The sequence below is a fragment of the Dendropsophus ebraccatus genome, chromosome 4 (assembly GCF_027789765.1).
Source record: "Dendropsophus ebraccatus isolate aDenEbr1 chromosome 4, aDenEbr1.pat, whole genome shotgun sequence".
Classification (NCBI taxonomy): domain Eukaryota; kingdom Metazoa; phylum Chordata; class Amphibia; order Anura; family Hylidae; genus Dendropsophus; species Dendropsophus ebraccatus.
In genome coordinates this window covers 81,089,764-81,161,852 of record NC_091457.1, presented here as the reverse complement: position 1 = coordinate 81,161,852, position 72,089 = coordinate 81,089,764, and the positions used below count along the sequence as shown (strand labels likewise).

The following is a 72,089-nucleotide window of genomic DNA, read 5'->3' as shown; positions in this document are numbered from 1 at the left end:
GAGGCCGCGGGAGGGAGCCTGTGCCAGAGTAATCTATAGGTGTTCATTTACTGCTGGCGTTTAAAATTTTAATGCAGAATATCTCCCATTTATGACATCAGAAAATGTGAATTTGCAAGCTCTCCCTGTCTGCCCAATGTGTTTTATTCATCCAACATGTAACTGCAGAAGTTTAATCAGCACTAAATTCTAGACCGCGGTTGGATGAGGCAGGAACATTTGCTATCCCCCGCTGCAGTCCTTTAAACACTTGGAAGAAGAAACAGCATTCTGAATGCTAAAAATGTTAACTGTTTCAATATCAATCTATAGTATACTATTATAAGCTAGGCAAAATCATTTATAAATGGCCAGGAAAGAGGATTGATGTCCAAGACAGTAAAGTAAGTCAGGTGACACAGTGGAAGAATTTAACCATAAAACATCATATCATCATTTCATCTTACATGGGTGATAGGAACCTGTGAACTATTACTCTAAGGTTACAAACACACACGGCTTATACGCTGCGTATTTACTGCTTCGATACGCAGCAGATACGCAGCAGATTAGATCTAAATAACTGAACACAGCATCAAATCTGCTGCGTATCTGCTGCATATCTGCTGCGTATCTGCTGTGTGTGTTTGTACCCTTATTTCCAAAATAATAGGGACACAGTCAGTGTCTTTCGAAACTGAGGGGATGTGGGAAGTGCATGGCAAGTATAAAAAACCATTACCAGACATAGATAATAATTTACTAGATAAACTAGAGTTTATCTAGTAATGGGAACAAGTAACAGGATAGGTGTTCCCAGTTGTAGTTTGATTGATGGGGGGTGAGGGACATACCTTTCCAATTTCCCCCACCAGTACAGCCCTGGCCAGCCCGTCCCACCTAATAATTATGGGGGCAGTGCTCTGTTAATAATCGTTAGGGGTGGGCCAGCAGGGGCAGATGGGTGTACTTATTCAGCCTAGACACCAACTTAGTTATAAACTGCCCTGGATGCCCCAATGCGAAAGCCAGCAGTGTTCTCATAACTAACACCTCAACCTTTTTGAGATCCAGTTAACTAATAACTGTCAGAGTTTTGATGAGGATTTTCATATAAAAAAATGTGGAAAACTGAGTTTTACACGGTAGGAGCTAAGATGAAGTACATCAACACAATGGCGCATGACATTCATGAAATATGGGAGGGCTAGGTCAATTCTTTAAAGTACCGGCCTAAAATAAACTCTTCAAATGTTGTCCATTAGCTAATAGGCTGAGAGGTGAAGAAAAACACATTTTAGCTTTAAACAATTACATTTCACCAGCTCTACAGATGTAACGGTGTCACAAAGCCACTTAAAACGTCTGCTCCTGTTAGAGAGCCATTCAAAACATCCAAATCAGTGTGTCCCACTTTAATCTACTTTATTCATAGACAAGAGCTGCTATCCACTCTCAAGCAAGAAACAGAATTTCTTGTCATAAACCCAGCAATCAATGTCATTTACATCTATATTTTTTCCAACTATTTAAGCACTTACTAGGGGAATGGCACATTGGACCAATGTGGCTTATACCAGACTTTATCTGACTTTTTCACTTAGCTATTATTATTGTACAGCCCTAAACACGATTGTTTTTCCTCTATGTAGGTCCACAATTCTGTGCTGATTAACGTCTTAATACTATGTAATTATAGGGGCTGTTTTTTTCTGATTTATAGAGTTGAATGATATTGTTCCGTTTGCCTATAAGCACCAATAAGAGGAATTAAAAGCTTACTGCATATAGTTTATACATTGAATTTAATAGTAACATACTATCAAGGAAGCTCCTAAGCATCATACTACATACTACTGTGTCTATGGCTGTAGTACTCAAACCACAAGGGGTACAGGTAGAGGGGGTACATGCAATGCATTAAAAAGAACTTGTTTTTGGATTGCCAATCAATGCGGCTCCTGAGGCCACCCACATGCCCTCCCCTAGGAGCAGCTCACTGGCAGTAATAAATGCTCTGCATATAGGGAGGTGCTTGGTGACCCTGCTCTAAGCTCACCATCCTCTAGCATGCCCACCAGCCGCTACCCTTACTTAGATAGTGCCTGCCAACCACGCTGTGTATATATGCAATAGCCTCCATCTCCTCCTGATGTTTATACGAAATAGAGGGGGCATACTTGGCTGCACTGGGCATACCCAGATACAAGGAGCATATCTAGCTGCAGGGAGCATATCAGGCTGAAGGGGACTTACCTAGCTGCAAGGGGCACATCTGGCTACAGGTGGAACATCTGGTTACAAGAGGCATACCTGGCTAAAAGGAGCATAACTGGCTACAAGGGGCATATCCAGCTTAAGGGGGCATACCTGGCTACATGGGGCATATCTTACTACAGAGGACATACCCAGCTGCAGGGGGCATACCTGGCTACTAGGGGCATACCAAGCTGCAGTGGATATACCTGGCTCCAGTGGGCATATCTTACTGCAGGAGACATACCTGACTACTAAGGACATATCTGGCCGCAGGATATATAGAGGTTGTGGCTGCAGTGTGATCTAGACCTTATTTAGTCACATTTACAAGTGATCACATCCTTGGGTTTACTTTGTTGGAACATCTCATTACATGGGGGTACTTGACCTGAAAAGGTTGAGAAACATTGGATTACATCAAAGAAGTGTATGGCCCGAATATGGCCAAAATGAGCCAATATTTTGGTGTACAATTTTGGTTTGAAGTAAGCCAATTAATAGTTGTTCTAAATTTAACCTAGACCATTTTCAGAAACACCAGGTTTATCAATTAGCAGTTAGATACACTATAATAAACTGATGCATTTTTTATTACAGGGTGATGGGGGGGATGCATAACATGGGAACTCGAATAGGGGGCTAGGACTGACTATCAGAGGGGATTATTTATAGGGGATTCCTAAATTTGGGGTGGGGGTTTACTATCTGCTGGGGGGAGGCTAACTACCAGGGGAATTACCTAAAGGGGGATGCCTACAATAGGGTGGGGATACCTACATTGGGGATATTATTTACTGGGGGACCAACTACCACAGGGAAAACCTACAAATGGATATACCTACATGGGGGGTACCTATAGGGGGATTGCCTAGTTTTTAGATATGTTTTACTGGAGGGTGAGGACAGGGGTGGTGCAGTTTCTGTGCTTTCTGTGCTTTTTTCTAATCCTAGAAAACCCCATTAATACTAAATGGGGCACAGAGAGGGTCATAATACTATATAGGGGCACAGTAGGGAAATACTTGTTATATGTGCTGGAGCAAGGAACCTAAAATGTTTCTCTGGCAGTTTCTAAAGTGGATTCATCTTCAGGTTCCCCACTAAACGCTCCTGCTACTAATTCCAGGATGGACAATCCCCTCAGCCAATCACTGACTGAAGCAAAGCAGCGCCATAGCCAGTGATTGGCTGAGTGGGCTGTTACTGCCAAGACAAGTGCATCTCGAAAGTAGGGGCAGGAGCATTTACCAGGGGGCCTGAAGACAATGCAGGAGAGGCCTGGAAGAGTGTAGTTAGGTAAAAATAAGATCTTTATTATATTCTATTCAATAGAATCAATATGTAAAAAATTTACATGACTGAAGGGATACTTATCCCTTTAAAGTAACCCTTTAAGGTTACAAACCCACTTGGCGGGTCTGCAGCGAGTCTCCATGCTGCGTTTTTGCAGCGAGACTCGCTGCAGATCCCGGCCCTATACTTTTAATGGCAGACAAACACGCAGCAGGGATGTACATCCCTGCTGCGAGTTTGTCTGCAGCCCACCCCATTAACCCCCCGGCCGCCGGAGCTGATACTTCACCTGATCCCGGCTCCGGCGGTTCCCGATGTCTTCAGCAAGCCGGAGCGGGGACCAGGTGAAGTATATGCTCCAGCCAGCCGCCCGCAGCCCCGGCCGCCCGATCGCCCCCCCGCAGCCCCGGCCGCCCGACCGCCCCCCCGGCCGCCCGATCGCCCCCCCCCCGTAGCACCGATCGCACACCCCACCGCAGCAACGATCGCACGCCCCACCGCAGCACCGATCGCACGCCCCCCCCACAGCACCGATCGCTTACACGCCCCCCTGCAGCCCCGGCCGCTCGATCGGGGGGGCGTGCAATCGGTGCTGCGGGGGGGCGTGCGATCGGTGCTGCGGGGGGCGATCGGGCGGCCGGGGCTGTGGGGGGCGGCCAGGGCTGCGGGGGGGCGGCCGGGGCTGCGGGGGGGCCATCGGGCGGCCGGGGCTGCGGGGGGGCCATCGGGCGGCCGGGGCTGCGGGCGGCTGGCTGGAGCATATACTTCACCTGGTCCCCGCTCCGGCTTGCTGAAGACATCGGGAACCGCCGGAGCCGGGATCAGGTGAAGTATCAGCTCCGGCGGCCGGGGGGTTAATGGGGTGGGCTGCAGACAAACTCGCAGCAGGGATGTACATCCCTGCTGCGTGTTTGTCTGCCATTAAAAGTATAGGGCCGGGATCTGCAGCGAGTCTCGCTGCAAAAACGCAGCATGGAGACTCGCTGCAGACCCGCCAAGTGGGTTTGTAACCTAAAGTAACATCTAGCTTTAAAGCAACACATAAAAAATTCCATAAATACTGCAAAATGATGTGTATAAAGCCAGCCTTTAAGGGACAGCCAGACACTGTCAATATTGTCAGTACGTCCTTTTATAAAATTACCAGCATTGTATAAGAATGTGGGAGAATAGTGACATGACAGTAAAAACCATTAAAACAGCGATTGCCAAATGGACCTCATGCTAAATGAGTTATTCCTGTGCTGCCATTCTCTATTCTCCTTAAATCACCATAGGTTCTTTAGAAAGAGGGCTTTCAGCTTAATAAATGCTACAGATCACATTTCATCTTATCATCCCATTATCTGTAATGAGAAAATACTTTTCACCGTGAAGATGGAAAGAAAAACCTTAATGTATTACACTCAGTGCTGGTGGAGTAGACTGCAGTGTAATGTGCTACAGTTCTGCTCATGTGATGATCAATGCTGATGGTAGATGAATGTGGAGTACACAAAGCATGTGTTTACAGAAGTAAGCTAAATTGTTGGGCAGACAGAAAGTGCAGGTGTAGTAACCCAGGGTGCTAGGTATTGTTTGCAAGGGCTGGTATTGTGGTACCGCTGTGGCACTTGTCATAGGGCTCACAGTGATATAAGCCTGCCCTGTGTTCCTGTAGTCCTTGTAGTCCCTGTGTTCCTGTAGTGTGATGGTACAGGACAAGAAATCCAGAGTTCAGAGTACTTAAATAGGTTAACACTTTACTTGTGGTCTTAAAGGTGCAGTACATGGAATACAACAGTCTATTTGTGCGCAAAGTATAAGAATAATAGCTTGAGAGTTAGCTTATCAGTATTCTATTAACCATGAGGACACTGCATTCAGCAAGAATACTGGAAGATAGAGTTTTAGGTCTTTATAGAGGTGACTTGGTTAAGTTATTTGACTTGAGAACTGGGTAGACTCCAAATAGCACTGCACTCAGCTGAAAGGGCTCTAGCCACTTTAGGATAGGTGGCGATAAACTTGAAGAATAACCTGTACTCATGGCTTTGACTGATCTGTCTATTGCTGGGTGTGGGCAGTGACATGCCCCAGTGAAAGGTGAGACAGCCATTGGGGTTCCCTGTTAGGTCCCAGCAAGTTGCAGCAGGGTAAGTCACAGTGCTTAAAGTAGAGAATCAGAAACAAAATATAAGAAAGCGCTCCATAGCGTAACTCAGACAGGGCTGAAGTGGTGAAAGTAAGCACATAGAACTCTCACCTGAGTAGGTTGTGCTGATGTAAGGCACAACTCTTACTGATAGCATGTGAATGAATCGCAGCCACTCCCGACAAATCCCCACAGGGATTAAAGACAGTCAGTATCCTCCTCCACTCCAAGGCGGGTAAAACAGGCGCAGGTCCAAGAGGTAATAGAGATATAAAATATCATAAAATTTATTAAAAGAATAATGACAGCGACATAATGTGCTGGCATTATTCTTTTAATAAATTTTATGATATTTTATATCTCTATTTCCTCTTGGACCTGCACCTGTTTTACCCGCCTTGGAGTGGAGGAGGATACTAAAGAAGAGAATAGCCACTCAGCTTGGATAGTTTTCGTATTCCCCAATCAAGGGTACTCACACCCGGGGAGTACTAGCTCAACATGGCTAGCATACTGGAAACAGAAGATCAGTATACATTTGTGGCACTTAGCAGGTGGGATCTGGCTGAATGGCCAAACTCCAGGAAGTAGGGACTAACTTAAACTTTCACTAGACTCAGGGGCGTAACTACCACTATAGCAGCCATAGCGGCTGCTATGGGGCCCGCCGCATCAGGGGGCCCCATGGCCTGCTCCTGCAATACACTGGGCCCCCTGAGCCGTCATCATTTGCAGCACCGGGTAGCCCTGCTGGTCTCCTGGGTTTTGAAAATGTCCCTTTAACTGCAAGCACTCCTGACCAGAGCTAGCAGTTATGTAGTTATGACTTCACATGGACACCTACTCTTATCCCCCTCTACTTACAGACTTTCTGGATGTTAGCTAATAGTGTAGAGAGCATGGGAAAACAGTGGGACTGGCCTCTGCGGCTGAACACATTAAGTAACTTTTCTTAGTTGATCTCTGCAGGGATTGGACAACAAGCCAACTCTCAGCTGGTGGCAAGTAGAAAAGACATGTGCTTTTAGGATGTACACCATGAACCCCTTTCACATACTTCAGCTCTGCTTTACAATGGTAGAAAATACAGAAAATACTTTAAAGGAATTGTCCAGATTAAACTGAAAATCTACTATTCTGCTGGGGCTGATATGGAGACAACAGTGCAGTATACTTACCTGTCCCTTTCCACCACAGCTGCCGGACTGCTCGCTGCTGATGTGTCGCTCCAAACAATCTATGTTCCCACAATGTTTTTTTTGAGCAGCTGTTTTATCCAAATTACGGACGTAATTTCTGTTAAGTTTAGGTTTTTTTCAACCAGCTCAAGACTAAGGACCCTATTACCCCATTACACGGAGGAAAATCAGGCCAGTTCAGCATATCATCGCTCCGTATATTAAAAACCATCAGCTGATCGAGTCTTCTGGTCCTGACCTAAAATCCACGGCTGCCTATAGCGCCGCGCAGCCAATGGATGATAAATGTGTAAAAAAGATAGTAATAAACTTATACATACCTCGCCATGCTCCCGGATGTCCTGCTGGCTTCAGCCTGCTCCCGCAGTGTCTGAAATAACATGCAGCTCAGCCAATCACTGACCGCTGCACTGTCCCACTGATGGGAGCCGGCCGATGCAAGCCGGACATTAGGGAACGTGGAGAGATATGTATATATAGTCGTATACTATTTTACATGGGCTGTACGGACATCGCTAATGATGTCCGTGCAGCCCTTAGTGCACAATTATATGGGCTCAGTAAGTTAGAAACAATCTAGCAGATTGGTGCTCGCTTACATCAAGTCACTGGGCGGTGTAATACAGCCCTAAAAAGCTGCCTTCAGGAGACTGGACTTGGATACAAGTAAGTATAGCTTTCTTTTAAAGCATAATAACAAAAAAAAAAATGTACATAAATTGCAAACTAGCTTTATATCACATCCCTTGTTGATTTAAGTTATAACGACAGTGACACTTTAAAAGCTGTACACATGATTTACTTTTTAAGTATAAAAATGAATGCTGTACTTATTTTTGCAAGCTATTTTAATAAGCCAGGTGCTGGCATTCTTTATACCACCTGATGCCACTGACCTTAGCTAGTAATTTTGAAATCACAATAAAAATGTAAATACTATAATTTATAATCAGGATAAATACCCAGGCCAGTTAGTTTCATGCAGCCGATCTTTGATTAACACGGCTGACAGAATAAAAAAGTAGCTTGATTTATTTGCAGGTGCCACTATGTAGCATTTCAGCTTAATGAAAGGGTTGGAGTGAATTCTGTGTGAACGACCACCAATTATTTGACGATGGTGTATTTACTCTCTTATTTCTTTAACCTACACCAGACATTGCCGAAATTACTAGTTGTTAAATAATTAGCGGGCAAGGCCCAGTGCCAGCGGAGGAAGTTCACTGTTATGGAATTAACTATTGCCAACAGGAAGACAGCCAGCCTCATTTCTTACAAGTGTCTTACAGAGAAAATTGCTTTACTGCTTATAACAACCAAGCACTGTGCTACTTTGGAAAAATTAGTTGCTAAGGGCAGGCCAGGTTTTAGTTTAGACAATTATAATACAAGAGGCCCAATGGCCCTTGGATAGCGTTGGTGTCGACAGAAGAGATCAACTGGATTTCTTGATCGTATTCCACACATTTGAAAAAAAAAGAGCAACAATCTAACTGGTTGCGATGGGATAGGTTTTTATTAGGGATGGTCCGAATCTGTCGAGGTTTGGGTTCGTATGAACCCGAACGCTCGGCATCAGATTCCCGCTGTCTGCCTGCTCCGCGCAGCTGGTGGATACAGCGGGAGGACCGCCTGGAAAACTGGGATACAGCCTATGGCTATGGCTGTATCCCAGTTTTCCAGGCGGTCCTCCCGCTGTATCCACCCTCTCCACGGAGTGGGCAGACAGCGGGAGCCGAACCAGGTTCGTACCATCCCTAGTTTTTATCTATGAGGGTTAATGTATCCCCTTTTCCTTTCTATCCTTTCCAACACTTGATAGATTCAAGAATATTATGCAGTTCTATGGTGAGGAGAAGTACCAGATCGCATTACTATTATATGCATTTATTTACCTATTACCCTCTTTGTCATTAGTATTAGGGCGTGGACAACAACTTTTTCTACAAAATGCATTAAGCGGCACTTATATCCCTGTAATGTAAAAGGTGATTGTGACAGTCTCCCATCAGATGCTACCTGGTGAGCACAGGCTATCCATAGGGTCCTTGTACACAGCCCAACTACTGCAGCAAGTGACTGCTGATCAACTAGACAAGGCTCAATCAATCGTGTGGCCAACTAGCGATGGTTTTACAGGCTGCACAAAATATGCTGATGAACAAGAAATTCCTCATCCACTGGCTGATCGCTGGCCATTTTACATGGACTGGTTGTCAGCAGTGACCGTTTCTGTTCGGATAGTCTGTGTATTAGCACCTACAGAGGAGGGAAGTTTTACTTTAAACCAGTTCTAGTTCAATCTACTGACCAAAAAAGAAGGTTAACTTTTTTTTTTTTTCAAAAACTGTTTGTAAGTTATCAGAGTTACATTCCACAATGAGCTATCATATCTATATTAAAGAAGAATATCATTTTCTCAGAAACTAATTGGAAAGCTGCTCTAGAACAAAGTAGTTAATATTTCCATTATAGTGAGCGGAAAGTACATGAATTTCACCTTTATCTTCTCCCAGCTTAGTGTTCACTACATTATTTATTATAACTGAAATTAAAACTTGCAGAAACCCCGGCAAGATGTTCCGTAATAGTCCCAGAATAAAGATTATCATTCTGCAAAATTAAGTTTTGCTCACATTGTTCATTATGTTGATGCGCCTGTATTTATTACAGAAACATATTACTGACATCAGAAATGTCTTTTCCTATTGAAGATAAAGCTGGTGTATTAAAGGGCTGCTATCAGTGGAGCCTTGCATCGTAGAAAGGCCAGAGCTTCAGTATTACAATAATCCTAACATCTACTAGAGCTGGCTGTGAATATAGCACCAGTGGTAGGTCGAGGAAAGCACAGGGTGCCTTGGATATTTTTTGCCAATACTGATATGCCTGATTGTTCTTATCTTGTTTTTAAAATTTCCACCCTTAGTGTCTCCATGGTTCACTGATTTTTGACAAATTTTTAACGCATTACTGCTATTCATATAAATATTTGATGTCCCACAGAAATGTCAAAATATTACAATGGGCAGAGCCTCTGTGCTGACGCCCCACCTATATAGATCTCTAGATACAGCCAGGAGAAGTGTGCTGCAGGAGAAAGCCCAAAAGGGTTGCAGGTGACGGGTTCTGTAGACTGGTGTGCACTGGTGTGACCCAGCTATATCAACAAACTTTAGGGGGTCTCAGCACTAAGGCCCTGACTATCTAAGCTTTTGACATGTTTTAAAAGCATAATGAAAGGGGCCGTAACTTTCTAATATACTTTCTGTTTCAGCACCTCAGCATTCTCAAGATCTCTTTTTGCTGTCAGTTTTGCTGTCATTAGAACTTCTGCCGTCCAGATGTAACGTGCAGGTGTAGAATGGTCTAGATTAACAGAAGGTGACCAAGTACTAATGCAGGAGAACTAAAACTTTACTTCCTACACTGACTTAGGCACCGTAAAGCATAACAGTTGCATTAGAGAATGAATATACAGATGGTTCTCACAATGAGGTGCTGTTTTTTGTTACACAGTTGAACAGACTTGCGACTCCACCAATGGAGTACACTCTCTGTCTTTACATTGCTCCTGCTGTCTTTCACATACTTCCTTTACCTTTCTCTATGTCTGAACACACCCTACAAGAACACAACCTGTGGCTAGTCGGGAGGGAGTAGGGAAGATCAAAGGCAATATATCAAAATATTATTTTACGAAAAGAAGAAGATGCTTTGAACAAATGTCCAGCAGACGTGGTTAGTAAATTCACAATGAGTGAATTAAAACATGTCTGGGATAAACATATATCTATCCACAGTTCTCATTATCAGTTCCTTGACCAGACACAGATTGGATTTAAAGGGCCAACCTGCCTCTGTCTGCTTCTGCCCTTTGCCAATCCAATTCGTTCTGTGCCTATTTAAATGTGCTTCACCTGTACTGCATTGTCTAATGTTCACATCCACTGCTTGTTACATAGGTTTAAGGCAATTTACTTTATGCTTTTCATGCCTAATAAACCTGTTTTGCAGTGATAGCATTTAATCGCACTGTGTTATACTGTTTTGGGGCTGATGACGGGAGACCACTGATTTGCTTTAGCTCTATACAAGATTCCAGACAGTGGGAGGTGCCTACTCTAACCCAGCTTTCCTCTTTTCAGACAGTGGAAATCCAGCTCAGACTTGTTCTGTCTAGGGACAGCCTTCCCTAGGAAGAGGTTGTCTAAATGTGCTTTTTATGCTTAGAATCTGCATTTGTGGCCTCTTCATAAGGAGCAGCATTATTTATTAGAGGACCAGTCATTTGCCCCCTGTAACACATAAGAGGAGACCAATATAATTTGTGGCCTCTTTCCCATAGCATCATAGAGTTATGCCCAGGATTGTTTAGGGTGCAGCTACTCCTGGCAGGACCTTTTACTTGCCAGGTTTCCTTTGTTTGCTTGTTACATTTTGTTCTTTTTCTATGGGCCAGACTGTCATTTGTGTTTGGATATTACCCCAACAGCCCACACCCCATTCAAGTTTCCTGCGACCGGATCCCTCTAGTTCACGTCAGGAAGAACTGTCAGAAGGGGGGCGATGAGGAGAAAGTATAGTGACATTCCTGTGTTCTCTCTTTTCCACAATGAATGAGAGGCTTGTTAACTAGAGATGAGCGAACCTCGAGCATGCTTGAGTCCATCCGAACCCGAACTTTCGGCATTTGATTAGTGTTGGCTGCTGAACTTGGATAAAGGCCTAAGGCTATGTGGAAATCATGGATATAGTCATTGGCTGTATCCATGTTTTCCAGACAACCTTAGAGCTTTATCCAAGTTCAGCAGCCACCGCTAATCAAATGCCGAACGTTTGGGTTCGGATCGACTCGAACCCGAACCCGGTTCGCTCATCTCTATTGTTAACCTCAAGGCAGTAGGGTAAACACCTGACACTCCCCACTAGCAACAGAAACAGTAGGATCCGGGTCTATCTTCTTCCTGTCTCAGCGAACCGGCTGTAATTTTAACTAACAGCTCAGAGGAAACAGGGAGGACTGGCTAGATCCCACATCTGGCCATACTGCTATATAGCATAGGCAAACAACAAGGCTATTAGCTTCTTTTTTATCCCAAATTGTAGGCCCATTTTAATTTTTTGCTATTTTTTGCCCCCTCTCTTATACACTACAATGGTTATATTTGCACCTTGCTGTATTATATTAATGCAACAAACTAAAAAAAAAATGGAAAAAGATTGTGGCTAAAAACAATGACTCCTATTTGCCACGCTGATATAAACCCATAACTACTTTATGTTCATGAAAGGTTCCCTAGACACACAACAATGTTGTGCCAGAACACGGTATAAACTATATATTGTGATAAGTGGTTCTGTAATGGAATTCCTAGCTGCTGTGATCTTCAATAAATTATGTGGATAACAGCGAGATGTGAATTATGCACAGAATTCACATTTACAGTACTTCCCATCAGTAGGGATAATAACAGCGGCTAAGCAGCTGTATTGATGAAAACCTCCGCCAGTGTAACAAACTCCGAGACAAAGTCATATTACACTGCCATTTATACAAACAATAAAACAGAGCAAACACAGGGAAAACCTGCAGCAATATCTGAAGTGCTGGTGTGATGTAAATGGCGCTACCTGACTTAACTCAATTAAACATTCATCTTGCTGGATCTGTACTTGAATTCAATCTCCAACATTGTATTATTTTTTTCTTATTTCCCATTGACAGATTCATTTTTCATTTGGTGAAATAGAACTGGAAAAGAAACCTGAGTTCCAACTCAGGGTAAGAGGCCATGTTATTAACAATAGGAGGTTTCCGTCAATAGCTACTAGATGGAGCTCAGTACAAATAAAGTTTGTATTATGTGTTGCTGTTCAAGTCTCAAGAGCGAGCTCAGTTATGGACACTCTTAAGGCACTATTACACAAATCGATTATTGGCCGTTTTTGGCCGATATCAGCCATTAATGGCTGATACTCGTCTTGTGTAAGGCTATGTTCACACTACGTAAAATAACGGCTGTTGTCCGCGCCACAAAACTACAGCAGTTGTTTTGAGGTTCCCTATAATCACTGCAATGCAATGTAACTACGGCCGTTGAATTCACACTACGTATCAGATAACGGCCGTTGTTTATACGGCCCCGTGAAAAATGAACATGTCAATTATTTCCGGACGGTAATACTGCAACAACGGCCGTGGATTTCAATGCGGCCGCAAACGTAAAACTTATATCTGCCGAATTAAACTTGATTTTGATGTAAAGAAATTTCCGAGTGGTTTGATACTGCTGGGCGCAGTATTTAAAGTAAATGACCTGTTTCCTCCCGTTTATAAACATGCTAGGAAGCAAAATTAAACAACGGCCGTAGTTCCAGGACCTGGAGCAATTTGCCAAAGAAAAATGGTCTAAAATCCCAGCAGAGCATTGTAAGAAACTCATTGATGGTTACTAGTGATGAGCGAGTACTAAAATGCTTGGGTGCTCGTTACTCCAGATGAATACCTCCCAAAACTCAAGTGCTCGTTTCGAGTAACGAACCCCATTGAATTCAATGGGAAACTCGAGCATTTTTGCAGGGGACCCAAGTTCAGTAGAGGGAAGGTCTTGTTAAAACCTGTGAACCTCAGAAAATGATGGAAACACCATGGAAATGGACAGGAAACAGCAGGGGCAGCATGTATGGATGCCTCTGAGGCTGCCTAATCGCACCATTATGTCAAATTCTGGGCAACAGCTGTGGGATACAATCTGTTGGTGGCTGCACCTATACAAACTTTGTGACACCCCCTTTACACTGAGTAAACAGTAGTGAACTTACAGTGTAGATATGCCTTGTGTAAGAAATACAGAAATCAGAAAATGTAGTAAAGGGCCCACTAGTTTTTAGGGGGCTGTGAGATACAATCTGTTGGTGGCTGCACCTATATACGCTCTTTGACACCCCCTTTACACTGAACAAGCAATAGTGAACTTAGATATGACTTGCGTAAGAAATACAGAAATCAGAAAATATAGTAGAGGGCCCAGTAAAAGAATACACTGAGCATTTCTTAGGGGTCTGTATGCAACACCTAATGTCCCCTTTCTGCCAGTAGCCAATCACCACAGTGTGCTGGTGAAATCGTGGTAGCAGCACTCTGTAGTAATACAATTTAAAAATGATATGAAGCCCTTACAAGGGCTGTTTGGTTGTTTCGCTAGTATTCCCTGCCTACTGGAACGCTTATTCCCTCCCTAACGCTCTCCCTGACCAGCAGCAGCTCTGTCCCTAATGTCTTCTTGCATGCATGTGAGCCGAGCCTCGACGGATGAGATTTTTATATGGCAGGGTCATCTGATCTGGCGAACCAATCGCTGCTATCGACATGTATGGGTCCCACGTGATCGCAGGGTGTACCAAAGAGTGTCCTGCATGTTTATTGGCTGAGAAAAAGTGCTGAAACGTACAGGAAACGGATGATCAGATTTTCTCGAGTATCGCGAGATGCTCGTCCGAGTAACGAGTACCATCGAGTACCCTAATACTCGATCGAGTACCAAGCTTGGACGAGCATGTTCGCTCATTACTAATGGTTACCGGAAGCGGTTGTTTGCAGTAATTTTCTCTAAAGGTTGTGCTACCAAAATTTGGCTGAGGGTGCCAATACTTTTGTCTGGACCATTTTTGGAGCTTTGTGTAAAATGATCAATGATTTGACTTTTTTTAAAATTCTCTTTTGTGTTTTTTCATTGCAAGCAAAATAAATGAAGATCTTATTACCAAAGCATTTGTGATTGCAATCATTTTCTGGAAGAAATTGAGTATTATCTGACAGAATTGCAGGGGTGCTAATACTTTTGGTCAGCAATGTATAAAGAGTGGAGTAATTACAGTCACATACAGACACTGGCATCCTTGGATCCTGCACCCTGGGCAATATTTGTGGTTTCTAGCATCACTAATGAGCAGTGCACATAAAGACTCCTGTGGATTATATGGCATACAAACCATCCTCTAGGATCACATGTATTAGAAACAACAGAACTTATCCTGCCATTTCATCCTCTCACAATAATGTGGAGTCTAGTCTAGACACTCAGGGGGCCCAGATGCCCAGATGCAAATAAATTTATTCGCAAATGGCCGCTTCGCGAATAAATTTTCGCATCTGAACATTGGGTGTGGAGGTGGTGGAACGGGGGCGCAGACTCTGGGTCTGCTTAATTTAAAATTTTTCACGCCGAAAAATAATAAGAAAACCTACACCTACCTGGTGCGCACAGGATTTATGTAGAGGCAGTACGCCTCTACATAAATCAGTGAAGTGTTGGCGATGTGGGGACATTTTTAAGCTCGGCGAAGAAAACGCCAGACCTAATAAATGTCCCCCTCAGTGTGTACAGATGCAGCTAGAGACAAACAGTTCTTTATTTACTTTTACTACACCTACTATGCAGTGCTAAGCATTTTAATGTTTCAATACTTTTTATTGACAATTTTTCAAATTTTTCGTATACAAATAACACATATGCAAACATGCCAGTAGTACAATGGCAATGGCTCCAAAAAAGTATTTGCACAGTTAGGTCAGCTGCATACCCCATTTGGGCGGCCAAAAGAGTCCACGGTATAGCTCAAATGTAAAGCTAAAGTCATTAGGGGTGTGAGGCCTATGAATAATATTATGGTGGGATTGTGGAGCAAACGGATGTAGTATAAACAAGGTAACAGAAAAATCAACAACAAAGAAACGGACAATATCAGCAGGAAACACTAGTAATCGAAATCAAGCGAGCAGAGGTAGTATAATATAGATCGATGATATAGATGGTCACGGTGGTCACAGAGGGCCGCCACTCACGAGAGAGGATATACTTGGAAATGCCAGAGGTTCACTTTTTACAATATGAACCCGCAGACCACTTCCCCCAAGTGGCTTGAAAGGCAGTGGTGGTTGACCTGGAAAAAGAAATTAAACGCTCCATAGTATAACAATGTTGTATGCTATCCACTACTTCGTTAAGTGTAGGTATGATGTGGGATTTCCAGTGGCGTGTTATGACCAGTCTAGCGATGTTAACAATTTTATAAAATAGCATCCTATCTGCTACCGGTATCACATGTAGGTCTAACAGGACCATTGTTTGTGCAGGGGAGAGGACAAGTTGCAGTCCTAAGACGTCCTCCACTAATTTATTGACAGACAGCCAGTATAATCTAAGGCATGGACATTTCCAAAGAATATGGATTAGGGTACCAACATTGCCACACCTACGCCAACAGAGAGGGGAGGAAGTGAGGTAGAGCTGGTGAATCTTTTGTGGAGTAAAGTACCAGTGAAGTCTTGTTTTGAGAACATTCTCCCTCTGGGGGATAGCCATGGTTGATTTATTGGCCCATTTATACGCCCTCAGCCATTCCTCATCTGAATAAGACTTGTGCAGCGCAGCTTCCCATTTAAGAGTTGCGGAGGGTTTCACAAAAGTGTAAGTCTCCTAAGGCGTTGTACAGGGGCCTTAGGCCTTTCAAACGTCCTAAGAGGATGTTATGGATCATGTTGCTCCACTTAATTTCAGATCGTGGTATATGGGTTAGGCAGTGCCTGATTTGAAGAAACAAGAAAAAGTCCTTAGAAGGAATATCAAAGTTCCTTTGGAGAAATTGAAAGTCATGTAGAGTTGCTCCGCCGCACAAGTCACCGATTTTACCTATGCCCTTCGCCATCCACTGTAATAAAGTCCCTCTAGAGGAGGTAGGTAGGGCTCCTGATAAAGCAGATAAGGGTATTGCTAAGGAGAGAACTGGCTGAGAGGAGCCACGTAGTTTGTGGATTTGACGCCAACATTTAACAGCCCCCAGCATAGGAGGGGATAGAGAGAACTGTCTGCGCCTTGACTTCCATAAATGTGAATAAAGGAGGCTAGGCAAGTCATTATCGCCGAAAGCCCTCTCAATCCGTATCCAAGGCTTGCGCGTGGCGGACATAATCCACCAATCTTTAATTTGTGACAAAACCGTGACCTGGTAATATTGATACATGTCAGGGACGCCAATCCCACCAAGCAAAGGGGGTTTAATGAGTGTGTGGTATGCAACACGTGGTTTCTTCCCGTTCCAAACAAACCGCATAATCATGGAGCAAACCTTTTGAAAAAAGCCCACAGGTATGCAGATGGGTAAAACCCGAAATAGGTACATAAGGCGGGGAAGAAGTAGCATCTTAAAGGAAGCCACTCTTGCAACCCAAGAGATTTCTAAGGCGGTCATTCTATTGGCCTCTTGCTGCAGATCATTTAGGAGGGGAAGGTAGTTAGTGCGATACAGTAGAGACAGGTTAGCAGTCATATAGGCACCTAGGTATTTGATAGAATGTTGTTGCCAGTCCAGGGGAAAGTTATTTTTAAATTTAGTCACTAATGTGTCAGGAAGGTGAAATGGGAGAGCCTCAGACTTGGATTGGTTTAATTTATAATAAGAGACTTTTGTAAATATCCAATATAGCTAGGGCGCTTGGGAGGGAGTGTTTGGGGTTACTTAAGGTAAGAATATTATCGTCCGCATAGAGCGAGACTTTGTGGATATCGTCGCCTATGCGGATGCCCTGTACATCGGATTCTGCACGAAAGGCGTAGGCTAAGGGTTCTATGGAGATTACGAACACTAAGGGAGATAGGGGGCATCCTTGCCTAGTTCCGGTTATAATTAGTGGGTCAGATAGTACCCCATTATTATACACCCGCGGATGGAGCTGAGTATAAAGCTTTTATACTATTGAGAATTGGGCCACAAAATTCGAATTTATGAAGGGCCGAGAAGGCGTACGACCAGGAAATTCGGCCGAACGCCTTCTCGGTGTCGAGTGAAATCGCCACAGCTGGAATTTTGGCGCTATTAATATGGTGAAATAGGTTAAGTACACGTCGTGTGTTCTCAAAGGCCTGACGCCCCTTCATAAAGCCAGTTTGGTCAGGGTTGATTATAGGGGGAAGTATTTTAGCCATTCCTGAGGCCAGTATCTTTGCGTACAATTTTATATCTGAATTTAACAAAGATATTGGCCTGAAATTAGCCGGTTTGTCCGGGGGTTTTCCAGGCTTGGGGAGGGTGACAATCAATCCTAGTTGATTCGAGAGGCTCATTTGAGCCTCTCGAAAGAATCTTAATATATATGGACTTAGGATATGGGAAAAAACCTTATAGTAATGGTTGGACAGCCCATCTGGGCCTGGGGACTTGCCTAAAGGGAGGGATTTATTCTGTGTGTCTATCTCCTGAATTGTGAAGGGGGCATTGAGGATGTCTAATTGGTCATTTGTTAATGTGGGAAGATTTAATTTATTAAGAAAGCAGTCTATGTCAGTTTGGATTGGTTGGTTGGTTGAGGTGTCATTCTTTAGGTTGTAGAGCTTAGAATAGAATTTTTGGAAAGCGTTAACTATATCACGGGGATCTAAAAGTTTTCCATTTGTAATCTCATCTATAATGTAGGGAATGCGAGATCTTATGTGCTGGGCTTTGAGCTTGGCCGCTAATAGCTTGCCAGCTTTGTCCCCTTCTGCGTAATAAAGAGATTTAGTTTTTCGTTCATAATCATGTAGCATCAGTAGGCGAAGATTGTGTCTAAGGGATGTTATTTCTTGGAGGAGTGTGGGGGAATTAGAATATTTGTGTTGGAATTCTAATCTTTGGATTTTGGTCAATAGTTCCTTAATATCCTTTGTTCTAGCCTTTTTTACTTGGTATCCTACTTTCATACATATCCCTCTAATGACTGCCTTATGGGCATTCCATAACGTGTTGATGTTGATATCGTCTATATCATTTTCTTTGAAATATTGGGTTAAGGCTGTCTTGATAACTTCCCCATGCTCAGAATGAGATAGGAGATGGGAGTTACAGCACCAGAGGTAGGTAGGGGAAACGTTATGGGATTCCCTAAGGCTGACAGATATCGGGCAATGATCCGACCATGTCTTAGTTTCTATAGATGTCGAGTCGACCAATAAGAGAAGAGGAAAGTCCACTGTTATCAGGTCGATTCTGGAGTAGGAATTAGCTGCATTAGAAAAGAAGGAATAATCGGTCTCTGTGCTATGTTGTACTCGCCACGTGTCATACAATTCATTATCCCAGAGGAATTGGTCTAATGGGGGCGAGGTCTATTACGTTTATGTGTAGTGTCACTAAGTAAATCCGGAACTAAATTAAAGTCACCGAAATAGAGGACATATCCTTTCTTGTATTTGTTAACTAAAAGATTGACTTTGTGAATAAACTGAAGCTGGCCCTCATTAGGTGCATACAGGGAGCAAATCGTGTACTCTACGTTATTAATTGTACATATTACAATTATGTATCTACCGCCGGGGTCTGGGTATTGTGCGTGGATTTGTACTTGTACTTGTATTTGTGCCAGTGAATTTTTAAAGGCAATAAAGACGCCCCTACGCTTTGTAGTAAAGTGGGAGCGACAGATGATAGGGAAGGAAGGGTGTTTAATTCTATGTGCATCCGATTGGACAATGTGTGACTCCTGGACGCATACAATGTCACACTGTTATTGTTTAACTTCTGACCAAAAGTGTGAGCGTCGTTGAGGAGAGTTTAAACCTCTAACATTATATGATAGCAACTTAATCACCATGGTGGGAGTATAAGCTTAGTATATACCAGTGGCTCGTGAGGCGATTGTCAAAAGTGAATCTCAGGCGGCGGCCTCCATCGCAACCAACAGTCTGCGTCATGTTAAAAAATACAACAGTTCCTGCAAAGAAAGAAAAAGGAAACAAAAATAACATATCAAACATAGAGATAAACAAGAGGCTACAAAGCCAGCAACCGAAGACAGTCAATTAGGTTAAACACCACACACACACACGGTGCCAAAATGTGGCACAAAAACAAAAGACTCTTCGGAAACCCGAAGTCGAGGTGGACTAGAGTTTGTGTAGAGTCGGAACGGAGCGACTCGTGTAACCAGTTGAAAGAAAGTTCTCATAAGGTAATGTCCTCAACGAGTGCGGCCTCGACCGCATCTGGTAGTAGGTGAGTATCTCCAATCGGACCGTGCTCTCTGTGGGTCCTTTTGCGGAGGTAGCTCCGCAGCGAGGATGTTCCAGGATGCGAGAAGCTTAGTCCCTTCTTCCAGGGTTTTAACGGCTGAGATCTTTCCGTCCTTGAAAACCAGAAGCTTATTGGGGTATCCCCATCTGTAAGACACTTGTGCTTCTCTCAAGGCAGTGGTGACAGGTAGCAAGGATCGTCACCATTGCAGCGTAGCCGCTGAGAGGTCTGCAAAGACGGCAAGTTCTTTATACTTATCAATCAGGAATCGCTGTTTTCTTTCTGGTGGATTGCATAAGCGCCTCTTTCACATAAAAAAGTGTATACGGGCAAGCGTATCCCTGGGCGTGTCAGGAGGGAGGTGTCGTGGGCGCGGGACTCTGTGTGCCCTGTCTACAGTTATTTCTCGTTTGGGGCAGTCGGGCAAAACGTCCTTCCTCTGGAAGCAAATCTGGGACTGTTTCAGATATTTTTTTTTGTATTATATCGCCTTGAGCGATCCTCTAAGTCCACTATTTTATCTCTCAGGTATTTCACCTCTTCAGCTAGTTCGTCATGGGAATCGACAAGTGAGTTATGAGCATCAGAGAATTCCCCCATTTTCACTTCAGCATGGTCAATCCTCCCCTCAAGCTGTTGCAAAGCAGTAGACAGGGGGTGGATGGCTTCATTAATATCTTGTTTTAGTGACCCCCTCTGGGCTGAGAACATCAGTTTAATATTAGCCATGGTGACAGGGGCATCATCAGGTGGAAAGTCAATGGCAATGTCAGCCCCCGGCACTGCAGAGGTTAAATCAGCCCCTGTGTCACTGTCCTTATGTTTCTGCCTGGTTGGACTGAGGCTTGCAGGGGAGGGAAGTGGAGAGCCCGATGTGCTGCTGCAGCCTTCTCTCACACAGCGGTCAGGTTCAGTATTCCCCGTCGGCTGTGCCGAGTTGCATATATCTCCCTCATTGTCCTCCTGTAGGGTGGCCAGGGGGGAGAAGCAGTTCCCCACTGTGCAGGTCCGATCAGGTGGTCAGAGACTTAGTTGCGGTCCCAGTCGCTAATGTATAAGCTAGTGAGGATGGAGCATTCTCACTACACAGCCATCCGCTCCGACGGCTAGACACGCCCCCCCCCCACGCTAAGCATTTTAAGGGGAGAAGAGTCCAGGAACACCGTAACCCACGCCAAATAGACGTTGAAGAAGTGCAGGGCAGTATCCTAAGTACAAGAGGAATTAGCCTGAATAGGACAAAGCTACCGTAAAGAAGGTCTACGTATCCTATCTCACAGTGCAGGTAACTGGGACACCCCCGGACACTTAGCAACACCCAGATAACCCCTGCTGGAGCTTTTAGTACCCTGACAGGACGGGTCACTCGACACTGTAGGACACAAGGTGGTCGGACACAGTCTAAACACAACTACAAGTAAACTTCTCACTATAAATATATAGTCATGTCAAACTCTGGCCCGAATGCCAAATTTGGCTCATGACGCCACTATTTTTGGCCCACCTAAAAAATCTATTGATTTCCTAGAGCTGGCCCGTCGACAGGAAACCGCAACATATTACAATATTGGCGGTCTTCTGGACTCTGGACTTCTCATCTGCACGGACGGCCGTTTCTCCATGGCAGAATCGGCATTAGGAGCAGGACCGGCAGGATGGCGTAAGTATAGGGGCCGTATCCAGGGGTGACAGGTTCAGGCTGCAGGCAGATCTGGCTTCTCCCCCTCCTCTCCTCCTGGCACGTGAGCCAAAGCTCCATGCAGGAAATAAGGTGTAAACTAACAGATTCTGGCAGGCTCTGACTATTGTACATTCCAGGCCCCGAAGAGATGGCCGTTCTCCACAGGCAGCAAGAGGAAGAAATGTGCCCCTGTTCCTAGTAGAGGGATCAGCGGCATTCAAGGCATAGACTGGCTACTGCATGGAGACGGTTATGGGAGGATTGGCTACTGCGTGGGGACTATTGTGGGAGGGCTGGCTACTACATGGAGCACTATTGTGGGAGGGCTGGCTACTACATGGGGCACTATTGTGGAATGATGGCTACTACATGGGGCACTATTATGGGAGGCTGGCTACTTTATGGGGCACTATTGTGGGAGGCTGGCTACTATATGGGGCACTATTGTGGGGGCTGGCTAACTATATGGGACACTATTGTGGGGGTCTAGCTACTATATGCGGCACTATTGTGGAAGGTTGGATACTATATGAGGCACTATTGTGGGGGCTGGCTACTATATTGGGCACTATTGTGGGGGGCTGGCTACTATATGGGCCACTATTGGGAGGTCTGGCTACTATATGGGTCTCTATTGTGGGGGTCTGTCTACTATATGGGGCACTACTGTGGAAGGTTGGATACTATATCATGCACTATTGTGGGACCTGGCTACTATATTGGGCACTATTGTAGGGGGCTGGCTACTATATGGAACACTTTTGTGGGGTGAGGGCTACTATATTGGACACTATTGTGAGGGGATGGCTACTATATGGGAAATTATTGTGGGGGGATGGCTACTATATGGGACACTATTACTATGTGAGGCACTATATGGAAAACCATATTTGGGGGGCTGATTACTATATGGGGCACCATTGTGGGGATTCATCATACCATTTATCATAGTGCAAAGTGCTTGGTGACGCACACCGCTCTGACAGTGGCAGGAATGCTGTACGCCGCTCTGAAAGTTCCAGATATGCTGCTCGTGTGCTTCAATGAATATCAAGGTTGGCCCATGAGTTTGTACAAGTTTTTAATTGTGGCCCACTGTCTATTTGAATTTGACACCCCTACTATAAAGTATATCTCTTCAAGTTCGGGCAGAATACATTGCTACACTCGGTTGGGGCTCCTCCTTTGTAGCTGCTCAGGCAGGGATTAAACCCGTACCTGACGACCTAGTTGTGTAATTATCTACCTTAGATTCAGGTAACTGGCACACAAGGGCGCTGGCCCACCACACACAGAAGTGCAGCACAAGCAGATATAGTAGCCTCCTGCTGCTCCTGGAACAATGTAACGGCAGTGGTGCTGTGCAATGTCTGTATGCTGTGAGAGCAGGCCTTGCAGTGCTGCAAGGAAGCAGTCCTCGGTGTCTGAATGAACAGCACGGTAGCCAGCAGTACATACAGTATTAGGCTATGGTCACGCGTAGTCTGAGACAGGCCGGTACTGCAGTACTGGCCAGATGACCTATAGCGCTGCTGAGTTCTGATGCGGGCGCAAGGGAGTGTGCAGCTGAATAGCTGCCGCAGAAAACTGACATGTCAGTTTTCTACGGCACCCCTAGGGATCCCGGCCGGAGTGTATACTATGGGAGGAATTTATTAAGTCCGGCGTTTTTTACGCCGGACGTAAAAATGCCCCCGCAGCTCCGGCGCTACGGAGATTTATGCCTCTACATAAATCCCGTGCGCGCCGTTGCGCACCGCCGAAAACCTACGCCAGCTGAGGACTGGAGTAGGTTTTCGGCGTACATTTTGGCCCACTCTCCGCCCCTTTTCCGCCCCCTGGCGTACTCGGCGGAAAGTGCCGATTTGCGAATATTTTATTCGCAAATCCGCCATTTTTGCTTAAAAAAAGACGCAAATCGTCACTTTCCGCCGAAAATCATCCATTCGCCGGATGATACATGTGGCCCTATGTGTATACCCTCCGGCCGGCATTCCCTCAGCCTGCAGCACTGCGTAAGTACTGCAGAAATCACGGCCATTCTAACAACGGCTTTAATTTCTGTGGAACTTATGTAGTGTGAACATAGTAAAACACAGAGCATGTGCAGAACGCAGATAACACTGATCTATGCTATGATAAAAAGTAAAAATGTTTTTAAAATACCTAAAAGCCCCTCCCCGAATAAAAATTAAAATCAAATTATATAAATAAGACATATACAAGTAATTAAATAAACAAACATTATTTACCTGTATGGCAAATGGCGTAAATGAATAGAGGGGAAAAAAGTGCCTGGATTTTGCTACCTTATACACCCAAAAATTTATAAAAATTTATGAAAACATCCAATGATTTAAAATAAAAATAAAAAAAGAAAACATTAGAAAATCTGTGTAAATGTGTTTGGACTGACCTATAAAATATTGGTATCATGTCACTTTTACCATAAAGTGCATTACGTAGACACAGGTTACAATATTGCATTTTTTTTCCAATTTCACCAATTTTTATTCACGTAACTAATATTGTATAGTTATTCACGTAACTAATACATGTTATGGTAGAATGAGAGGCGCCATTACAAAGTACAGTTGTTCCTGAAAAAAAAAAAGCCCTCACATGCTACAAAAACATGGCCGCTTTTCCCCCTCTCTTGTCTCCAGGTCAGGTGTGGTTTGCAATTAAGTTCAATGGAACTGAATTTGAAACCCCACCCAATCTGGAGACAAGAGAGGGGGAAAAGTGGCCATGTTTATGTAGCGCTGGAAAACCCCTTTAAAATATGGCCATGTAGAATTATTTCACTATTTAGCTATCCAAGAAAGAAGTCAATCAATAGTATTTAATTAGTGAACAACTTACAGTTTCAGCAAATTACTATAGCTTCAAGTAACAACCTTGACATCAAGGACCTGTAATTAAAACCAAATGGACAGCAATGTTAATGATTGTGTTAGCAGGAGTGATACATGAGCGTGCAAGCAAGGAAACTCAGACCTAGCAATGCGCTGTCTTGGGAGATTAACTAGGGTTGTATAATTTGGCTTTGGATCCTAATGGTGTTAGATGTGCTATATATTCACTTTATACCTGCCTTTCATGCAAACTTTGTTGGATTCATAGCTTACATGTATTGGTGAATAATATTATTATTATTATTATTATTATTATTATTATTATTATTAATCTACTTGCTCCTGCTGGTTTAACCCATAGCTGCACCAGGACGTTATTTAACGTCCTCGTGCCGCTATGGGAGTTCAGAGGGGGGTCGCGCGGCGACCACCCTCTGAACTGCCGCGATCCCGGGTGCCGCGAGTAGCCCGGGCTCGCGGCTATTAGCGGGCACGGTCCGATCGCCGTGCCCGCTAATTAAGTACTTAGAAGCAGCTGTCAAAGTTGACAGCTGCTTCTAAATACTTGCGGTTACACATCCCTGGTGGTCTAGTGGGGGGATCGCCCCCCTGCGGCGCGATTGCGGGGGGGCGATCCCTGCATCCATACCGGGCCGGGGTCTGCTCCGTAATGGCGCTGATCCCGGCTCGGCATTCTATTGCTTTTGGCTGCAGCAGCCAAAAGTAATAGAACACCGATCTCATGGATTCATGCAGTATAACTATACTGCATGGATCTCTATGAGAGATCAGAGTGCATATACTAGAAGCCCCCCAGGGGGGCTTCTAGTATATGTCTAAAGTAAAAGAAAAAAGTATTTTTAATAACACAAAACCCCCTCCCCTAATAAAAGTCTGAATCACCCCCCTTTCCCCATTTTATAAATAAAAATAAATTAATTAATTAATAAACAAACATGTTTGCTATCGCCGCGTGCGTAATCGCCCGAACTATTAATTAATCACATTCCTGATCTCACACGGTAAACGGCGTCAGCACAAAAAAATCCCAAAGTGCAAAATTGCGCATTTTTGGTCGCATCAAATCCAGAATAATTGTAATAAAAAGCGATCAAAAAGTCATATATGCGCAATCAAGGTACCGATAGAAAGATCACATCATGGCGCAAAAAATGACACCTCACACAGACCCATAGACCAAAGGATAAAAGCGCTATAAGCCCGGGAATGGAGCGATTTTAAGGAACGTATATTGGTTAACAACGGTTTGAATTTTATACAGGCCATCAGATACAATATAAGTTATACATGTTACATATCGTTTTAATCGTAACGACTTGAGGAACATGCATAACAAGTCAGTTTTACCCCAGGGCGAATGGCGTAAAAACACATTTCCCCCAAATAAAAGAAATGCGTTTTTTTTTTTCAATTTCACCACACATATAATTTTTTTCTGGTTTCCCGGCACATTTTAGGCAAAAATTACATCTGCCTTAGCAAAGTACAATTAGTTGCGCAAAAAATAAGGGCTCATTTGGGTCTCTAGGTGGAAAAATGCAGGCGCTATGGCCTTATATACACGAGGAGGGAAAAACGAAAACGCAAAAATGAAAACTGGCTGTGTCCCCTAAGGGTTAAATAAACTCTCCAGGTTTTTTTTTTTTTTTTTTTTTGCTTGTATAATGCAGTATATTATTGCAGAATAATGTGGACGCTCTTGCGTATGTCTTGTGTATACCTGTTTAAGTTGATGCATCATGGATGCAATGCATTATACCTTACCAGGGGTTAGAACAGTGCATTAAGAGGAGATGCAGTGCATTATACTTCATTAAAGCAGAAGTCCAGAGACAACATTTTTTCAGAAACAGCAGGGCACAGAGGGAACATAGGAAACAATGTTAATTCACCTCTCTCTGTGCTTTTGCAGCGATGGACGGCAGCTCTGGACCCCCACCAGGCTCCGGGATATCCTGAGCTGTCGACCTGGCTGGTCCAGAGGCGCATGGCGGGCACAGGGAGAGGTAAGCAATCTTTGATTGTTGTTTTCTCCCCTTCCCCTGACGGCTGTTACCAGTTGGCTATGACTGGACTTTTCCTTTAAGGAGGCACAGTTAATTATTTATCTTTAAGGGATGAACAGTGCATTATATCTCTTTATGAGGGAGTGCAGTATATTATACCTGATTAAGGGGGGGGTGCAGTGCATAATACTTCATTTAGGGGGACGCAATGGTTTATACCTCATTACCCCCTTGACGAAAAATAACCTCCTGGGACGTCATGAAAAGCTGTGATACCCGCATCATAACATCCTGGCACATCATATTGCACAGGGGCTCTATGATGTACAGGAGCTGAGCTTGCTTCATAGAGCGTGAGAACTGAGGAGGCTTATAGCAACCAGGTTCTTACATTTAATGACGGGTCACGGCGATCATGTTGCCGCCTGCCTATAACCCCTAAAATGCCAAGCTCCTGTCACTCTCCGATGTTTTCCCTGTCTGCCAGAGATCTTATACTTATAAAATGTTGAGGTGTAACCTCACACTAGCGCGACACTCAATTATGCTGCTATTCGTCAAAGAAATGAACACCCGTCAGTTCATAGGGGGTTAAATATGGCAAAATAATGATATTGACAGTAAGCGCAATAATAAGCAATCCTAGGTATATTACCTAGGATTGCTTATTATTGCGCTTACTGTCAATATCATTATTTTGCCAGATCTTATACTTACCTCCATGCAGTCAGCTTGGTGATCTTCTAATAGAGTCTGCATCAGGTAGACTCTATGAGAAGAACGCAGATAACGATTATCAATTCTATGCAATGGCATAGCATTGACCAGTGTTAGCAATTTAATGATTGCATCCAATAGACCCCTAGGGGACATAAAAAATTTAAAACATATTTTAAATAAATGACACTTCAACCAGCCCTGTAGGTAGAGAAATATAAGCGCTATGGCTATTAGAAGGCTAGGAGGACTCGCTTCTCTGCTTTTGGCTAAGATCAAGTGTTGTATCTTTTTCCTATCAGTTTAATATCTGATATGTCCCCTATCTGGGGACCATATAATAAACGGATTTTTAGAACAGGGAGATGAAAACAGCTTGCTCTGTCCTCTCCAGACCTCGTATTACAGTGCTTCCAGGTTCAGTGCACTAAAAAAAGAAGGCCGGGAGAAAAAAAGGAAAACCCAAAAATGAAAACTGGCCTGGTCAATAAGGCCAAAATATGCTCCAGAGGCAAGGGGTCAAAGGGAGTAAAGTGAATTATATCTCATGATGGGACACAATGCCTTATACCTCATTAAGAGGGCACAGTGCATTATATCTCAGTAAGGGGCCTATTCCACGGAGTGATAATTGGCCGATTATCGCTCCGTGGAATGAAAACAACGATCAGCCGATGACAACGATCATCGGCTGATTATTGATATAGGTTTGAACCTATAATTGTCGGGCGCGGCTCACGCATTGCTACGTGTAATAGCGGTGCGCAGCTGGCGGCTGCCGATTTGCATTACCTATCCAAGCTGTAGGGCTCCTCTTGCGGTCTTCTTCTCCCCAGGTCCCACACGCTCTAGCTTCAGAGCGGCCTGTCTGAGCTGACAGGCCACTCAGCCAATCACTGGCCAGGGCTGCCTCAGGCAATGATTGGCTGAGCGGCCTGTCAGCTGAGACAGGCCGTGCTGAAGCTGGAGCGCGCAGACCCGGGGAGAAGACCGCAAGAGGACCCCTACAGCATGGATAGGTAATGTATACAGTTTAAGCAAGGGCTGCAAGGACATCGATAACGATGTCCATGCAGCACTTGTTAAACGATAATTGGGCCGTGGAGTAGGCCCAGTAAATGGGAGCCGAATAATAATTGTTAACGAGCGCCGATCTGCTGGATCGGCGCTCGTTTTTTAATTATTATCGGGCCCCCATCGGCCCGTGTAATACTACCCTAAGGGAGCACTCCATTGATTGCAGGGCAATCGCACCCCTGTTCTAAGGTTAGGGGACACTAAACTCAGATGGGAATTCTCCTTTAAGTAGATGCCCCAGTAGTAGAGTATTAAATACATGCTCCAGTCCCCTTCCCCTTCTTTCCCTGGATGCCCATAGTAGGATCATACTAAATAAAATACCAAAAATAGTAAAAATACTACTACGCTTCTCCTTGGCTCCAGTGCTCCAGCACTTAGGCCGAATATTTACCAACAACCTAGAAAGGTACAACTCTTACCGTGCTGGAGGCGCGCAGTAAAGTGACTTCATTGTATGCATCCCACAGCAAGAGACCTGTGCTGCTCTAGTGTGGGGAGTTAGTGGGGAGTTATTACATACGTAGTACAATACACAACTGAAATGCCACAGAATGTACACACAGGAGCAGGGAATTCTGTTTAGCGCCGGATTCCCACTCCTGTACAATAGTGAGTGGTGATGCATACATCCTTAGGGGTGGGAAATTTTGCACCTCTCAGAATCCTAATTTAACATTAAGTGCAGTGAAAAGGATGTGGCCAAAATGAGCAAACCCCACTCTTTCTATATACCTTATACTGTATAGCAACGGCAGGTACTCTGATATACATCTTTGCTAGCTCTCCAGAAATCATTCACACCTTACTAACTGCATGAATACACTGACTGATTTTAACACCACCCTGAAGATAACGTAACGGTTAAAAGAAATATCAACATAATTCTATATTTCTGGGTTAGGGCTAATTCAATTTCCCAGACAGCCCTGACCCCAGGCACTGATGATCCATTATAATACAGTACTAAAGCACAGCTAACACTTTCCTTTTATTGCCTGTGACCTCGAAATGAGGAAAACATTTTACAAAGAATTTCTAAAACCACATCTCTGCACTCTGCAAAATTGCTCTCAATCGCCTCACAACTTCCCACTTTCTGACCTTTTTTTTGGCTAAAATTGCTAGCAGATGACAGCGATTTATCATCGATATCATTGCATTGCAGCAATGAAACTATCGGTGTCAGGTCGCCACAGGATGTATTCTAGATGATACCTGGTCGGGTTTTTTTTTTCATATAAACCCTTAGCTTCTATACTAGAACCCCCAAATCACACTAGCACCAGGACAGTGGGCACCAAGCCAGTAGGTCAGGGCCTCAGCAGTGCACTGTCCCCTGACATACTACTGTATACGGCTGGGTTCACACTACGTATATTTCAGTCAGTATTGTGGTCCTCATATTGCAACCAAAACCAGGAGTGGATTAAAAACACAGAAAGGATCTGTTCACACAATGTTGAAATTGAGTGGATGGCCGCCATATAACAGTAAATAACGGCCATTATTTCAATATAACAGCCATTGTTTTAAAATAACAGCAAATATTTGCCATTAAATGGCGGCCATCCACTCAATTTAAACATTGTGTGAACAGATCCTTTCTGGGTTTTTAATCCACAACTGGTTTTGGTTGCAATATGAGGACCACAATACTGACTGAAATATACGTAGTGTTAACCCAGCCTAAGGCTGGGTTCACACTACGTATATTTCAGTCAGTATTGCAACCAAAACCAGGAGTGGATTTAAACCACAGAAAGGATCTGTTCACACAATGTTGAAATTGAGTGGATGGCCGCCATATAACAGTAAATAACAGCCATTATTTCAATATAACAGCCGTTGTTCTAAAATAACAGCAAATATTTGCCATTAAATGGCGGCCATCCACTCAATTTCAACATTGTGTGAACAGAGCCTTTCTGTGTTTTCAATCCACTCCTGGTTTTGGTTGCAATACTGACTGAAATATACGTAGTGTGAACATAGCCTAAAAGAAATCAGCACTGTGCAAGGACTCCTTACACTCAGTAAAGGATTTTCTTTGTCTGTTTATAGCATTCCCTGTGTGGAAGATTGCATTCTAACCACCTACATGCTGTGGTCACTACTTTCTGCAGTATCTAGAGCAGGGGTCTCAAACTCAATTTACCCGGGGGCCGCTGGAGGTAGAGTCTGGGTGAGGCTGGGCCGCATCAGGTTTTGCACAAGAAAAGATCTTACAAAAACATTCCAATGTCATCAAATGTTTTTATCTTTTCATCTGTTAAAACCACATATAGTTGCTGACTAGAGAAATGTAAGTATAATTATTCAGATTCAAATGCCTGTATTGACAGTTCCTTAACATTTAACTTTTTGAACATGAATGGAACACACACACACACACACACTGCCTGCCCCCCCACACACACACACTGCCTGACCCCCCCCCCCCCCACACACACACACACACACACACTGCCTGACCCCCAACCCACACACACACTGCCTGACCCCCACCACACACACACACACACACACTGGCTGACCCCCACCCCACACACACACTGGCTGACCCCCACCCCCCACACACACACACACACTGCCTGACCCCCAACCCACACACACATACACTGCCTGACCCCCAACCCACACACACATACACTGCCTGACCCTCACCACACACACACACTGCCTGACCCCCACCCCACACACACATACACTGCCTGACTCCCACCCCACATACACATACACTGCCTGACCCCCACCCCACACACACACACACTGCCTGACCCCCACCACACACACACACTGCCTGACCCCCACCACACACACACTGCCTGACCCCCACCCCACACACACATACACTGCCTGACCCCCACACACACACTGCCTGACCCCCACCCCACACACACATACACTGCCTGACCCCCACCCCACACACACACTGCCTGACCCCCACCACACACACACACACACGCTGCCTGACCCCCACCACACACACACACACTGCCTGACCCCCACCACACACACATACACTGCCTGACCCCCACCAAACACACACACTGCCTGACCCCCACACACACACACTGCCTGACCCCCACCCCACACAAACACACACTGCCTGACCCCCACCACACATACACACACTGCCTGACCCCCACCACACAAACACACACACACACTGCCTGACCCCCACCACACACACATACACTGCCTGACCCCCACCACACACACATACACTGCCTGACCCCCACCACACACACACACTGCCTGACCCCCACCAAACACACACACTGCCTGACCCCCACCCCTCACACTGCCTGACCCCCACCCGACACACACACATACACTGCCTGACCCCCACCCCACACACACATTGCCTGACCCCCACCCCACACACACACACTGCCTGACCCCCACCCCACACACACACTGCCTGACCCCCACCCCACACACACATACACTGCCTGACCCCCACACACACACACACTGCCTGACCCCCACCACACACACTGCCTGACCCCCACCCCTCACACTGCCTGACCCCCACCCCACACACACATACACTGCCTGACCCCCACCCCACACACACATTGCCTGACCCCCACCCCACACACACACACTGCCTGACCCCCACCCCACACACACACTGCCTGACCCCCACCCCACACACACATACACTGCTTGACCCCCACCACACACACACTGCCTGACCCCCACCACACACACACACACACACACTGCCTGACCCCCACCCAGCACACACACACACTGCCTGACCCCCACCACACATCTTTTGCATTAAAGGGGTACTCCAGGCTGGGGGCCCCCATCCCGAAGTACCCCTCCAAGGAACCAGCAGGCCAAGTGTCTATTCCCCTCCCCCCTGTCTCCTTTCCAGCCTCCCCCTTCTCCCCACTGGCCTCCCCCATTTCCCCTTCGGCATCCTACCTCTCCCCACCGGCCTCCACATCCCGGGCAGCTCCACGCTCCCTCCCTGCGCTGATTTGATTGGACAAGGACGTCCGGGAACTACGTCGGGTGGGTGGTGTGTGAGGCGGAGGGGCAGCCGCGGCGACCTGCGAGCCAAATGCGGCCATCAAAAGAGCCTCATCTGGTTTACAAGATGCCGGGGAAAAAAGATTCAGGGCGGCAGGCATTTTATCCGGGGCTGGGCCGCATTTACAGTAAAATTACCATTGAGGTGGGGGCCGCAAACTAGTGTCCCGAGGGCCGCAGTTGGCCCATGGGCCGCGAGTTTGAGACCCCTGATCTAGAGGTATCTGATATTGGTCACTGACAGCAAGTGTCAGCACCTGACATTGTAAAAAGTGTGCTAAACTAATGAGCCTCTCCATACTTACCCCCAGTGTCAGACTCCAGTTTCTTCCCCTCCAGAACCAGCAGTAAGGCTTAAAGGGGTTATCCAGCGCTACATGGCCACTTTTCCCCCTACTGTTGTTTCCAGTTCAGGTGCATTTTGCAATTAAGCTCCATTTTTTTCAATGGAATTTAGGGTCCATTTACACAGAAAGATTATTTGACAGATTATCTGCCAAAGATTTGAAGCCAAAGCCAGGACTGGATTTGAATAGAGGAGAAATCTCAGGCTTTCCTTTATGACCTGATCTCTGTTTATAGTCTGTTTCTGGCTTTGGCTTCAAAGCTTTGGCAGATAATCTGTCAGATAATCTTTCTGTGTAAATGGACCCTTATGCTACGTTTACACGACATGATTATCGGGCGAATTTTCGCGATAACGATTGAATTCGAACAATCATCGTACGTGTAAACGCGGCGAATGATCGAAAAATCGTTCATTTTGATCTTCTAACATGTTCATAAATTGTCGTTCGCCGATCGAAAAACGATTGCCGATCGTTCTGTGTAAACAGTCGTCGCGCGATAGTCCGGCCGCGCGCCGCCCACAGCCCCGCCAGCCCCCCCCCAAAGGGCTGCAAAGCAGCACTGATTGGCTGAAAAGGGGAGCCGGGAATTTCAAACGGGCTGCGGGCGGGCGGGCCGGGGGCGCACGATCGCAAAACGATTTTTCCGTACGATATATTGTACCGTCTAAACGCTGATCGTTATAAAAAAAAAAAATTGTTACTTCGAAATCGTTAATCGTGCGATCGGGCCAATTATTGCTCCGTGTAAACTTAGCATTAGTTTCAAAACCCCACCCCAACTGGAGACAACAGTAGTGGTAAAGTGGCCATGTTTTTGTAGCGCTGAATAACCCCTTTAACTACCGGGCCCTGTTGCAGCTGGCCAGTCCAGTAATGGACCAGGCCCCCTAAACCAGCAACACTGGTATGGTATGATGGTATCAGTCACTGTGTGATGGGAAGGTGTGGCAATAATATTTGTTTCTTAAATGGTGTAACTGGTATTATTGCTGTATTAGCTCTGCCTCCTACAGGGGTCGGGACCTTATCAGACAGAGCTGATAATGATGCAAAAGAAATGAGCACTGCATAGACAGGGCAGCAGGGGTAGCTTTCTGATGCTGAAGTGCTGCTTGACCTCTAAAAGCTGCCCTGCTTGAGGGTGCCTTCACACACACTGGATCCGCAGATTTCCGTTCATCCCAATAAGAATACATACTCGCAATGGGATTTACATCCTTCTGCGATGTAAATTAACCCCCTGCCTGATGGAGCATACATTACCTGCTCTGCTCTCTGGTTTGACTCGGGGATTCCTGGCTGGACGTCCCGCCCAGCCGCTGCGAGTTTGTATTCTCATTGGGATGAACTGGCACTGGATGAACTCAACCAGATAATTCCTTAAAGGGGTGCTCCGGCGGGGGGGGGCACTTTTTTGGGGGGACCGGGGAGGAGGTGGCTGAAATAAAAGACGTCCACTTACCTCCCCGGTTCCAGCGGCTACTTCCAGGTGTCTGACGCGGGCCCGAGACGTGACGTCTCAGGTCCGCTCAGCCACTCAGTGAAGGAGGCGGGATCCGTTTGAAGTCCACTCGGATCCCGCCTCCTCCACTGAGTGGCTGAGCGGCCCTGAGACGTAGCGTCACGGGCGGCGTCAGACACCCAGAAGCGGCCGGGAACCGGGTACCGGAGTGCCGTGATGCGGGACCCGCCGCTGGAACCGGGGAGGTAAGTGGACGTCTCTTATTTCAGCCACCTCCTCCCCGGTTCCCAAAAAAAAGTCCCCCCCCCCCGCCGAAGAACCCCTTTAAGGGTGCCTTCACACACACCTAACAATTAATTCCACACATGTCATTACATTTTCTGTCTCTTTCCCTTGATTATGCTGCTTTCTACTGGACACAGAAAGTGCCCTATGGGGATGGGGGGTGCAAGTAACTTCCAGAGACGAGGGGAGACAGGAGCATACTGTGGGTGCTGCAGGCATTGCAACCACACCCACACATAATGTACGATAATTGCCTGATGATACAGCAATATCGGTAACATCAGACAGCTATTGATAACTGCCTGCAACATGCTCCGCCCCCTCTCATCCATGCAAGTATTATCACGGAATTAACAGAGAAGTGGAATGCTGAAAAACAGAAAAGGCAGGACCTTTCCTGCTCGCTGGCTATCCGCTTTAATTAAAAAAAAGCTTGTGGGTGTGGTCAGTGACCTATATAGACGGGGGGGGGGGGGTGTGCTAATTGTGAGCACTGTTATCTATACAATATATTGGTCACCTGTCACTATACTCCTATGTGCAATAGAAAGTAAAATGAGATGGCACTCACCACCTTTCAGTATTCCATTAAAAACCTTCATTGTGAACACCGTCGGGTGGCTAAGACGCCAACACCCTTCCAATCAGTGTGACAGCTGTTTCGTGCATGACCCGCACTTCTCCAGGAGTGCACATGGTTCATATGACTTTCACGTGAGAGAGAGAGAGCACCCCTGTTCATGGAATACAATCAGAAAAGTCCTCTGACTTAACCACGCCGACCGAAGATTTTTCCGGAGTGCCAACTGCTGTGTCTTTTTGTATTGACTAATACTTTTGTCTACAGCACTGCTGGGAAATTATCTGTACAGAACACAAAACTACAAGGTTTCAGGATTACTTCAAAATATAGATAGTAAGGCTCCCGTCACACGGAGCACAACTGGCGTAATTCAGCAGCGGAATACTCCGTCACCAAATCCCGCCAGCCTCCCTGTCATAATGATAGTCTATGGGAGGCTTGCGCACCTTCTCTCTGGACATGTCCATTCTTCAGCGCGGTGAGAGGAGGCGCCAGCTTTACTCCGTGTGAACGGAGCATAAAATGAAAAAGAAAAAAAGGAAAAAAATAAAACTCTTAAAAATATGTTTAAAGGGATCGTCCAGCTAAAAAAATTTTCTTTCAAATCAACTGGTTTCAGAAAGTTATATAGATCATACTTATCAGCTGCTGCATGTCCTGCAGGAAATGTTTTCTTTTCAGTCTGACACATTGCTCTCTAATGACATCTCTGGCCCAGACAGGATCTGTCCAGAGCAGCAGCAAATCCCCATAGAAAACCTCTCCTGCTCTGGATAGTTCTTGTCTTGGACAGAGATATCAGCAAAGAGCACCATGTCAGACTGAAAACATTTCCTGCAGGACATACAGCAGCTGATAAGTCTAAGAAGACTTGAGATTTTCAAATAGAAGTAAATTACAAATCTATATAACTTTCTGAAATGTGTTGATTTGAAAGAAAAATAGCTTCATTGGACAAGCCCTTTTTCAGATGACACCCTCCCTTTAATAGCACAGTCCCTATATTAGTGCTGTCCCTATATCAGTGCAGTCACATGTAAGCAGAATGTCTCCTTATACAGGACCTCAGTCTGCAGATTATTATATCCAAGCTATCTAGTTCACAGAGCAGGCGGAATCCTTCAGGAGGGTAGATCACAATGACTATGTAGAAGCAGCAGTATACTAATGTGGCCGCAGGAGGCGGCAACAGGCAGGTCACGTGCCCCGCACACTAGCAGCGGCTCTGAGCGGCGCATCAAGCCTCGATTGCTCTTCCTGCCCGTCTGCAGCTGACTAGTGCTGCCTGTCCCTAGGTCGCCGTTGAGGAGCCGAGGCCCGTAAAGCGAGCCCCATTCTCACCGCTGGTTTCGCGTTTCTGCTTCTCCGGATATCAGTATGGCGGCCGAAGTGGGCAAGCTGTCCAAGAATCTCCTGCGGATGAAGGTGAGGAAGGCATGGGGACCGGGCGCAGCCTGTGCCGCCGCCATGGATGCTTCTGGGGGGAACACATGGCAGCGAAGAGGGGCGGGGGATCCATGTGCTGCTGCTGCTGCAGAACCTCTTCTGTATGACCATGTGTCAGTGCCTCATGGCCTGTTAGTATGCTGAGGCTTGTAGCTGCTGTGCTCTGCAGCCATAGCCATGGCTGCACCACAAGTCCCAGCGTGCCCATCCTGCGGTACTGCCTGTGTCTGTGGAGCTGCGGTCTCTGACACACTCTACAACCCTATTGCCCACCTGCTGTTTTAGAACTACAACTCCCAGCAACTTCTGTACTCCTGTGCATAACTATGCTGTGAGAAGTGGTTCAGTGTGGGCTATTGCAGGTCAGTTCTGGAACCTAGGTGTAATACCAGACACAACCTGAGGACAGGTGTGGCGCTGAAAGCAGCCTGGATAATCCCTTTAACTGGTTCTTCATGTTTCGGATCTCTGACTGTAAAGCAGCCCTGTTATAGGGGCTTATGCGTGTACGTATGATGCCTCCTCTCTTGGGCTCCTCATGATTCGGAAAAGATGAATTTTTGCCCAGATTTATAAGTGCTGTTTCAGGGTTTGATTGAGTTTGAGATTTTATTAACCAAAACAAAATACTACAAAAAACAAAATAAAAAAAATTACAACCGTGGTATAACCCAAACTACCAGCTGGACAGCGTAAGATGAATCAGGACAGGCTGATGGGTTCGCTTCATGGCCGTGGCTCAGGCCATCTAGAAGTTTGGTGGATCCTAGACTGATCTAGGACCGACCCACCCTTAGTGGGAGGAAACCCCGCCCCTCTATGATAGGGTTGCATTGATTCTAATGGAGTCACGTCATGGAGGGGCTGGGGTTTCTTCCCACTAAGGGTGGGTCGGCCCGCCTCCAGTGCTTCAGCCTGGGCCTGGTGGTACAGTCACTTTAGGCTTCAAGACACCATAGCTACAACATGTTGTTGCATTTTAGAAAAACTGCAGTTAAGTCACAAGTAAAACGCTACACCTAAAATTCTTGTGGATATTTTCCTAGTGACTTTTACCATCTGGCCTTAGTGTTTAATTTATTTAATTTTTTTTCTAAAGTGTGCTCTTAATGGAGTTTTAATTAACTTTTCTGTAAAGACACCGGCTCAGCCAATCATTGCCTGAGACAGGACAGTACCACAGCCCGTGACTGGCCGAGCAGGCTGTTGCTGCGAAGACAATTTTGACTTGGATGTGGCGACGTGAAGATGCGCCAGGAAGACATTAGTGGGGGATGTACTGAGGCGAGAATAGACTCTTTATTATTATCTATATCAGTGCAGCAGTATATAAAAATAAATGAGGCCTTAGTACTCCTTTAGGCTATGTGCACACTGCATTGTTTTTTTCTTTTTAAAAAAACGTCCGTTATAACAAGTCAATGGAATGGAACGACAGACACCCAATACACACAATAGTGTATTTAATAACAAATGCTGTTTGAGCGGAAGTTAAATTAATGTTCATGACAATTATTTATTATCATCATAATGTTATTTTGCAAACAACGGACGTTTTTTTATAGTTGTTCGCTCACATATATATTTTTTTCACCGTCTTCACTCCTATATTTAATGGACCTTCAAAAAAGAGCCTCACCCAAAAGGGCCTGAACTAGAATAGTGTACCAACTACAATCGTTGTAAAAATAGGTGCCCAAAACATGAACTGAAGGACATCATTTTGAGAACCAAAAAGGGACAAAGTCATGTGAACATTGCCTAAGGGCCCTATTCCACAGTAACGATAATCGGCCGGATCGGCCCCATTTGGCCCGATTCGACCTATAATCGTTCAGTGAAATAAAGAGAACGATCAGCCGATGATCGTGTCATCGGCTGATCGTTCATTTAGGGCCAGACCTAAAATCATCGTTCCCCCACCGCGCATCGCTACGGTTGAATAGCGGTGCGCGGCGGGCGACCGACGATTTAACAGCAGCAGCAGCAGTAATACATTACCTGTCCAGGCTTCTCTGCGCTGTCTTCATCCCAGGGTCCCGCGCTCTCTATCTTCTGAATTTCCGGTCAGCTGAAGGAGCGCTCAGCCAATCACAGGCCGGGACCGCCGCGGCCTGTGATTGGCTGAGTGTGGCCTGTCAGCTGACCGGCCATTCAGAAGATAGAGCGCGCGGGACCCTGGGAAGAAGACAGCGCGGAGAAGCCTGGACAGGTAATGTATTACTGCTGCTGCAAGGACATGTTCTTGCAGACCTCGCTCAACGATCATTGGGCCGTGGAATAGGCCCAGTAAACGAGCGGCGATCTAGCAGATCGCCGCTCGTTTACATCGTTGATCGGGCCCTCCTCGGCCCGTGGAATAGGACCCTAAGGTTTGGTTTACACTGTGCTTTTTGCAGTCCGTTTTTTCATCAGATTTTGTGAAAAAATTTATGTATTTGTGTACAAACATTTTGATCTGTTTTTCCATTGACTTCCATCTGTTCTGTTTTTTTTTTTTTTTTTATTTATATATATATATATATATATATATATATATATATATATATATATATATATATATATATGTGTAATGGAAGTCAGTGGAAAATCAAACTGTGTTCTATGGATTGGACCTGGGTGCTCACAGCATCATGATTAATCATGTTGGTAGCTCCTAAACAGTTTAAGGCCAGTTTTACACATACAGTATAGTTCTGCAACGAAATCCACTGCAATCCTGTTTCCATTTACTATAGTTTTACATACTTTTTTTTTTTTTTTTTTTTTTTTTTAATTCCACTGCAAATTCCTGGCCTGGCACCATGCAAAAAATATATAAAAAAAATGTGTAAATAGATAGATATACTTTTTGATACATGTCTGATCATGGCTGCCACATAAACTATTGTATTGCAGGCTTAGGACCTGTTCACACTATGTTCTCTGCTCAAAGAATTGACCTGTCAATTCTTTGAGTGGAGGTACGTGCCCTTCCATTGTAACTGATAGAAGGCAACATTCGGCGCCCAGTTTGTAGTGTGAATGGGGCCTTAGGGTTCGCTGGACCATATCCTGATCAATGAAGTGTTGGTATTTTAAATGTTTTTAAAAGTTTGTCCCCTGCATTTATATTAATAAAATATATTTTTGGACTATGATCTCTTTGTGAGGCGCAGTTCGTTTGTTTGCCAGGAAGGCATTTGACCTGTTCTCCGTGAGGCCTAGGTGCAGGCTGCATTTATCAGGTTATCTTGACTTGACCTGACTGCTACAGGCTGCTGAAGGCAACCTATTGCAGTCCCAGAGCTATGGCAGCCCAAGTGGTGAGGCCTGTGGAATGAATTGGCTACCAGCTATTGCATCTTCGAGAAGCTGCCCCCCTTTCCCGGAACACCATTAAGGGCCATTTAAATGTGGCTGTAAGTTTTGGCCGTGCCACGTAAGGGTGCATGCACTGACTGTATACGGCAGACCAGATCTAGGAGCTCCTGACATTACCGCTCAATGTGATGGCGGGAGCTCCGAAAATGGAACTTATATTGTGAACATGTGAGAGGTGCCTAAGAGACGTGCTCCTTGACTACTGATCAATTGCCCAGTAGTTTTTCACATTTCATTTAATGGCGTTCACACTGTGATATGTTTATTATATTGCTCCAGCAATACAAAATATGTTGGGTCTTTTTTGTTTTTCATTAGGCCTCATGCCATCAAGACAGATCCATAAGCTATAGAAATACAAATGTGGACGGAATAAATAGATGTGTGAAAGAGGCCTTACACTTTAACAAAAATTTTTAATGAAAATCGGATGGTATGTGCAAACTACAGATTCTGAGCCTAGAACTTGTTGTTTTATGGGGCGAACGGCAGTGTAAAATGGAACCTATGGGACGGGTGGAACGTCAAGCAGTGGTGCACGGCGGAATCCACTTGAAGTTCTGCACTCAGAATCCATAATGTGCACATACCCTAAGGATTTTATTTTTATTTATTTTTTTTACTCATTTTTATTTAATTTTTTAAATTTTTATTTTCCATTCCTTATTTTTTTTTTTTTTTTTTACACAACTTGGCAAAGGCATAGGCATATAACGGCTTAGGGTAGTCACTGGGGGCGGGGCATTGTCACATGCTCCTCCATGTCAGCCATCTTAAAGGGGTTGTCCGGCGATAAAAAATTATTCACAGAATAACACACATTACAAAGTTATACAACTTTGTAATGTATGTTATGTCTGTGAATGGCCCCCTTCCCAGTGTTTCCCCCCACCCACGCTAGACCCGGAAGTGTGGTGCATTATACTCACCGCATCTCGTGTCGTCCACGGTCTCCGATCGTCAGCAGTGACGTCTTCTTCGGGAGGCCAGCGGATCTTCCCGAGTGCCGGCCGCCCTCTGCAGCGTCATCCGAAGCTCAGCCGCGATTGGCTGAGCATAACTGAGCTCAGCCAATCGCGGCTGAGCGGCTGATGACGCAGCCATGTCATCAGCTGCTCAGCCGCGATTGGCTGAGCACAGTTATGCTCAGCCAATCGCGGCTGAGCTTCGGATGACGCTGCAGAGGGCGGCCGGCACTCGGGAAGATCCGCTGGCCTCCCGAAGAAGACGTCACTGCTGAGGATCGGAGACCGTGGTCGGCACGTGACAGGTAATGTATAGCGCACCACACTTCCGGGTACACGGGTGGGGGTGGTGGGACACGGGGAAGGGGGCCATTCACAGACATAACATACATTACAAAGTTGTATAACTTTGTAATGTGTGTTATTCTGTGAATAATTTTTTATCGCCGGACAACCCCTTTAAGGACAGAGTCACCACAGAGCAGGGCAGCACAGTCTGGAGGAGAGGAGTCTGATTTTTAGCTCTATGAGGTACACAGGGAGCTGCTACAGTTACTAATACTGCACACTGAACAATTTTACTATTCTCTATAGTTATCCACAGGATAGAAAACTACTTGATTATTGGGGGTCCGAGCAGTGGTTTCCCACTGATAACTAGAACAAAAGTCAGTTGTCCCCTGAGTTAAGCCCCTATCACACGGGGTGACGGAGAGGAGCAAAGGAGCGCTGTCAGCTCCTTGTTCCCCGCTCCCTGCCAGTGCTATTACACGCGTCGTCAGCAAGCGGGTGAGTACAGGGGGTGGGGGGCAGCCCAGGTGATCGCTTCATCATCTGGGCAGCCCATAGCAGATAGCAGCAGTCTGCTGCCGCCACTCTTATTCCATGGAGCGACGGCAGCAGATCACTGCTATCTTAGTCGTTTGTCTTTCTACATGTTGAAAGACAAATGACGGCAACAATCAGCCGACATTGTTCTTGTCGGCTGATCGTTTGTCTTTTATTACACAAGACGATTATCGGCCGAATACGTGTAATAGGGCCTTTACTGGAGCTTCATTATCAACTCCAGAGCTACTCTGTCATCATGGATTAATACACTACACTGCTAGTCATAGAGGAGAAGGGAGGCGCATTACACTGTCCCTTCCTCCACATACTTCTGATGTATCGCATCTCCTTATGGAGGCTGCTCTGAGCTCAAGAGCCACTATTGATTGTTCCAGCAATTCAAGTGACAGTCACTCCTGAGACGGACTAGCTTTTGAGCATTTCCCATGCATGTCTGTCCTGGAGTTTAATAGAGCTCCCTGTGTAGACGTTGTTGGCTTAGGTGAATTCTCTGATTAAAACAGGAGGTGTTAGAGTGACCGAATGTTAATTATAGTGGCTCAGTAACCCCTCTCCTGCCACGCTAAGTGTTTGATTGCCCAAGGTGGGCGCCTTTATGAATTCCCCCCCGTTTTGCTCTTCTGTGAAGTAATTTACTCTTTGAACTTCCATTTTAAGAAGTAGTGTTGTCAGATTGTGCCGCTGAAAGGCTCTCTGCTGGGGAGGGTTACAATGCAATCAGGTTTTAACCAGCGTCCTCCTGTCACGTCCCTGACCTGCGAGTGTGGGCAGAGCAAAAGAAGCCATTACTGCAGCTTAAGCTAAAAAACACTCTTCAAATAGGTTGAAATAGTTAGATTTTTATATATATTTTCTCTTTTCTTCATATGATGGTTCCCTAAGCCTTAACACTTTGAAAATCATAACAGTCCCATTCAATTTCTGACAGGCCAATTTAAGGCTAACATGCCGGTATTTTACTGCCTACGACTATAATAGACAGATGCTGACGTCCACTCCCCGTTAAAGAGAAGTTTAACAGGCACGTCTAACTCCAGATATATACATGGGCTATATACTCACATATCCACCTGGAGTTGGCCACACCTGTTTAACCTGTCTTTCTCGAGGAGTGGAGGTCTGCATGTGTCTATTTGCCTCAGCGCGGGTACACAAGAAGGCTGCCCATCAGTGTTTTCCATCTCACATGCTTAGGCTAGGTTCACACTGCGTTTTTGCAATTTGTTTTTTGCGAAAAATGGATGAAAAACTGATGAAAAAACGGATGCATTTGTGTGCATCTGTTTTTCCATTGACTTCCATTGTAAAAAAAAAAAAAAAAAGAAACTGATCAAAATGGATCCGTTTTTTTTAACGGACACAAAAATAGTCTCAGCTACGTTTTTGTGTCCGTCAAAAAAAACGGATCCGTTTTGATCTGGGTTTTTTTTTTACAATAGAAGTCAATGGAAAAACGGATGCAAATGCATCCATTTTTTGCATAAAACGGATGAAAAAAACGGATTGCAAAAACGCAGTGTGAATCTAGCCTTAAAGAGTTGTGCCTCTTTCTTGCACAACTACATCAGGTGAGGGAATCCACGGTTAAACTCTCTGCACCATGAAGCGCTTTCTTCTGTGTTTTTTGTTATGACCACAATAGGGCAATGCAGGCTCCTTTATTGGTTAGTCAGTGATGTGAAGAGCCTGATGATGCTTTTCTTTGTTGCAATGTTCTGCTGACAATGCAACTGATGCACTTCACATCTGTTCGATGATCGGTACATGTTTAGAGGTCCCCTTTGATTAGCTGTGTCTCTTGAAAGCTGGATTGATGGGTCTAGGACTATGCCTCACTCTTATGGTACGTGTTCACGGAACATTTATTGTTAGAATTTTCGCAATAGCGATCGCATTTGAGCGATAATCGGCTCGTGTAAGCACAGAAAACGATTAATGATGAGCGAGAAATCGTTCATTGTAATCTTTCAACATGTTCTCAAGTCGTCGTTGGTTGTTCGCTAAAAATTTGCAGATCAATTCGTGTAAACAGTCTTCTACTGAGTCTTCTACTGATTCACCCTATGTGTGAGATAGGCTTAAGCGATCTTAAAACGATCACAATAACGATTTATCATTATGTCTAAACGCTGATCATTATAAAAAAACAAGTTGTTACTTCGAAGTTGTTAATTGCTCGATTGGGTGAATTATCGCTCCGTGTAAACGTAACATTAGCTTCTTACAAGCCACACCTGTGCTCCTTCAAGGTGATTAGTGCAGCAGGAAATGTCACATGAATTGTCTTGGCTTTGCTGAATGGCTAAAAAAAAATAGCGTATTATAAAGGAGAGGAAGAAGACTTAAGTAGTGTAGCAGTAAACTCTGTCGTTTTCTCTCTGGCAGAGCATTGGGTGTCTTTTTTTCGGTGTGCTATGGCTGCAGCAGTCTGTGTCTGTTTGAGAGGGAGGTAGTAGTTAAAGGGGTTTTCTGGGCAACAGTGAAAAATCTAGGGGGGGGACTGGGGGTAGTAGGATCATTAAAAAAGAAGTCCTATTTACCCGTTCCGGTACCCCCGCAGTGCAGAATCATAGCTCCTGGTCCCCTGCTGGGCTCCTGATCCTGTGATGTCATGGCCCCACTCAGCCGGTGAGTGAGGCGGTACACAACTGCAGTCACTGACTGGCTCAGCAGGTAGTTCTGTGAGGCCACAATAATTTAGGAGCGCGGGCACTGACAGCGAACCGATAAACCTGGGCCTGTGTCTGTCCCCTCTATCAATATGGGTGACCCCCTCTATCACAGGGATCTGGCATTGTTAGCAGTGTGTCACCTGCTCCATCTAGTCTAGTTTTAAGTTGTTCAGGACATGGTGGCTGGAAACTAGCTGCATTCACTGGGCACACAGGAGAATCTGCTTTGTATCTTTCCTTATTCCCTCAGAAGTCGCCCCAGGATCATGTAGGACATTAGGTAGAAGCTGCTGAGCGAGATCTATTTTATACCAGTTTGATAAATAAGTCCCCTGGTGTCTGACTGGCCATTTATGAGTGATAAAATTTAGGAGTCTTGAGTTGGAGCTAGATCTAGATTGGGGAAAAGCGTCTAAGAATTTTATCATTGTTTATCACTGTATCCTTAGTTATGGTAATAGGACCATGTCCCAATTGAGCCTCTAGTGACAATGTAAGTAATACATTCTGTATAGTATAAGATAATTTTCTGGAACTTGCTGAAAAGATTCTAAAAGGTTCTTGAAAAGTACCTGGCTTATGGTGCGTTCACAAGCACAGGATTACCTAATAAAAGTTGAAATCATCCCCCTTTCCTCATTTTATAAAGAAAAAAAAATAAACAAACATATTTGGTATTGCCGTGTGCGTAATCGCCCGAACTATCAAATTATTACATTCTGGATCTCGCGCGGTAAACGTCCTAAGCGCAAAAAAATTCCAAAATGCGAATTGCGCATTTTTGGTCACATCAAATCCAGAAAAATTGTATTAAGTGATCAAAAAGTTGCATATGTGCAGACAAGGTACCGATAGAAAGAACACATCATGGCGCAAAAACTGCCACCTCATACAGCCCCATAGACCAAAAGGTTTTCATTTTTTAAAATAAGTTACATATAGTTATAATCGTACTAAATTGAGGAACATGTATAATGAGTCAAATTTACCCTAGGGCGAACTGCGTAAATACAAAACCCCCCCCAAATAAAAAAAATGCATTTTATTTTCAATTTCACCACACATACATATATATATATATATATATATTTATTTATTTATTTTTTTGTTTGTTTGTTTCGCAGCATACTTTATGGAAAAATTAAGCTTTTCATTGCAAAGTCACCAAAAATAAGGACTCATGTGGGTCTCTAGGTGAAAAAATGCAAGTGCTATGGCCTTTTAAAGGGACAGTGTCATATTTTTGAAATTTTATTAATAAAAAGTATTTATAGAAAATAAGTGAGTTCTTTTATTTTATTTTTTTTTTTTACATGGGGCTTAAGTGTTTTTTAATCAATTTGATGCATGCACTGGGGGCTGCCATGTTTATAGTGTCTGTGTGTGATGTCATTTCACGACACACACACAGACACTATACGGCACTTCCATAACATTAGAGTGAACCGATGGAGTCCGTCTGGTTCACTCAAACTGGAGGCTCCGTCACTGTGTACTGCGCATGTGCATAGACATGCGCAGTACACAGCTGAAGTACATGGGGCAGGGTGACGGCGCCATTTTCATGAAGCCTCTGGCCAGCAAGAGGCACGAGAGGGGAGGAGAGAGACCGCACAGTGAGTGGGCTGGAGAACACTGTGCAGCTCTCTCCCCTCCCCACACACACAGTGTTGGACTGGCTGCATCCCCCCCACTAACCGTTGGGCACACCGCCGGCGATGCCAGGGGTGGGCTGGGTAGGACGGTACATCCCCCCGTACAGTTACCGGTCCGGTGTGAGCTTTGGGCACGAACAGGCTGTAGTACACCGTCACGGAAGCTCACAGCTGCAGCCCCTCTGTGCACGGACTTCTCTCCTGCTCAGTGACGTCATTGTTGCCGAGCAGGAGAGAAGTCCGTGCACAGAGGGGCTGCAGCTGTGAGCTTCCGGGACGGTGTACTACAGCCTGTTCGTGCCCGAAGCTCACACCGGACCGGTAACTGGTAGGGGGGGGGGGGGGGGGCTGAACGGTTAGTGGGGGGTAGCTCACCGCGGCCCTGTAACTGTCCCAGGGAGTCTCTGCCCTGCCTTCTCCTCAAGCCCCCCGGTTGCTATCCATGCCCCCACCACCAACAGTTGCTGGCTCTACACCCTAATCTTCTCCCCCTGTTACTCCAGTCTCTCCCTCCTGTCACCCCAGCTCCTACAGCCTCTCCCTCCTGTCACCCCAGCCTCTCCTCCCTGTCACCCCATCCTCTCCTACCTGTCACCCCAGCCGCCTGTATGAGAGTACATTAAGGATGACCAAATGTGCAGCAGTAGCGAAACCCTATGCTATGCTCAGCCGTCAGCCGGCTGCATTTGAGCTCCGCTCCAGGTGTTAGGAAAAGCTGGATACTTCCTGGGAGAAGTTCCCCAGAGCTGTACCCAAATTTTCTAGACACCTGGAGCGGAGCTCAAATGCAGCCGGCTGACGGCCGAGCATAGCGAAGGGTTTCGCTACTGCTGCACATTTGCTGATCCCAAGTGTACAGGCATGAGCTGTGAGTGTAACAACAATACTATGTGCATTCGGGGGATGGGCGATAAGAAGTGTGGGAGGTGAGTGTGGGCAGGACAGCTGTATGTGGTTCTGCAGCAGGTTGAGGTGTATTAGGAGGTTCTGCAGCAGCTCAGGTTTATTAAGAAAGGCTAGGGACATGCTTGTTGTATCTGTACTGCTGTGCAGACAACAACAAAATGGCGCTGCCCAGCAGTACAGATAATAGCACCTTTCCCCTCTTTGTTTCCCTGTGAAAAGAGGAGGGAGGTGATGATGTCACAGCAGTTGAGCAGGGACTGCCTCTTTTTTTCAGCATCCGTCTTTCAGGCTGCTTTTACCAGCCGTTTCCTGCTGGAGCTCCCCCTGGTGGCCATCACTGGGAAATATGGAAAATTAGATAAATTTTTCATATTTCCTTACATGAAAAAAAAAATTAAAAACACGTATAAATTAACAAAAAAAATAACGAATTCAGTTTTAACACTTTCAATTTTTTTTTTTTACTTTGCGACACATTCCCTTTAAGCACAAGGAGGAAAAAACGAAAGTGCTCAACTGAAAATTGGCCCCGTCCTCAAGGGGTTAAAGAAGAGGAGTCACATAGAGAGGGACTGATCAATCCCACCCAATGTCAGGGAACGGAAGGTCCAGAGTCATGAGAGTGGACACATGCCAGTTCTTATTGATCATTTAGTGAAACCCTTTCCACAGCAGTTATACTTCCATACACCCACTAGATATCACATAGAGTAGGGGAAATATAATGACATTGCTCTTGAGTGCTGTGCTTCTCCCCTCCTATTATAACCCTCTTTCCTGTCAAATTACAGTAAAAAGCCATCATATGAAATGTCAGCACACAACCATATCTTACCGACATAAATGCTTATTGCAATACAGATGAGAATCAGGCAGCTTCACTGTTTGCTTCTCCCCCTGCCCACGAGCCCTTCTAATGGCTGGAAGAATCTGGTTTTACTTTCCACATGACGTCCAATCTAAACTAGACACTTCATTGAGCCGCACTGTCTTGTTGTAGACAGCAGAATGCATGGGTATCCAGCTATTCCTCTGATGGCTTGTATAGCACCTCCATGTGTATTATCAGGCAGGACCAGGTGCTTACAGGTTCAGGCAGTTTGCACACCTCCATACATCTGCATTAAAGCAGTGGGGTGCCCCATTACTTGGTAAGTGCAAGTAATACTAACACTGACATGAAACCAGCTAGATTAAAGAACAACGAAATAATGAGCCTTGGAAGCTGCTGACCTGTATTCCAACCACAATCTGTGGTCATGCACTGAAAGATTTCCTTCCTAATGTAAGGCGGCCTGCTAGGTACGTCTAATGGAAGCCTAATAAGTGGGGGGAGAGTCCAGCTTCCAAACACTCTTATTCAGCCATTTACTGAAATGTGTTCAGCAGTGTGAAAGTGCCGGAGTGTTTCGCAATGAATAGCCAGGCTTAAAACAGCCATTGAGTAACACTTATGTCACCATTTGGTTAAATTACTTTTTTTGCCTCCTGTTGTGAGTAGGTGTAATTGTAAGAAATGCTCCTTCTTGGAATAAACACATTTCTGCAGGTTAGATGGGGCTAATGGCGGAAAGAGCTCGATAGGTTATTATAGGGGCTTGTGAGATGTCATTTCAGCACGGGGATAATATATGATTAGCTGTACAGCCGTCATGGTTACAATGTAATGTGTGTTTACGTAGTCGACAACCCTATGGCTCAGTACAGGGTCACCGATGCCTTGGAATCTATAGCTGTTAGATACTGTACCTTTTGCTTGTCCAGGTATGTATTGTATCACAAAGCCTTGTGCAGCCCTCTGTAAGTGGGTGATGTCGGAGTGGCTCTGCTTCATTTCCAGGGCAGGATAGGCCACAGCAATGAGCTTATATGCTGACAATTTGTGTGTCATGTCTAGACCTACTAGCACAGAGGTGAAGAACTTTGGCCCCCTACCTGTTGCAAAACTACAATTCCCATTATGCCTGGACAGGCTCGCCAGGTATAATGGGAATTGTTGTTTCGTAACAGCTGAAGGCTCTGAGTTTGAGACTTGTGCACTAGCACATCTTCTGTTATGTTACCTTTAGTGACAATAAAATATGGCTGGTTGCCCCTGTATGTGTGTGCACGCCATCGCTTATTTTTTTCATCCCCCTCCTAACCCCCTTACATGCATACACACACACACGTATAAATTTGATGTTTAGGGCTCTGAGAAAGTAGGATAGAACCATTTATTTATTTTATTTAATATTGCTGCACTCAACACCCAGTTGATTCCTCAAATGGAACTGCATAACTGGAGAAATAGAAATGTTACCATTGCTCTCCCTTCCTCTCTGGTAGGAGCAGTAATGTCAATTTATCTTTTTAAATCTTTTTGTTTTTCTTTTTTTAGTTCATGCAAAGGAGTCTTGACCCAGAAACCAAGAAACAGTTAGAAGAGGAGGAGAAAAAGATCATCAGCGATGAACACTGGTTCCTTGACCTGCCGGAACTGAAGGAGAAAGAGTAAGGAACCTAGCAACTATTACACATCCGATCTGGCCCCCACCGCTGACAGCATTGTCATGTCGAGTAGTAATTAATGAACATGGCTGAGCTAGACATGGATGTGCAAAGCTACAGACAACAAAAGTCCCATGAGTGCAGTGCCACATATCACTAACTAAAGGCCCTTTTACACAGGCCTACTATCGCTATCGTTCCTTGGAACCCTCATCACCCGATAATCAGCCTGTGTAAAAGTGCCAGAGATCAGTCAAGGAGCTTGCAAACGCCCACCCGCCAGCTTATTTTTCGGCTACACATCTCTCTGTGTAAACAGGTGATGTGTGGCCAATAGCAATGTATATAAATGGCTGCACAATTCATCTTGCCTTGTAAAGGCACTGCAAGGGAGCGTAGATCTTGCCGATTGCTGCTCGTATGTATCCGTACAGGGTCTGTATTGGCCTGTGTAAAAGGACCCTAAGGTATCGTGTCATAATGCCATGCAGCCCTGGGCTGTTCCTTTCTCCCCAGGTATATAATGTTAGTATTAAAAGTGTGCAGAGACTGCCGATGAAGCAATTGTTTACAAGCTGTATACACTCTGATCACGACATCTACAGTATTCATTAGGTTTTTAAATACAGAAGGCTGCAGCCTGTATTAATTGGAAGTCCCTGGAGCTCCTCGGCCGACTACACAAGGCTTCCTGATGCGTCTAATATATAGCCAGCTAACCAGCCTGTTTTGGGAGTGGGGGATGTTAAATGTTTTTTTTATTTATTTTTTTTATTTAATAGCGCTATTCCATATAGCCGATGTATATAGGGGACAAGGCTAGAAGCTTTCCCTTTTTTATTTAGTAGCATCATTATTTATAATCCCTACTGTCATGCCTCCCCCGTAATGCAATAAAAGACTTTTGGGGGCTATTTAGCAGTGCAATATAATTTTATTGCTGATTTCCCTTGTAGCTTCTGGTGATCCTATTGGGCAGGATGAGAGCAGGGAGCCTTATGCCGACTTACAGTGTTGTGTACACAGCATTCATTGAGAGCTTTGTACAGTGATTGGTAATGAACAGTAATAAACCATTGCTGCCTTCTCTCAAGAGAGTACAGATCCTGCTGACAGCCAGCTCCCCTCTCCCGCACAAGCACAGTTTGCTGCTGCATAGTTTGAAACATCCTTGCACAGCCGCTTGCAACCAGCCCGGACAATTAGTGCCGCTTTAACCACTTGCGGCCACTGTCATAAAAAAACTTTTCATATTTTGACAAAAACGTTAATAGCTAACATATTTGTAATTCATCTTATTTAAAAAAAAAAAAAAAGTTTTGTGCTTATGATTGACGTTATAACTGTTTCTGCTCCTCTACCAGTTGTCACAACATGTTTGTCTATGACAACTACAGGACTTGGGCAATTTACAGGAAGTGGGGGCAGGACATAGAAAATACCACTCACTATATGCAGAGGCAGCAACACAGTGATATTGACAGGCAGCCTCTGCCCCCCCCCCGTAGTGTATATTCTGATAGCTATATAAAAAACATTGGAGACAAGACCCTTTCCTGTATCGATAGCACTATGTGGCAGCCCATGATCAGAGCAGAGGAACGACACAAACCCTGGGGGCAGCAGAGGGGCCTATGTCACCCCTTACGTCTGCCACCCAACGTAAGTTGTTTTCAAACACAAAAAACTAAAACCATATTTATTTTAATGAAGTTATGTTATAAAGTAATAGAACTTTATTGAAGTAATGTATTAAAAAACTAAAAAAACTTTACTCACCAGGGTACCCTTTTAAGGTGAACATTTTTCATCCATACTTACAAAGCATTTTTGTGTGGGGCCTGTTTTTGTGTTTTTCTGAATATGACCTAATAACAAGCTAATTAAATATCTAACAACATTTTCAGGAGTTTTATTATTGAAGAAAGAAGTTTCCTTCCATGTGAAGATTTCCTGTACGGCAGAATGTCCTTCAAAGGTTTCAATCCAGAGATTGAGGTGATGAATTTTATGGGATTGTTTAAATCCTATCTAATTTACATGGATGTAAGCTCCATGTGGACATGATTTACCCTCATGCGTCGTTAAAGTCAGGAAGTTGATCTATATTTTAGCAGCTTTTTTTAGAGTTTTTATAATGTTAACTTGTTCAGCGCCGCTGCGCTTCAAAGAGTTTCCCTGCTGCTGGCATGATATTGAAACATTCCATTTCAAGCATTCACTTCCATAAGTCTGCAAAATCTACGGAAGTGTGAATGCAGCCTCATAGTCTTGGAGCAAACTATGGCACAGAAGAGGAAGGTAAGAGCTATACAGCCGTCCCTGTAAGAATGGGTGAGTGCTGATAAAGACTAAGGGCTTGTGGTTTGTCTTTTTTTACAAATATTGCTTTAATAGTAGTTCACTTTATTTAATCCATGGTAACAAATATAGTGGCATTTTACTAGACAATCCCCTGTGAGGCACCTAATGCTAATCCATTTATTCTATGTTGTTTGTCAGTAATATATGGAATTGTATTAAGATTTGGTTGTTTTTAAATATACTTTTTAAGTGTTTTTTATATTGTTCTTATCATGTTATTAATACAATCGTGGTAAATAAAATATTTTCTGCAATGATTCAGAACTTATGCCCATAATTTTATCGTGTATTCATCCTTGTGGTGGGTTTTTTCTGCGTATATCGTAGAGTGACACCTAGGGTTACAGTTTAGAGCTTTACCGTATTTATATTGAAGGTGATTTAGTCCCTCTACTGTGAACCTTTTTTGTATATATCCTTTAAGGGCCAGATGCCTAGTGATCTGATTGGAGGTGACATGTAATACATGGAGGATAGATTCATTCATACTTACATCTTTGCATGTATTTTAGGAGAGCAGATCCCAATACTGGAATGTAGAAAAACTGTTTGCTGTGCAGGATGTCCTCAGTGCTAGGCAGGCTGTCACATTGGTGTTTGATCATCAGTCCTATGTCACAGTGCACTCAATCATCTTATTTCTGTTTTCAGAAGCTTATGGTCCAGATGAACTCCAAGACAAAAGAAGAAGAGAAGGACCTTGATATAGGAAAAATGGATGCGGATGTGTCAGATATAGAAATGGCCCGCCGGTAAGATTTATCATCTTATTCTGTGATCAGGAAGTTTTGAGAGAAGTGTCATTAATATATATGTACTCTGCTGAATCCATTAACACTGCCATGAATCATAGCAAGAAGTCTTCAAGGCCCTGGTGTGTGGGGGAGGTGTCGGGAGTACTGTGATTAATTAAGATATTCGTCATTAGTGAAAGAAGATGATAAAGTATTGGAGGTGCTATAGACTTGGACATGAATTGTAGGTAAATAGGAAACTGGTTGCAAAAGTCTTGTGGAATGAAGTAGTTACTATGAAATTACATTTGATAATCATGTCACCAAACATAAATCTAAACTATAATTTAAAGGCCACTAAACTCTAACTCAGCAGTGATTTGTCCTTGTGTTAACATACACTCCAGAGACCTACACACTGTATTAAACCTAATACAGGGTTTAAAGGAGATGGTGTGTGACATGGGGATTAAAAGTACACCTAGGAGAGAATAGATGTCATACACCATTCCTAACACTGTTTCAGTTTGTATTTTAGAACTATAAGCCAATCATTCAGAATAGCTCTCATGTGGCTTTTTAGCAGCAATAGATATCATTGGTGTGGAGCAACACTTGAGTATACCACTTCTGCAGTCATCAGTTTACAAAAACACAACAAATGGCAAGATAATGACTAGAGATGAGCGAACCGGGTTCAAGTCGATCCGAACCCGAACGTTTGGCATTTGATTAGTGGTGGCTGCTGAACTTGGATAAAGCTCTAAGGTTGTCTGGAAAACATGGATACAGCCAATGACTATATCCATGATTTCCACATAGCCTTAGGGCTTTATCCAACTTCAGCAGCCACCGCTAATCAAATGCCGAACGTTCGGGTTCGGATCGACTTGAGCATGCTCGAGGTTCGCTCATCTCTAATAATGACATGAAAATAGTTAAAAGCAGCCCCCCCAACTGCTAAAAAAAATTCCCACAAAAACAATTAGGCTCTCTGTTACCATTTGCAAACAGTGTAAACCACTGTTTGTTGCATTTTTGTGTTTTTTGTGTGTTTGCAATTTCAGCCATAGCAACATGCTCCTGCCTAGTGTAAATGGTGTTCAAGGAGAGCTGACCAAATTTTGTCTTTTTTTTTTTTTTCTGTGTTCCAGATGGGGGGAGTGGCTGTCTCTACTTGGTCGTGCACCCCACCCATCCCACCCAGGTGGTGTAATTACTTTTGCCGGTATAAGATGGATCTTGCATGCCCAGAGCATAGGCATATTACATGCCATGGAGGGGCCAGAGTACAGTGTAGGTCCACCCCGGCATTGGGCCACCCTATCGTGGTGGGGTGTCTTTACACTGTTTGCAAATGGTAACCAAGAGTCCCATTATTTTTGTGGAAGTTTTTCTTGGCAGCTAGGGGGGGGTGCTTTTAACTATTTTCATGTCTGTTGTGGGTCTGTATCTTGCCATCGCAGTGAGCTGTTGCATTTTTGTGTTTTTGCATGTTAGCAATATCAGCCATAACAACATGCTCCTGCCTAGTGTGAATGGTGTTCTAGGAGAGCTGACCAAATTTTTTTTTTCTGTGTTCGTCATCAGTTTACACTTTGTGGATATTTCCTGCATTATTTGTAATTTTTATGGCACAGAACCTTATAGCAGCAGATGGAGACGCTACTGCTCTGCTTACTACTTTTGTATGTGTTTTTACTGAGCTTATGTAATGAATAGAAAAAAAAACCTCCATTAACAAAATCCTTTTTTTCCTCTTCTTTGCAGATACGAATCATTAGTGGGCAGCATCAAAATGAAATTTGCCAAGAAGAGAGACCATAAAGCCATTCAGGAAGAAGAAGATGAAAATAGTAATATTAAGAGCAGCAAAGTGAAGAAAGGCTTTAAGAAGCCTCAAGACTGAGACGCTGTAGAACACGAACTGTTTTATATATGAGAGCCCATGTGAATCTAACAAATGTACAGTTCATTTTACTTATTTTAGAGTCATTTTTATTTATTATTTTTTGAAGCTGTAAATCAAATAGAGACATTCTAGGTGCTGGTACTGTGTGTAACTGTCTAGAGCTTCATAGTCTAAAGCTGTTACATGAGATTTGTAAAAATAGTGTATTTTCTATAACCCTTCTACTTTTTTATACTGACTTCGTTTCCCACAGACGCTACATCTGTATATTTGAAATTGTAGCAGCTTTCAACCACCTTTCTCTGCATAAAGTGGTGCATTTTATAGGGAGACTAACATCAGGTTAGAGGCATCTAACTTGCTGTTATGTAACCATCGTGCACAGGGCGCTGAGATTGAAGGTAACTTTCTTACCTTGATTCTCAGTGCAGTTTCCTGAAGACCTTGATTTTATTCCATATGCAAATAAGGGGGTTTGGCGCTTTGAGACTACTACTACAGGATTACTACTCATGAATATTCATCCAGGGATCTGCAGTGATGAGCACCAGAGTGATGTCCCTGCAAAGCACCGCCTCAAAAGTCAATAGGAGGGGAGGATCGGTGCACTAAAGGGCAGTAGTTCCACCCCCACTACACCACACAACCTTGTTTGCATATTCAACATTTTCAGAGACTAGCTAGGTTCCAGGTAAGAAAATTACCTTCATCCTCAGTGTCTCTGGCCCTATGGGATTATAACAGCAGGTTAGAGACTTCCAATCTGCTGTTAGTTCCCTTTTAAACACCTTGTTTTACTTATCTTGTATTGATTGTTGCACTTTTTATGATGCTTGCATTCTCAGTTCTGCATGTGGATTCATTGTGTATCTACATTTACCTTACTTATCCTGTACTCCTCATCAGTTGCAACCTGTATTATATTCTAGAGTTGTCTGTGGTGCAGTAGCTGGGTACATTCATGAACTTTGAGCATGCATGAGTTCATAAGAAACCCCAGCATGCAGCATTTGATTAGCGGTGGCTGCTCACGTTGGAGAACGCTTTATGGCTGCCTGGAAAACATAAATAAAGCCATAAGCTGTTTCCATGTTTTCCAGGCAACCTTTATCCAACTTTAGTAGCCACCGCTAATGAAATGCCGTATGCTCAGGTTCAGATGAACTCATGCATGCTCAAAGTTTGCTCTACTCTATTCATTAGAGTTATGTTCCAAATTCTTCTAGCGTCAGATTAGAATCACCCAACGTTCTCTGCTGGCTCAGTGTCTTAATAGAATTTGCTCTCAAGTGTAGCCTTATATCAGGCAATAAACAGTAATCCGAAAATGGAAAGAGACAACTATTCGAGTACACTATAGGAGCACAGCTAAGCTTTTAGTAGTGTGTCTGCCAACAGATTTGATCACCAGCCAACAGAATTGTACATGGGCTAATGTAGCACTACAAGCACGCGGTGATCAGCAAGATTGCCGCTCATTTACAAAGCCTTTGCAAGGGCCAGTCAACCATGTGGATGGGCCAAATGAACATCACTATATTGTTTGTAAGGCCTATTCATTGTAGTTGGCTGACTTACTATGATTTCAATAACTGCACAAAAGATACGATCAGCTGCCAAATGTTACACAGGTCATTGCACTTTAAATAATTCATCAGGATGTGTTGTCATCTGTAGATGGATGTAGCGTATTTAGTGGCAAAGTGAAAAACCCAAAGCCATAAGTTTGTTGGTTGCCAACAAAATGTTGTTGATGAATGTATGTCTGAGGTTGTATGTGTCTCTATACATAGATAAAGCTAAATCAGTAACAGTCCAGCCAAAAGAACGTGCCTTAATGAAAAGTGAATTGTAACAATATATTCTCTACCCAAGGAGCCTCATAGACTTCAATATCACATTAAAACAGTGACATGAGTAATGCTTCTAGGTCATATACCATACAAAATATATATGAACTACAGAGCGCACATAATAAGCCATAGAAAGGCTCTTATTGCTCTGGGTCCTAGGGTGATTTTTCTCTTACAAACAGTGCTACCCTTGTTTACATGCTGTAACTTGTATGTATGACCTCAACTAGGCTGCAGTCCCAAACACCACACAGTGGCGCTATTTCTGGTGGGGGAAGGGGTTTGTTGATATCTTTTCTAATCTGAAAAGCTATTCCCCTGTGTGGGATGCCTGGGTTTGATTTAATTGTAATGCAGTTGGATTTTGTCCTGGTGTATTACTTGCCAGGGTCACGTCAGGTGCTGCAATGGCTGTGTCACTGCCAACCTGTTCCATTAGCAGCACTATAGGATACCAATACCTTACCCAGCAAGTTACTTAAGTACCTGTACTGAATAACTGGCGTTTACAATCTTACTGTGAACTGGGATAATGTATGTGAGCTCTATATCAGATTATAAGGGAAAATATACTGTTCTGCTCGTGTCACTATGATGTACAGCTGATTAAATATTTTATATAGAAGTTTATTGCTGTTGGCTTTGGTGTGAGACTTTCAGCTAATTTTTTCTGTTCCTTTTTTAAGTTTTTTTTTTTTAATTTCCTTATAGTGACACTGTCACCCCCTTTTTTGCATTCTGACTGCTCTACACAGGTGTAATGGGTAAATTTACCAGTTTTCAAACCTTATTTTATATCATACGTCATGGTGCTTGTTCAAGTAAAAAGTGGTCTTTTACCAACTGCAGATTGTGCTAAATGGGCGGGGCTTCACATGGCTACTTAGCTCCGCCCCTCTGACACCATTGCCGCATAGGCCATGGTATGGGCCGACCTAGAGGGGGTGGGGCTTAGACCTTTATGCCAGACTGTTTCAATGGTCTGCGAGGGGGCAGGGCCTATGTACCTATGATGTCATGGAGGGGCGGAGGCGCTGTGAGCGGGGCTAAGTGGCGCTGTTGCTGTGCAGCGCCCACTTAGCACAATTTGCAGTTGATAAAAGATCACTTTTTACTTGAACAAGCACCATAACGTATAATCTAAAATATGAAAACTGCTAAATTTACCCATTACACCTGTGTATAAATAATCACCCCCTTTTTGGTTTCTGACATCTCTAAACTGGTGTAAACTGCCCACAGCCACCAATCACAGCCCCTCTCTTATTTTTCTAGAGCTGAAAGCTGAGCTGTGATTGGTCGCTGTGGGCAGTTTACACCAGCGTATGTTTTACACCCTTTGATAAATGTCCCCCTATAAGCCTCTGGGGTCTGCAGTGAGCTAGGGTGAGAAGCACTCAGCGATCCGAACCATCCCATGATCTGTTACTTGTTCCCTATTCTGTGTATAGGGGACAAGTTCATTTTCCCTGGACAACCTCTTTAAGGTTTTTCTGGAAATACAAAGAATAAGCAAGGCAACAAATGCCAGTCAACTGTGTATGCAATAGGCAGTAGAGAATCCATGAAATGAAGCATATCCTGCAACAGTGACCAGCACACAATAAGTGGAAACAGGCAATAACGTAAAGAAAAAAAACAACTCTACGAGGCACTGTTCATGCAGTAACACAAGTGGCTACCAGTAAAGATGGTATACATGCCCAACAAATATCAAGAAAATAGAGACAGGTGCGAAAAAAATGAGGAAGAAAAGGGGCAAGGGGCTAGAGCAAAGATGCGAACATTCTGTGTGTTAATGTAACCTAAAAGGGTTTTCTAGAGAGTGTGTGTGTGTGTGATTTATATATATATAAAATTTTTTTTTTTTTTTGTAAAAGGTTTATTGCACAATAAACAAACATTCCCGTATAACAGGTGGGACAGTATCATAATACAAAGTATGCAGTCTTATATGTCGCCATCTCTGGGAGACCATAACCCAAGTCAGTCAAGAAAACATAGTATTATGTATCATAAGATATAAAATTCTCCCAAAAAGGTAACAGCACAAGGTAAGGCACACATGCACTAAAGCATGACATCAAAAGTCCCATATCCCTGACTGGGAAAAGTGACAAGAAAAAACTGAAATAGAAATACAGGGAGAAAAAGGAGAGAGAGAGAGGACAAAGGAGAGAAAAGGGGAATGAAGGGGAAGGGAAACAAACACGAGGAAAAGGGGAAGGGCTAGGACAGGGTGTAGGAGCTCCTACTATACCAAATGATATCATGGGGGATCATTTTAACACAGAATCCTATCTCCAGTGATTTGAGATCCATACAGATAGATCTCTAGATTCATTAAATACATCCCAACTAGGGATGGGACGAACAGAGTTCGGTTCGGGTTCGTACGAACCCGAACCCTCGGTAATGATTCTTGCTGTCTGCCCACTCCATGCAGCGGGCGGATCCAGCGGGACTGCCTGGAAAACTGGGATATAGCCATAGGCTGTTTTCCGGGTGGTCCTCCCACTGTATCCGCCCGCTGCACGGAGCGGGCAGACAGCGGGAATCCGATGCCGAGCGTTCGGGTTCATCCAAACCTCGGCGGGTTCAGACCATCCCCAATCCCAACAAAACCAACAAAAACTTTGGTAAAATTACTTTTCTCTTTTTCTGAGTGAGCAGAAAGTTCCTCCATATGTCTAAGAAAAGAGAGGGAGGAGTTAGAGCCTTCCACTTTTGTGGGATAGCTTGTCTGGCTGCATGCATAAAATGGATCATGAGTCCTCTACGGAAGGACTTGTCAGGCCCACTGGATAAAGATAGCAGTGCTAGGCCTCATGTGGGTTGGGTCGTAGTGGAACACACCTTATCATACAAGGCGAACACCGCCCTCCAGAAACTCCTAATGACTGGGCAAGACCACCAAATATGTTCCAGGCTACCAGAGCTCGCACCACATCTCCAACACGAGGGGTCAACTGAGGGGAAGAGCCTGTGGAGTCGCTCTGGGTAATAGTACCAATACATTAATATTTTACAATTTTTCTCCTATGTATAACTGGAGAGGGAAGACTTATGTACTCGGAGAAAAATAGATCTCCAGTCTGCCTCTGAAATAGAATGGCCGAGATCCCTCTCCCACTTCTCATCCTTAGTTTCCAGAAACCTACTATATAACAATAAGATAGCATGCCCAGGATGGGAGGGAGCGGCGCAGAAACGCTCAAAATCCGACAATTCATCCATCGTTGCCCAACTATCTTTAATAGTAAGGAAGAGGGCCTTGAGTTGATCATAAACTAGCCATTCAGAGGATTGCAGAGCTGTGGCCTCCACCAATTCGGAGAAGGGGCGAACTCCCCTACTTGTGCAAAACTGTCTGAATTGCAAATCTGAGGTCCCGTCTCCCACCTGTCGAAACCGGGCAGTTAAGTCTGGTGGGACAATGGGGCTTCCCATAAAGGGTGTCAGAGGGCCAGGGCGTGCCCATAACTTCCAAGACCATGCCATCCGATCACTGAAGGACAGCAGGACCTTAACAAGTGCAGGAGTATTGCCTAATGCAGGCCTACTCCCGGTTCACTCAACAATAATGAGACTGGCGAGCAAGTCGTAGAATGTATATATTTTTAAAAGTAAAGATGCTATTGTCTTCAGCTACAAGGGGGCTTGGAGCAGTAAAAGCCCTCCCCTGCTGCTACATCCTTTACTAGAGACCAAGTATAACTGTGCTATATCCTTTACCTATCATCGAGACAAACTTTTGACATGTCATAGCAACATGTCAGAGGTTTGTATTGGTCGGGGTCTGGGTGCCAAGACCCCCTCCGATCATTAAAATTAAGGTTCAGCAGCGTGCGTTCAGCCTCTTCATCTCTGTCTCACTGCTAAAGCAGCAGTTGACGGAATTATAATGGAGCCCTAACAATTACCTGATGTTCTATAGGACTCCATTATAATGCCGTCAACTGCTACTTTAGTAATGAAACAAAAGGGCAAATCGAGTGCTGCTGCACCCGTCTCCCCCTTCATTATAATGATCGGCGGTCGTCTCAGCACCCAGACTCCGGCTGATACAAACCTCTGACATGTCGCTATGACAAGTCAGAAGTTTGTTTAAATGATAGGTGCCCTTTAAAGCTCGTTTACACAGGCCAATTATCACGTTGCTAATCGTTTTTAGGAATGTTCATTCCCCCCAATAAGCGGATGCGGATTTGTGCGCTGATCACATCTTTTGTATGACCAATAAAATTGTGATCGACAACACATAGCCCAGTGTAAACGAGATGTGCTGACAATGATGATAAGGTTAAAAGCCACACAACCGATTAATGGAGTGAAAGGCCACAGGAACACTCAAGCTAGTAAAGGCTTTGCAAATTAGCACTGATCACGGATCAGTGCTTCCCTTTTGCAGCCCATTGGGTTTTTTTTTTTTTTATATGAGCATGCTATTTCTTGTGAACTGAAGAACTTCCCAATAAATGTTTAGAACAATTAAGTTCCTTAGTACTGGAAATCTGAAACTGTGTCAGCCATATTGATGTTATCTGACCGCATTGACTAATAACTAGTGCTGTTATAGAGCTCCTGGGGTTTAATGATTGTGTTAGGGCCAGTTCACACTGAGGAATCAGCAAGGAAAGTGTTCCATCCAGTATCACCTCTGGCGGAATTCCGTTAAAATTCATTTTTCATTGAATCATTCATTCATTTTTTCCAATTCTGCGCGAGTCCCTCCACTCTGTGACATGGCTCTATTAGAATCATTGGACCTGCGTCACAGAGGGGAGAGGAGATAGTCACACTGGGCACCTGCGGACCCACCCCTAGTAGGAACGGGGGGGGGGGGGGCCTACTACAACCTACTGTGTCAGGAACTGCAGGGCTGTTCAAGCCTTGGTCCTGGCACAATTACATGTGGCAGTGATAATAATAGTGTTATCTCCGCTCACTCTGTATAGAGTGCTAGTGACACAGGCTGCCTCCCCAAATGTAAATGTCTATTATAATGCTAACATACATTGTTATAGACATCAGGGGAAAGCTAAATATCTCTGCATGCGGAAGTGCTAGCGGTGTGTAAGGGGATGAGCAGCTCTGTAGTTCTTGATAAAGTCAATTGGTGGCAGCAGAGAGCTGTGTCACCCTCTATCGCTGCCACTCTGTGTACAAATGTTACAACTTGCATATATTTTGCATATACTTTCATATATTACTTTGTTTTTATGCCATTTTGGATTGTGGCCCTTTAAGAAAACATAAAGCATTATTGCAATACAGTGGGGAGTATTTTTACACCTTTTATAAAGCTCCATATTTTTTTCTTATAAGTGGAGACACTCTAAAAAGAGAAGGACACCTAATTTTAGCTTAATAAAGTCCTATGAAGCTCTGCGGAAGAGAGACAATAAAATATCTTATAAAACAATGGCTGCATTGTCTTGTTCTATTGTTTTGCTGTTTTTCTTTTTAAGAGGGAGAAGACGTTTCCATTCATTGTTTTATGGAAAGTTAATTGTGTACTTTAAAGAGACAAGCTGCATTTAGTAACTGATGCAGTGTTTTGTACAACAAACAATCTTGGCACAGTTAAGTGGTGAAGTGATTGGCAGCCGGGTATTCAGCACATTGTGCTCTCTTTATTCCAGATGATATGGTGTTTAATGCCTCTGAGCACATTGTTTTAAGTACGTATTTCAGAGAACATATCTGCTTCTCCTTATCTTTTCTCTCTTCAGTGATCTGGTAATGTAATGATTTAATATCATGTGTTGGCGTTCAGCCAGTGTGGATACATTTTTAAGTATTGCATATTCAGCAGGAGGAAAATCACTAATTGTGAGAATTTGACTTTTTTCATTTTCCTCTTTATTATTACAAAAGAAAGAAAAGAAACAGATTTATCACTGCATAACATAATTCATATCAAAAGTGATAAGAGACAGCAAACATTTACACCATTAGTGTTTTTAGACAGAGATTTATCTGAATCTGATTTATTCAGATTCTTGAAGCCAAAGCCGGGAACAGACTATAAACAGAGAACAAAAAGAAAGACAGATTCCTCTTTTCAAATCCATTACTGGCTTTGGCTTCAAAAATCGGTCAGATAAATCTTTGTCTAAACACAATTAAAGGTAATCTCTCTATCTATCAGCTATTAGGTGAAGGAGACACATGGTACCTTACTTACATCCGTCTGTACCTCCAGGATCTAGAATATGCTTTTACTCTCTGTGTATCAGGAGTCAAAGAGGCTTTTCCAAGCTCCTAAATAGCTGCAAGCTGGAATCCCTCCTTTGACTCTTCTTGCTATAGAATAAAAACTTTTTTCTACATTCTGGAAGCACAGACAGATATATGAAAGGTACCATGTGTCTGCTTGACCTAATAGCTATCGAACAGTGTCAGCAATTTGGTTTGTGAATTGCAGCTGACAGATTCCCTTTAAAGTTTCTTATGTATAAAGTCTGTATTAATTGTCTTTATCCTATTACACCATAATCATCCTGACTCCCTTTTAATACTTATATTGAGCAGCTACACTTAAACCTAACCCGGAGGTTCTCAGTCATTATTTACCAATACCGGATTATTCTCCTCCTACCTAAGAATCTGTTTGTGTGTTCAGACTGTGACCAATATGGAGAAAGAGAGAAGTCTTTGCACAGCGCATTCACTTCCAGGGCCACGTCATGTGACCTGAACGGATATTCAATGTAAGTCTATGGGGCCTGTCTAGGTTGCAGGCACAGAGCAGGGAGAGGACTGGTGCAGACATGGGTGAAATTTGAAATTAGATCGGCATATAAAATGCCACTGTTGAAAATTTCCCCTGAGGTTTTTGGCTTGTTGGAAAACAGAGCAGCAAATAATAGATGATGCAGATATTAAGGGGTTAAAAAGGAACTGTAGCCAAAAATGTGATGTTGAACCTAGGGTGCGGTGATTAGACCTTTCTTGATAGGCCCTCTCAATCCAGAGATGTATGTGTATACAGTTTGATAGTTCAGGGAACCGTCAGATGTAGTAACTTTAATAATAGGAGTAAACATCGGGATGGGTGTGATAGTATTTTGGGGGCTTCAGGCTGGACCTCTGGACATAGACTGCAGGGGATTAGTCCTCCTCACAATCAGATTGTTGGAGTGAGACAAACACTGAGCCCCTGCAGCAGGTTCTATTCCATTTTCACATGTAGCCCTGAGAAGCTTATTGTGTGTCAGTTTTGACATTGACACGTTCCAGTTGGTTTCACATCTCATTGTACAAGTTTAATAGAACAATTCCACCGTTTTCCTTAGACTAGCATTTCTAGACAATGAAAACAATGTTGCCAAAATACTTTTTTTTAGCATTTACTTCTCTCCCCACCTAAACACACAAAAAAGGGAACATGCACAATTTTTACAAGATGCCTAAAATTTACAGGGGGAACATCTTAAGGCCATGTTCACACACTGTATTTTGGCATTAAACAACAAGTTTTTTTTTTTGTCACAGAGGCCTTGCACTGCCAAAATATTTATGAAAGACAAGTTGACGTTTTCATCGGTACCAGGGGGACATGTGACACCCTAATCATTTTTTATTAAATTGTTTATAAGGTGATATGAACAAAAAACACAATTTAGCAGCTATTTTTCACCATTTTGTTTGTACGCCGTTTACTATGAGTCAAATATGACATGTTATCTTTATCCACCAGGTCGGTATGATTACAGTGATATCCATGTCATATAGCTTTTGTTATAGTGTATGGCATTTATACTATAAAAACAGTTTGTGTCTTGCATATTGTAAGAGCAGTAATATTTTAATTTTTTGCCAATGGAGTTATGTGAGTTTTTTTTAGCAACATAAGCTGACGTTTTTAGTGGTACACCTTTTGTGTACTTGTCACGTTTTGATAGCTTTTATCTATATTTTTTAGGGGGCGGGATTAACAGAAAATAGTTTTTTCGATTTAGTTTTTTATTAATTTTTTTTGCAGCATTAAGCGGGCTGGATAATTAATGTAACAGGTTAATAGACAGGGTCATTATGGATGCGGCGATACCAAATATATGTATTTTATTTATAGGGAATCATTTATAAAGGCAGATGGGGAATGTGCATATTTTTTTTTATATTTATTTATTTAATTTATTTATGTATTTATTTATTTGTGTATGTGTGTGCTTTTACAGGTCGATCTATAATACATTACAGCACATGATCAATGCTGTAATGTATTATAGTATGAATGAGCTGTCACAACCTGACAGCTCATTCATATGATCAGGTCCCAGTGCAGGGGCCTGATCGTAATAATACATAGCAGCCCGGAAGCAGCGTCTTGGTTGCTATGGCAACAACCCCTAACCCCCGCCCCCCCCCCCCCCCCCCGGATCTCCCTCCGGCTACTCCATAGACACGGCTGGACTGCGGTGTCTATGGGGTTAACAGCCTCCTCCCACTGCCCGATCGTCGTTAGGGACAGAGGGGGGGAGGCAGGAAGAGAATGACGTTCCGGGAACACATTTTGCAGGAACTACCTGCATTACATGACGTTCCTGGAATGTCATTTTGCGGGAAGGGGTTAAAAATACCCCAAAGCCCCTCCCCCAATAAAGAAAAAAATTACCCCCTTTCCCATTACATAAATAACACATATAAAAATAATTAAATCTTATATACTGTAGCGTGTGTAATTGTCCGATCTATTTAAATATAACAGTCGTCATCCCGTACAGCGAATGGCGTAAACGAAAGGGGGGGGGGGGGGGAGTGCCAGTACAATTATTGCACATTACACATTTTGGGCTTGGTCCTCAAAGGGTTAATGACATTGATCAATTACATTACAGTGTATGGAATCACAGCCATAGTGTACACTACTGACGTGTTTCTCTGCGGCCGCAAGAAATAACTGATAGGTCTATTCTGTGAGGCCGCTATTAAGTGAACAGCGCCCTGTACTTATAGTGTAAATTGTACATTGTTCTCTATGGCTAGTTGAAGCACTGGCACACCATAATGTGCCCGCATTCCAATTTAAATAAAGTGATGTTCATATGACTCATACTGCAGTTGTCTTACATCTGTCACTGCAGGGTGACACATGTAATACAACTGTTGTTTGACACGGCTGTTGTCTTACCCTGTGTGAACATGGCCTAAAGGTGTATTCCGACTAAAGATATTTACCCTATAGATAGGACCTGCTATAAATATATGACTGTTAGTGGTCTAACAATTTAGGGCAATTCTCAGCTCATCTCTATCTCCAAAGACTTTAAGAGATATTAGTGACCTAATGTGTTAAAAATAGGCAACTAGGTATCCTGTTAGATGGATTGGTCCTAGAGGTTAAACCTCCTCCAATCAGACATTTCTGCTATGTCCTTATGATCTTATATTATTATTTATTTATAAAGCACCCTTGCTTCCAGAGCACTATACAAGTTATAAAGGTTAACAAAGTGAACATTTCAAAATCAAACAAACATCACATGAATAAGGTAAATGGCGGACAGGTACATACAGAGTGAGGACCCTGCCTGCGAGGGCTTACAATCTACAAGTTATGGGAAGGGAGACAAAAGGTTAGCGCCATATTACATGGCCTGATATTCGCTGTAAGCCAGTGCCAATCTGCTAGAGCCTATTACGTGTTTCGATAATCATTAATCATGTAGTCCTTGCTGTGTATACTGGGTGGGAGCGGGAGTAGGGGAGGGGCATAGCCTGCACAACGGGGTCTACAGCCCTGTACTCTGACCCCAGGAACTCTCCCTTGCCCTCCAAATCATGGCAGATCCACTTCAGGCTTGGGCTTGCATCAGGGGAGCAGACTGTGGAGGTAATATCTTAGCTCATTGCTTAATCTCATAGCTGTAACCCCTCTCTCCCTGGACAGAAAATGCTGCTATACTTTACCCATATATGCCCTGCTCATTTCTTCATGCTTTGTACAGTCTCTGTCAGCCCTTGTGTTTCCCATCCTCTACATTCCCGGTATAATGTGCCTGCAATTACATTCAGCTATACACACTGCTGTTATAATATGCCTGCACTTACACTCACCCATACACACTGCTGTATAGATGTTTCTGTCACTGTCCTGCACAGCCCTGTGATTCTCACTTCCTGATTGGTCCATGCTGAACACACACCCCTTCTCCATTGCTGTCATGTGACCACAGACCTCTGACAAATTGCTGCTGTTTTTTGAGGTTTATCCACACACTGTACATTATGCTCTACATGCTGATTGCTATACTGTACCGTAACTTATAATAGGAAATATTCAGCTGTTTCTGAATGTTTTTCATTATTTTTGGGGTGTGGAACCAAATGTCTGCATTTCAATGATTTCATATAGGAAAATTTGCTTTGGTTTAAGAGTGGATTTGGATTACAGAACGAATTATGCTCATAATCCAAGACACCACTGTACTTATTTGTCCATGCTCTCTGGTGTTCTTTTTTTTTTTCCCAACTCACCACAGCCACTGCTGACACATCTCTGCAGTGATAGGCCGCTCAGCCAATAACTGGCAAGACATGATAGTGCAGCGGCCAGTGACTAGTTGAGCGGTCTGTCACTTCAGAGACAGCTTCAGAAGCTTTAGCGGCAGCTGCAGTGAGTGAAGAAAAGCCAGGAGGACACTAGAAAGCGTGAACAGGTAAGTATTACTTTATTATTTTCTATATACTGTTCGATGAGCCATCGACTGCTTGCCTCCTATTACATGAAGCGTTGCATAGCCAAGGATTTTTAAATACAATGATAAGCCAATGATCGACTCCTCAGCTGAGGATTGTCTTTATTGCACAGGGATTCTGTCTGATTTGCTCCTTTTAATTGGGCCCTAAGGGGGCATCTTGTCAAAGTGTGGTGCAGAGTTATTACATTGTAGCCCAATGAGGTGGGTTTTTCTGGTTGCTTTTGCAGGTCGTGATGGTGGCAAAGAGACAGAGCTGTTGAAGTAGTGAGTCCTTTTAAACCCTTTTATAAAGAACCTGTCAGCACTACAATTGCCCTAAAACATTGACATATTGAAGACACCGTACAGATACATTGGCCATAAAGTAACACTTCACACATAGGCAATCATTCCCTTCCCTTGTCCAGTACACAGTAAGAGAATCCTCCTGGATTGAATGTTCACACCACATTCAGTGTGTATGTTTGGCTCTTGCACCAGTGAGTATGCTAAATGAGTCCATAGGTCTCTAGGAAACCAGAGGAATGGTTAGGGGTTATGTGTGGCCGCCAGCAGTAAAACACCTTGTATTTTTTGCTCCTAAATATTTTATTGCATCTTCTGCTAAAGAATTGCCTAGCTGTAAGTATTTCCTTTGATGGTATTACTAGCAGGAAGAGCGCCCTCTTTCCTTTATTTTTCAAGGTCCAGGCAGTAAAATCAAATCTCCCGGTTTATACCGTTAATCCCCTTAAAGGATACTGTCCTCTTAGCTCTAGGATTAATGTGTCCAGAACAGATAATCCGCTCTCATTGCCTTCGTGTGACAATCCGATTATGCGTCTCATGACCCTAATGTCTACAATTCTCCTGGACGGGGGGGGGAAGTCCTTGCCATGATTTCTGGAATGAGCAATAAGAATAAGAGATGCCACTCTTTTAATTTTAATGATGGTATATAAACTATCCTCAAAGATTTTTTTCCTATGCATAAAATCAGAAGACAAGACCCTCTCATTCTTATTCCCTAGCAGACATTTTGCATTCTATAGATGCCAGCATTGCATGCATTAATTTAGCATTGATCGCACAATGTACAAATGCCCTAATTGTAAAGGAATACTTGGGGCAAAATGTCCAATGCATTCATAAAGTCTTTAGACCGATTCACTGTCTTCACATTTTGCGGCCTTGTGCTAAAATGCCACAAGTTTGCAGAAGTTTCTGCAATACGTCTGTGCAAATGCTCTCCATCACTATCAGGTTGGATGGGAGCCATTGGTGGACAGCCATTATGAGGTCTCTCCAGAAATTTCCCATTGGGCTCAAGTAAGGGCTCTGGCTGGGCCACTCAATGACATTCACAAAGTTGTCTCTAAGGGCCCTATTACACAGAACGATAATCAGCCGAATCAGGCCATTTGCTGATTCGGCTGTGTAATTGCTACGTGTAATAGCGATGCACAGCCGACTGCTGGTGATTGTGTAAAAAAAAAAAATTACATATCTCCCTGACATCCTGCTAGCTTTGGCCTTCCCCTGGCACTGTCTGAAGTGACAGGCCGCTCAGCCAATCACCGGGACAGCGCCGGGGCACTGTCCCAGTGGTTGGCTGAGCGGCCTGTGACTACACAAAGTGCCAGGAGGAAGTATGTTGGAGGGAGTTATTTTTACACAGTCACTAGTCATTGGCCGCGCATAGCTATTACACGTAGCGATGCCGATGATTTTGACCCTAAGTTCCTCATGTATTGTGTTGGCTGTTTGCTTAGGACCATTGTCTGAACCTTCAGCTTAGTATGACACCCAGAGCACTCTGTATAGGGTTTTCATTAAGAATATCTCGGTACTTTGGTCCTCAAAACTGACCAGTCTCCCTGTCCCAACTGTTTAATAAACACCCCACGGCATGATGCTGCCACCACCATGCTTAACTGTAGGGATGGTAATGGGCAGGTAATGACCAGTGCCTGGTTTCCTCCAGATATGATGCCTAGAACTGAGGGCAGAAAGTTAAATTCATGATTTCCTCAAACCAGAGAATTGTGTTTCAGACATTCATATGTCTTTTATTAAGGAGAAGCTTCTTTCTGGCCACTCTGACATAATGCCGAGGTTGGTACAGTGATGGTTAGAAGTTTTTTTTCCCATCTGCACACAGAATCTTAGGAGCTCAGTCAGAGTGATCATTGGGTTCTTGGTCTCCTTCTCTCCTTAAGACTTAACTCTAGGAAGAATCCTGGTTGTTCCAAACTTATTCTGTTGAACAAGTATGGGGCCACTGTGCTCTTGGGAGCACAATTCCTCCTCTCCAAGAACAAACAACTGGCATATAAACGCAGGCTAAAAATAGGAGTATCCCTTAACACAAAAATGGATTTATTAACAAAAATATGTATAAAGCTCTACAAGTTACGAGGCCAGATGGGCCTCCTCATTGGGTGTTAACACCTGATGATTTATGCTTGTATTGACCCATACAGGATCATACAGGAGTAGCTGGGTTATTGTCTATGTGTCTCTCATATTACGCTACTGAAGAGTTGTGCCTCATTTCTTGCACAATACCAGGTAAGTATTGAACCCCCCCCCCCCCCAAAAAAAAAAGAAATATATGTCAGAACTGTCATTCTTTTCCATTCAAACCCACAAATTATGCTAAAAAATGGTGCGCCAGCCCTCTTATATACATAGGATACATTTAGGAGAAGTTTCCCTTTAAGACCCTGGAATAAAATAATAGAAAATAAACTTGGTTTCTTAATTAACCTGTTTTATTTTTAGAGACAGAATTATAGCTATGCACCTCTGTAAATGCCTATTAAAGGGAGATATGCCATGGACATAGTTAAAAGTAATTATTTAAAATATGACTTGAAAATAGCTTGTTAACTAAGTAAAATGTCTTGGCTGTCCAATTACAATTATCATGGACCTGTCATGGTGTAAAGGTCACAGTGCATGACGGGAGTAATTTAACAACGCTTTAAATGTACTTTTCATGATTGGATTGTCTTGTTTCTGTCTTGATTGCTAAAGCCTCATACACCTCACATGACATGTTCTAATTCATGCATCATGGTTCACATTCACCCAGTGCCAGATTAATTAAATAAGATACTGGGTATGGTAGTATTGGTTAAAGGGGAACTCCAATTAGGGAAACATTACTGTGCCAGAACAATTCTACCGCATTGGTAGTAAATTGACATACAGGAAGTGAAGTAAGGCTGGGTTCACACTGTATTCTTGCAGTCTGTTTAACATATTTGTTTTATGAGGGAAAAAACTGATGCAAAAACCAATGCAGTTGGGTGCATCCAATTGCATCGGCTTTTCCAATTACTTCCATTATTTAAAAAAAAGGATGTTTTTTTAGTGTACACAAAAACCATGGTTGACCATGGTATCCATTTAAAAACAGATCCATTGCAATAAGTACCCAGCCTAAAAACTGGCCTTCCTGCAATACACTGTGTCCCCTGCTGCATATTGTAGGCCCTCCTCAGGAGACAAAGGTCATGTGACCTCCGTATCACATTCAGTTTGCTTGCAAAGATTGAGGATGCAGACATGTCAGGGAGCGATAGGTGGGCGGAGAGGGGGGCAGACAGGACAGGGGACCTTAAAGGGGTGGGGCATAGGCAGAATGGGCGGGGTTAAGGGGTGGGAGAGACAGGAGGTTCTGAACCTGCATCACAAAGACTACTGGGAAATGTAGTCTGATAGCAGTGCAGGGGAAGAGGAACAATAAGTTTGCAAGTTTTTGTAATTTTTTTTTCCAGGCTAACCAGTTACCCTTTAGATGTTTTGTTTGTTTGTTTGTTTTTTAGTTATAGGTTGAATTCTGATGAAGTTCTCATCTGTAAGGTGTTTATGGTTTTTGACTCCCCAGAGTTAGTTATATTCCCTCCTACAAAGATACTAAGATGGTTATTATCCCTGCTATAACAGGGCGAATGCAACCCAACAAAGGACCTTCCACTATTGGGTCATCATCATCAATTGGTGATTGTTCACTTACAGGTTTACTGATCCTAGATGTAAGTCTGTACCCAGATAGACCCCTGAGCATGACAGAGTAAGTACCATTAGAGTTATTCTATTACATATCATCACACATAACTCTGGTCATACTGATACAACTTCTTTACATTATACAGTATCCGCAACCAGTATCACATGGTGGGATAAATATCTGTTGGTCACCTGGACGTTGGTACAGTGATTACGGGATACAGCAGCGCTCCACATTATCACACACATATTAACTACTGGCGTGCAAAATTAGCCATAAATCATGTGTAATTGTGATGCTCTATCTATTATGATAAATTTATGATGTATTTGACGCTTTGACCGTTTAGCCCATGATGACGTATCCGACACTTGATACTGAAACACGTTGGGCATGTTGGTCGGTCTGTTCTCCTTGGACGAGTCTAAACTAGAAGATCATGGTTTATTGACTGTCAGGAGATAGCTTATTGTTTTACTATTGGTCCAACATAATGGTCAGGAGGTACTGATGGTACTGTCTGTAATTGCGACTAGACTCAGGACGGCTATCTGTGGACACTAACAGAGCTCCCCCCCACACCAGTGAGGACAGGACAGCATTACCCCCCTCCTACTGACTATGGACCTTGCTTTGGAGACCTTTTGTATATTTGTATATTGCTACTCTTTGATATATATTTTAAACGATTAGAAATAAAGTACATTCTTTTAAGCATATCCTTCTTGTAGTTATTTGTAGTTGACGTGAGGATAAAACCATTGTGGGGTTGGTGTACCCTGGATCACACTATTGTTTGCAACTATTGGGTCATGTCACTTCTTTGAGCGGAGAGCGGCGGAAACGGGGGAGTGCATGCTCTCCCATAGATGGGCTATTACACACTGAGACAGGCGGAATTCTGTGGTGGTAAGTTCCGTCGCAGAATTCCGTCCTGCTTTACTCACTGTGAACATACCCTTAAGGTTATTTTGTTTTTGTTTTTTTTACCTGCCATCCTGATGGGTGGTATTTAAGTAAAGGTGCAAATTCACTTCTGTATAGTAAGACTAGAAGGTATTAGAGTACCCAAGCCTTGCAGTTCTGATAGATCCGTTGCACTCACACTGTATGTATTGTTAATATCTCCAATGAACTAGGAATCCGTTAGGGTCAGATTTTCTTAAC

At 43.9% G+C, this 72,089-nt stretch overlaps 1 protein-coding gene and 1 non-coding gene across 2 annotated transcripts; both read left to right on the top strand.

Annotated features, from left to right (window-relative positions):
• The first annotated feature begins 27,447 nt into the window (after positions 1 to 27,447).
• Positions 27,448 to 27,630, top strand: LOC138790159 (U2 spliceosomal RNA). Its single transcript, XR_011362864.1, has one exon. It is a non-coding gene; the product is annotated as a U2 spliceosomal RNA (small nuclear RNA).
• Positions 27,631 to 36,209: 8,579 nt separating this feature from the next.
• Positions 36,210 to 56,841, top strand: MPHOSPH6 (M-phase phosphoprotein 6). Its single transcript, XM_069966163.1, has 5 exons — positions 36,210 to 36,429; positions 49,244 to 49,356; positions 51,261 to 51,351; positions 52,369 to 52,469; positions 54,222 to 56,841. Exons 1-5 carry the CDS (start codon positions 36,382 to 36,384, stop codon positions 54,358 to 54,360), a joined length of 492 nt encoding a protein of 163 aa, XP_069822264.1. The 5' UTR covers positions 36,210 to 36,381; the 3' UTR covers positions 54,361 to 56,841.
• Positions 56,842 to 72,089: the final 15,248 nt, after the last annotated feature.

Coding starts and splice junctions, on each gene's coding strand:
- MPHOSPH6 (XM_069966163.1), top strand. CDS start 36,382: ATGGCGGCCGAAGTGGGCAAGCTGTCCAAGAATCTCCTGCGGATGAAG. Junction 49,357..51,260: donor CCGGAACTGAAGGAGAAAGA/GTAAGGAACCTA, acceptor CAACATTTTCAG/GAGTTTTATTATTGAAGAAA. Junction 52,470..54,221: donor GATATAGAAATGGCCCGCCG/GTAAGATTTATC, acceptor TCTTCTTTGCAG/ATACGAATCATTAGTGGGCA.